This window comes from Martes martes (assembly GCF_963455335.1).
Source record: "Martes martes genome assembly, chromosome: 17".
Taxonomy (NCBI): domain Eukaryota; kingdom Metazoa; phylum Chordata; class Mammalia; order Carnivora; family Mustelidae; genus Martes; species Martes martes.
The window spans coordinates 54,673,796-54,745,884 of NC_137905.1; the positions used below are offsets into that span (position 1 = coordinate 54,673,796).

The following is a 72,089-nucleotide window of genomic DNA, read 5'->3' on the forward strand; positions in this document are numbered from 1 at the left end:
AGAATTCCTTAACTGGGATGCCTGGGTGGCTCCGTGGGTGAAGCGTCTGCCTTCGGCTCAGGTCATGATCTCAGGGTCCTGGGATCGAGCCCCGAGTCGGGCTCCCTGCTCAGCGGGGAGCCTGCTTCCCCCTCTGCCTGCTGCTCCCTTTGCTTGTGTTCCCTCTCTCTCTCTTTGACAAGTAAATAAATAAAATCTTAAACAAACAAACAAAAAAAGAATTCCTTACTAATTGAAGGCCCAAACATAAGTTTTCTTTATCCTGTCAATTCCTCACAAACTTACCGTCTTTTTTTTTTTTTTTTTTCTGTTTAAGTATGAAAACTGTCTGTTCTGACCAGTTCTTTGGGGCTCAGTTTCATTACTGGGCTTTCACGTGCATGTGATTGAACTTAGTTTCCTCCTGTAACCAGTCTCGGTCGTTTTAATTCTTAGGCCAGCTAGCATAATCATGAGTGGTCAAGGAACATCGCTCCTCCCCACAGTCCTTTTTACTATAAAACCGTAAATAATTACAGAGCTAATGGCTCTTCACGCCCACCTCCAAAGAATGAGCAATTTATTTGCACACCTGATGAAACTCTTGTGCATCTCGGTAAAGCACAGTCTAAATTAGAGGGTCTTTTTGTAACCATTTGTTACAGTGCAAAAGGTGATGGCCATTGTGTCAGGTGTGTGTAACAGTGTAGGTAACAACAGTCACTCCCGATGGGGTTCTCACATGTCCCTGTGGTAGGCAGATATATATATATATATATATATGTATATACACATATATAGATGGATAGATAGATATCTATCCATCTATATATGTGATTTTATTTATTTATTTTGGGGGAGAGAGAGACAGAGAAAGCATAGGCAGTGGGGAGGGGCTGAGAGAGAAGCAGGCTTCCTGCTGAGCAGAGAGCCTGATATGGGACTTGATCCCAGGAACCTGGGATCATGACCTGAGCTGAAGGCAGATGCTTAAGCAACAGAGCCACTCAGGCGCCCCTAGACACATTTTTTTTTAATCTTTTTTTTTTTTTTTTGGTCAGAGAGAGTGAGCACAGGCAGACAGAGTGGCAGGCAGAGGCAGAGGGAGAAGCAGGCTCCCTGCTTAGCAAGGAGCCCGATGTGGGACTCGATCCCAGGATGCTGGGATCATGACCTGAGCCGAAGGCAGCCGCTTAACCAACTGAGCCACCCAGGCGTCCCTAGACACATATTTTTGCTTCGTGTGCCCCTGTGCCAGCATTCTGGTCACGAACATAGAAAAAGTAGTGCTCAGATAGGGAAACTGGAGGACTCTGTAAAAATCTGCTTTTTGCTTCTTTTCCTGCTTCTATTTTTCCAGGACCTGCACCCCCACTTTACAAGTCCCATAGAATGAATAAGCTACGTCCTCCTCGTATGGGACAAGGAACTAATGATTTCTTCAATAGATAACACCTAAGGAGTGGCCCAGTGAGAATAACCACAGGAAGTCATCATGTACATATTCGAGACCATGGAAACTAGACATCTAGACACCAATCATGGCTTATGGGGGACACCTAGGCCCTTATCCTTGTCCTAGAGAGTTCCTGGATTTATGTCCAGACCACCACGATCCTCAATAAAATCCCTAGGCCCCAAGCAAAGATGAGACTCTCTCTCCTCTCCTTTCTGAGTCTCCCAGACCGTGAGCACCTGCACCCTCTCTCTCTCTCCCTTCAGTAAACTCTGCTCTCGCCTCCTGTTGGCTCACATCTGATTTCCATCCTGTGTGTGGCCAGGGAGAGGCCCTCTCGGCTGGTCCTGTGGGACCCCCTCTGGGTCCTTGGACCAGCCTACCTGCATCCTCTTGGTGACCAGGAAGAGACGTTCAGAGGAACAGCAATTAGACCCCCAAATGGAGTCTGTGCAGCATTTTGACTTTTGGGAGCTGCTGAGCTCCTCGTCTGGGAGCCAGGGTTGTTTTACCGGTGATGTAATTTCTGTCTGTGCTTTCCTGTGTAACTGATCTGTTCTCCACGGAAGAGGGAAAACTGGAAGAACAGGCCTGGGAACGTGCTCTTACTTCCCACTCTCTTTGGGGGCTGAATTGCTTCCGTTGGCTCGGGCTCCCTAAAGTGTCTGCTTCCCCTGGGAATTCCCCAAGCCTGCCCGTCAGCCCTGGAGGCAGGCCCCTCGGTTTACTCACCTGTCCCTGCCCAGAACTCGGACAGTCCGGGAGCTTGCCCCCCACTCCCTTCGTGCGCTGCTTCACTTTCACTGTAATGACTGCAAACTTTCTTTATCCCGACTTCTGGACAATTCCAAGGCTGTTAGTTGGGAGAATCCCTCAGCGCTGAAGAAAAGGGACACTTGTTCCTTCCTACCTAAAAGCATGTTCTTAGGTGTTTTTAGATGACTAAGAACCAAGGGAAAGTGTCTGAGGTTATTCCCTGATGCCAGCGGTCTCCTAGGGAAATCCCCCCATGATAGCGGATTTCTGGATCACCAGCGGTTGCACACATAAGGGTAGATCATTCAGGGCTCCAAGTCCCCATGGCAGTCCTAGACTGCTGCTGGAAGGGACCGAGATTTTATTTATTTACTTGACAGAGAGAGAGAGAGCACAAGCAGGGGGGTTGACAGGCAGAGGGAGAAACAGGCTTCCCACTGAGCAAGGAGACTGATGTGGGACTCGATCTCAGGACCTTGAGATCACGACCTGAGCCGCAGGCAGATGCTTAACTGAATGAGCCACCCAAGTGTCCCTAAATAAATACAATCTTTAAAAAAAAAGAAAAAGAAACAGTCTTATTTTGGGACAAAACTATTTTCTTTTCCCTCAATGAATACATATTTTTATTCCTCATAATTTTTCTTACCAAAAACTCAGCTCTTAACTTTCCTTGCCTACAGAGTTATTTCCTTTATTATTTCCAATAGTCTTAATGACATTTATTAGAGTTCTTAATACTTGGAAACCTTAATTTCTAGTGTAAACTAAGTAGGAAGTAATTGTGAAATGTCTGTGAAACCAGAATTCTTTAGATTGCCAACTTATGAATATAATTCAAAAATTTTAGAAACATATATATATATTCATAGTACAATCTTTTAATAAAGCAAAAATATGTTTATTAACAGACCTAAATTTACCTTTAGTTTCTTTATAATAAGATAAAAGTAGATAAACCGTGGTCAGTACTTTATGTTTTAATATTTTCTCTTATTCTGAAATGATCTGGACTATCCATGAACTGAAGTTTACTCATCATTTAACAGCAAAACTTGAAAATTTTAAGATTTAGAAGCTATTAAAAGTTTACCTACAGGAACGCCTGGGTGGCTCAGTGGGTTAAGGCCTCTGCCTTTGGCTCAGGTCATGGTCCCGGCATCCTGGGATCGAGCCCCGCATCAGGCTCCCTGCTTGGCTTGCCTGCTTCTCTGCCTACTTGTGATCTCCGTCTGTCAAATAAATAAATAAAATCTTAAAAAAAAAAAAAAAGCTTACCTACAACCCTTTTTATTTTACTTACATCTATTTAATTTTTTTTAAAGATTTTATTTATTTATTTGACAGACGGAGATCACAAGTAGGCAGAGAGGCAGACAGAGAGAGAGGAAGGGAAGCAGGCTCCCTGCTGAGCAGAGAGTCCGATGCGGGACTCGATCCCAGGACCCTGGGATCATGACCTGAGCCGAAGGCAGAAGCTTTAACCCACTGAGCCGCCCAGGCGCCCCTCTATTTAATTTTTTTAAAGTAAGCTTTACACCCAACATGGGCCTTGAACTCTCAACCCCAAGATCAAGAGTTGCATGCTCTTCTGACTGACTAAGCCATCTGGGTGCCCCTGCCTCTATTTAATTTACTTGGTGTTAGAAATTATGCTTAGACTACCCACTAAAACTTTGAGGCATTAGACATTAGTCTAACATTATTCTAATTTTTTTTGGATAAATTCTGCAACAGGAATACCACGAACTTATTTGACTTTCAGTAAACACAAATAGAATAAAAAACTTATATTTAGTACTGGTAACTCTAAAGACATGTTTAATTTATTTATGTATTTTTTAAAAGATTTATTTATTTGAGAGAGAGAGTTGTGCTCGCATGTACACACGCAGGCACACAGGGGCAAGGGCTGGGGGAGAAGCAGGGGGAGAGGGAGAGGGAGAGAAGCAGACTCCTCCCCATCCCTAACTGGCGTGGAACCCAAATTAGGGCTCCATCTCATGACCCTGAGATCATGACCCGAGCCTAAATTAGGAATCAGATTCTTAACAGACTGAGCCACCCAGGCACCCAAGACATATCTATTTTAGTTAAACCAACAGCCTTAAATTAGCTTTAATACAGAATATTTTCCCAGATCACATGAACTTGAAAAACATTTGGGTTAGTTCCTATCTTTCTGACTTTTAGAATGTCCAATTCTTAAAAGAACTTGCCTTCAAACCAACTAAATTGAGCTTCTTTACATGTTAATTTTATTTTTTATTTTTTATTTTTTTAAAGATTTTATTTATTTATTTGACAGACAGAGATCACAAGTAGACAGAGAGGTAGGCAGAGAGAGAGGAGGAAGCAGGCTCCCCGCTGAGCAGAGATCCCGATGCGGGGCTCGATCCCAGGACCCTGGGATCGTGACCTGAGCTGAAGGCAGAGGCTTTAACCCACCGAGCCACCCAGGCGCCCCACATGTTAATTTTAGTAATACCACTCAGAGGTAGAGAAAATATCTTACATTTACAGCATATATGGACACACACACAAACACAGACAAGATGTAAACAAAATCTGAATTTTGTTTTCCTATTTGTAGAGAGGACATTATAAGCCCAATTTTTAAATCCTTCCCTATATTCATTCATTCATTCATTCATTCATTTTTAATAAAAAACTTCTCCCTAAATTTCTCATGTCAAAGATTGTTTCTTAGGTCCTAGAGAAAATAGGGGTAGAAAACTTAAAACAAGAGCAGCGAGAGAGTATCTAATTTCTCCAAGGTGGATGTTTGGAGCATATCTGTCTGTTATCAGAGATGCTAAATTCTGGGCATAATAGTCTTACAACAGCTTGTATTTTAAAAGAACTTCCCCCCTCTTTTTATTTTTTTTTTCATTTTTTTCTTCAATCTCAGGAGATTGTGCGCTCTGTTCATTTCAAAGACATGAAAAGATTTATAATTTCGTGTATATGTGTGTATATATATATTAATACAGTCAATATAAAGGATAAATATATTTAAAGGATCCATAGTGTGGCCATGGATGAATAAGATCTATCAATAGCGAGTCAACCTATAAGTCTTTTAAAGGCTTAACTGAAGTGCAAGAGGCCATAATGTAGCCATTATGTAGCCCCTGTAATCCAAAAGTTTACTCCCAAAATTTATCTAAGAAAGCAAAGGCCTCCATTTCCACAATTGGTAAGGATGGTGTAGTGAAAATGGTGTTTCCAGTCTCCCCAAAAAATGTGAGATGCAGGGCAACGGGCTGGCTCCATCAGTAGAACATGTGACTCTTGATCTTTTGAGCTCCACGTTGGATGTACAAGTTACTTAAAAATAAAATCTTAAGGGGCACCTGGGTGGCTCAGATGGTTGAGCGTCTGCTTTTCGCTCAGGTCATGATCTCCAGGTCCTGGAATGGAGCCCATGTCCGACTCCTAGCTCAGCAGGGAATCTGCTTCTCCCTCTCCCTCTGCCTCACCCCTGCTTGTGCTCTCTCTGTCTCTATCTCTCTTAAATGAATAAATTTAAAAAATCTTTAAAAAGAATAAAATCATAAAAATAAAAAAAAATGTGAGATGCCTTCAGTCACAGATAGACCTGCTAATATGTGACACCAGGCAAATCCTTCTGGAATAGGACTTTCCAACACTAACAAGGAATGAAGCTTGAGATGACAAAATTTCCTATGGGCTGGAACCTCTCTTGACATCTGAGAGCTGGCACAGCAGGGGGTTGTAGGGGGCTCGGATCCTTAGTCTGTTCAACTGGTTACCACGATGTACCCCAGTAAATGTACCCTCTGGATGATGGAAAACAGGATATTTTTGTTGGTCACAAAGCCAAGCTCTTAGGAGATGGAATAAGACAAAAGGGAAAATGTCACAGCTTTATCTAAGCTTTGGGTCTCTTGCACTCAAACTAATACCTAGGAGGGGTGAGCCATGGGCTGGGGAATGCGTGTTGTTTTATCAGGTACCTTGTTGCATGGAAGTTTTCTTGAAGTTGGTAGGTGACCTAATGACAATCTGACCCTTCCATGACCAATTCATCTTATCACAGAAATCTTCTGGAAGGAGTGGATTCTCTAACACCTTTTAAGTACTAGATCTGTGCCTATCCATTTTGTGACTTTGACTTCAAAGATGTCCCTTAGGAACCGACAACAGTGCAACATAAAGACAGACAAAAGAAAACATAGAACATCCCTGGGAGGACAATGGATCAGTAACCAAAGAGTACTCTGCCAAATTTAACCAAAGAGTTGCCAGCCCCAAGGGCCTAGTTCTACATATATTTTCACTGGTTACTCTCAGTTTAGAAAAAGTGAAAAAGGACTCCCAACACTCTTGGTACACCGGAATCCACAGGTAGTGATTCTGGGAGGCGGACATGGTAAGAAATCTTACCTTCTGCTGGCTGTATGGCTGCTGTGCCAGGTCTGCCAGCTGCAGCGGTGTCCAAATTGTGCAGCGTCTAGCAAGTTAAAAATACGTTGCCAACTAGGCCCGTTGTTGGGGAACAAGATTTCCCGTCTCCTCAAAGTCCTTCTAGCTGGACTAAGACTGACATGGACACGGCATAGATTAATATCCCCAATATCGTGACTTTAGTTGAAACCAAGAGTCAAACGTTCAACTGACTGGGCCACCCAGGTGCCCCAAGTGGACAGGTTTTAATAGGTTCAGGAAAGGATGTAGCAGAGGGAGCTTCAGAGGAAAAGGTAGGTAGAGCCGCAGGATAGAATGGGAGAGAAGATGAGAAAGGGAGAGAACAGAGGAAGATGGCTGGGAACTGGGGCCTGCGCACATGGTGGCTGTGTAGTGTCTGTTGGTTGACATAGAACGTGTAGGAAGGGAAGAAGAGGCCCCAGAAGCCCTTCTTCGTGTTTGTAATCACTTGCCTTAGTGACCTGAAAAATTATATGTTGCAATAAGGCAATATGATGTTCTTGATAGAGTTTGGAACCTTCAAAATACCAATCAAAATAATAATTCCATTCAGTTTTTGTCAGTGTGAGAACCAAGTATGTCCAACTGTAACTTGGAAACGTCAAAGAATCCACTTATGGCCATTGAAGTTCTAAAGCTCTTATTAAGTCAGTCCATTTATATACAAAAGCCCATGAGGAGGGAAAGTATTTTTTATACATAGGGAAGGCATCTCTTCCTTCTGCTGGAATAGAGGAGTAGTATACTGGAACAAGATCAAATCCAAAAAACGATCAAGTCCAGGAGTGCCTGGGTGGCTCAGTCAGTTAAGTGTCTGCCTTCTGCTCGGTCATGATCTCAGGGTCTGGGATGGAGCCCTGCATCTGGCTCCTAGCTCAGCAGGGAGCCTGCTTCTCTCCCTCCCTCTGCCCTTCCCCTCAACCCTTTCCCACTTGTGCTCTCTGCTCTCTCTCATGCTCTCTCTGTCTCAAATAAGTAAACAAAATCTTTTTTTTCCTCTTTTTTTAGGAAGGGACTGAGGTGTAAAACTGTATGACTATCAAGGAATGGCAGATAGGTCTGAGTTTGGGGTGGGCAGGTTGCTGTCATGACTAGAGAACAGGCAGTATCTATTTTTTTTTTAATTTTATTTATTTATTTGGCAGAGAGAGAGATCACAAGTAGGCAGAAGCAGTAGGCAGAGGGAGAGGGAGAACCAAACTCACAGCTGAGCAGGGAGCCTGCATTGGGTCTTCATCCCAGGACTCTAGGATCCTGACCTGAGCCGAAGGTAGACACTTAACCGAGTCACCCAGACATCCCTAAATTAATAAAACCTGAAAAAAAAAAAAAAAGACCAAGTCTATCTCCTCCTATTGGGTCTGTAGTGACCACCAGTAATAGGAAAAGAGAGCTCCTCTGGCCAAAAACCTCCGACTTCATTTTAGCAAGGTATCCCATTATAATTTTCATAGTTGGAAAGGAAAATTTGCTTTGTTCCGGAGGCTGGCCAATGGGGAACATGGTAGATTCATGTCCAAAGACAATCTACAAAGTCACCAAGCAAGCAGGAAGTGTTTAAGGAGCAGACACACAGGTGTAGTGAGCATGACATGCAGGGGAAGCAGTGCTCCAGGGCGTCATCATTAGTGATGTGATGTCAAGGGTGATGTCAAGGACACTCACTGGCCTCAGGAAGGTCACTTTCTAACAGTTAGTCTTGGTCTTCTAGAAACACTGGGTTCTGTGTTTCCTCTATATCATAGGTCTGTTGAAATCTCAAAGCTGCTGCAATTAGTCAAGACTTAAAGTAGAGAGCATAGGTCAGTGAGTTAGACGTACATAGCCACTAGAGTTCTTGGAACAGTGATAGTGTGACAATGTCTGTATTTGGAAAATAATATCAATACATTATTAATGCAGTATTCATTGATTTTTACTCTGTAATACATATGGTGCTGTGCTGGGATCTCCGGAACATGTAGGTGGGTTAATCCTCATAATACTTAAGGGGTTGGTACTAGATGCCCCCTATTTTCCCTGAGAAGGTAGATGCTGGGCCCAGCCTTTTTGTTTCTTTTTCTTTTTTTAACATTAAGTGTATAAAATAGGAGCTAAATGTAAGCTGGAGGAATATATATAACGAAAGCCTGAACTGGAATGTATGAGGAAGTTCTCGTTGTTGACGAAGAATTAAATCGCCATGAGATAAACAGGACAAAATCAAATTTAATAGCATAGGTATGGAGACTCTACACAGATGGGAAACTTGCAAAGATCGGCAAAGTAAAATACATTTGTCTTTCAGGAGAAGAGAAGAAGGAGGAAAAGAAGAAGGTCGAAGTCTGGCAACTCCAGGGGAAGAAAATGAAAGTCACAGAAAGCAAAAAAGAGTAAATATTTGGTAAACAAGTACATCCTGGGTGACTCAAAAATATAGGATATAGAAGACTTTGTTCAAATAGAACTTACTAGGTTCCTCCCTATTTCTCAAATTTAGTTTATATCATAATGTAGTTATGTATGGTGAGAGAGCTCATTCCGGGGCTTTCTTCACCTTCAAAATGTTAGGTAGTGGGGGAAGTAAAGACTTGTCCAGAACCTGCTGATTTTGCTTTTTAACTCAAAGTAATCTTTCTGCCAAAGTAGTCCATCAGGGGGCAGCCTGGGCTTGGCCCAGACGATCTGTAGGCGATTTTGTTGAATTTAGTAAGACACACACAGAAAGAAAAAAAAAAATACTGTGTGAAATTACATGGAATCTAAACAACGTTAAAATCATCCAAGTGAAGATTAGACGGTTTGCTTCTAGCAACTTTGAGCGAAGGACGTGTTGAGACTGAAGTCAGTAAAGGGAACCCTCCCTAACATGGAGTCAGGAGGTTTCAGCAGGGGGAACCCTCGAGCCTTATCCTTCATAGTCAACAGCAGCTCCAGCAGGAAGGGAAGGTCTTGACCTTACACAAATTTGGAGATAAAATCCACACCCGATGCCAGTACTCAACTGTTCCAGCTACAGAAAGAGATGCTTTTCTTATTCCTCCCAGGCAACAGCTCAACCAAGGAAAACCTACCATCTTTCAAACTACCAATTACTCCACAATTTTTACTCAGGTGCAGACCTCAACTTACCCCTTGTCTTCTCAAAGGAGCTTGCCTCTTCTGGGTTCCCTGGCCTTGGCTATGGTTTTACCGCAGCCTGTTTGTCCCTCGTTGCAATTCTGTTATTCCTGAATAAACCCATCTTTTGGTAGCGTAACTAGTAGTTTTTATTCGTAAGGTTAAATATAACAAGGTTCACTTAGGCAGGATGAATAAATACTAGCGTTCTATACAGGACAGTGACTGTACTTAATGTAAACTTGAAACTTGCTCCATGAAAGCACCTAAAGCATGTCACCACGCACAAAAATCTTAATTATGTAGGGTGAGGAATGTGTTCATTACCTTGATGGTGGTCATCATTTTGTGGACAAATAACGATAGGGGTCCACAGGACAGGGAAGACAAGACAGATTTCTTTCTTTCTTTTTTTTTTTTAAAGATTTTATTTATTTATTTGACAGAGATCACAAGTAGGCAGAGAGGCAGGCAGAGAGAGAGGAGGAAGCAGGCTCCCCGCTGAGCAGAGAGCCCGATGCGGGGCTCGATCCCAGGACCCTGGGATCATGACCTGAGCTGAAGGCAGTGGCTTAACCCACTGAGCCACCCAGGCACCCCGACAAGACAGATTTCTTAACATAAGAGAACTTACTTTAGGCTCCCAGCCATTTTATGATCTATGCCAGCAGTACTTACCTAAGCACCTGTCCCAACAACTTCCTGGGATAGGTTAAAATTACAGAAAAGTAGTCATCGGTAGTTAACGATTTTAAGGCAGGAAAAGAATGTAAACACAAGCAGCAGCTCCTGGACCAGGAGATAGTCTAACCATATAAGAGACAATAAATTCGGGACACCTGGGTGGCTCAGTCGGTTAAGCTGCTGCCTTCTGCTCAGGTCATGACCCAGAGTTCTGGGATCGAGTCCCACATCAGGCTCCCTGCTTGGCTTGCCTGCTTCTCTGCCTACTTGTGATCTCCGTCTGTCAAATAAATAAATAAAATCTTAAAAAAAAAAAAAAAGTTTACCTACAACCCTTTTTATTTTACTTACATCTATTTAATTTTTTTTAAGATTTTATTTATTTATTTGACAGACGGAGATCACAAGTAGTCAGAGAGGCAGACAGAGAGAGAGGAAGGGAAGCAGGCTCCCCGCTGAGCAGAGAGTCCGATGCGGGACTCGATCCCAGGACCCTGAGATCATGACCTGAGCCGAAGGCAGAGGCTTTAACCCACTGAGCCGCCCAGGCGCCCCAAACCTGCCAAACTTTAAGCCCATCTACCCTTATGCCTGGACCTGAACATCATACTTATAGAGCATAACTGTTGGATGTCATTGATCTTGTTTATTCTAGTCAACTGGATTTCCTGTAGCTATAATTCACCTCAAGACAGGCCACCCCCTGTAATAAGCAGGCTTAGAGGAGACGTCGAACATATTGGAAACTTAGAAGTATCCCAACACCTCCAAGCCCTGGGAAAGGCCTGGGAAAGACTCTAAGGAGCATCTCCTGTGTTTTAAAAAGGACCCCCTCAAACCACAGTGGACAGGGCCCCACACTGTTCTAACCACCCCTACTGCCCTCAAGGTCTCAGGTGTCACCCAATGGGTCCACCACTCTAGAGTAAAGAAGGCTCGTCAGTCAGACACATCACACCAGTGGAAAGCCCAACCAGATCCTATGGACCCGCCCCAGCTCCACCTTCCGCGAGACCCCACCAACCAACGGACATCTGTTCACCGTGGTCCCGGGTTATCATCAGCGCAATATCCCTCACCTCAGGTGTCGGACTTTACGCTGCTGCCCCTTCTGATTGGACTTTCTCCCAGAAACTTGTTATTGTTATTGCTTATCGGGCAACCTTAGGAACCTTAAGACAGCTTGCTTAATTCATAGAAAACACTGTTACCAGGCAAGCCGCTGCCCAGATACCAGCCTTGCAGGGCTATCAGCCCATAGTAGATGATAATGATGCCCTATAAATCTGGTATTTAAAGTGCATCTAAAAGGGAAATGATAAGGGAAAAACTGTATTCTAGGATGGCCTACCAAACCAGCAAGGGCATTCCAGTCCCCGTCTCAAAGCCCTTCCAGGTTCTTCTTTCCTACCCCGTTTCCCACACACACCAAAAGGACCAAGTATGCGAAAGTAGAAGAGTATAAATTACCCTCTTTGTCTGTGCTCAGGGCTCAGACCTTTGGAAATCACTCTCCTATCAGCCTTCCAGTGTTAAATAAACCTCCAGCCTTCCAAGATCTCTGAGTGCTGCTGGATTCTTCCATCAGGATCCAGTCCAGGTTCCATAACATTTTATTTATTTATGTATTCATTCATTCATTAATTCATTCATTCATGGTTCATGTCAGTTTAATTCCAAATTTTATTTTTTAAGTTTAAAACTGAACAATTACTTTTTTAAAAAAATTAATTAATTTGAGAGAGAGACAGCACAAGCAGGAGCAGTGGAACTGGGGGTGGGAAGGGTAAAGGGAGAGGGAGAAGCAGGGCAGGGAGCCTGTTGCAGGCTGAAACCCATGACACTGGGACCATGACCTGAGAGAAAGCAGATGCTTAACCCACTGATCCGCCCAGTCGCTCCTAGAAAAATTGTTTAAAAAAAAAAAATTTAGGGGCACCTCGGAGGCCCAGTTGGTTAAAAGTCTGTCTTTGGCTCAGGTCATGATCGCGGGGTCCTGGGATCAAGCTCCCAGTTAGCCTCTCTGCTCAGCAGGGAGTCTGCTTCTCCTCCTCACTCCCTCTCTGCTCTCTCTCTCTCTCATATAAATAAATAAAGTCCTGGGGTGCCTGGGTGGCTCAGTGGTTTAAGCCTCTGCCTTCAGCTCAGGTCATGATCTCAGGGTCCTGGGATCGAGCCCCATGTCTGGCTCTCTGCTCAGCAGGGAGCCTGCTTCCCCCTCTCTCTGCCTGCTTCTCTGCCTACTTGTGATCTCTCTCTCTGTGAAATAAATAAATAAAATCTTTTAAAAATAAATAAATCAATAAATAAAGTCCTTAAAATTTTTTTTTAAGAGACAGAGGGAGGGCATGCATGAGTGGGGGAAGGAGGGGAGTGGCACAGGGAGAGGGAGAGAATCTTCTGCAGAATCCTACCTGGGCCTGGAGCCCAACAAAGGGCTCTATCTCATGACCCTGAGATTATGACCTTAGCCCAAATCAAGAGACAGATGCTTAACCACCTGAGCCACCCAGGCACCCCAACTTTTTATGAGACTGATACGCTACCTACTTTGCTAACGAGGCACCTGCCCCAACTTTTTAATATTTTATTTTCATTCCAGTTAGTTAGTGTAGAGGTTTTTCTTAGTTTCAGGTGTAGTGATTCTGATGTAGTTTTGGGTGTAGGTGAGGTTTTGGTAGGGTGAGGTCGGGAGCCGATGACCAAGAAAGAAATCTTGAGAAGCCTTCCATGCAGAATGGTGGTTTTATTAAAGCAGGGGAAAGACCCAAGGGCAGAACGAGTGGCTGATCCAGGGCTATGGGAGTTGAGGGTAAGGAAGAATGGAGGTTTTCGAAAGAACTTTCACATGCTAAAAAGGACCTACAAGATATTGGAGGCCTTTGCCATTGACAAGTTAAGGTTTTCCCTCTAGAAAAGCATTAACACTGAGACAGTTGGGAGCTTGCTGGAGGAATGTCACACATATCCCACCCAGGAGTGAGGTGGGGAGGGAGATGGGGGGCTTGAAGGTATCAGCTTGCACTTTGTACTTTCCTGGCCTACTGCTCCCTCATCAACCCACAGTCCATTCACCACCTGGAGCTTATCCATACAGGTGCACTCCTTAATTTCCAACCCCTGTTTAAACCTTCTCCCTAACTATCTTCCCACTGGTAACCATCAGTTCTCTCTTCTTAAGAGTCTGTTTGTTGGGGTGCCTGGGTGGCTCAGTTGGTTAGCCGGCTGCCTATGGCTCAGGTCATGATCTTGGGTCCTGGAATTGAGATCCATGACAGGCTTTCTGCTCAGCAAGGAGCCTGCTTTTTCCTCTCCCTCTTCCTCTCTCTCTGTGTCAAATAAATACATCAAGCATTAAAAAAAAAAAAAAGGTATAGCTCTTTGAACACAAGTCCTTTCCCCATGCTACTTCAATAAGCTTACTAAGTTGCACCATAAAACACGGCAAGAATTCTTTCTCACTGTTTGTGCAAAGGCTTCCACAATTTTATTACCAAAAAACCCAAGCCCACTTAATTTGCTCTGAAAAGCCAATGCACACAGAATGAGTTTTGATTGGAAAAGAATATCAGTGTTATTCAGGAGGCGAGCCACTTGGGAAGAAGATGGATGCATGGGCAAAAACTAACTCCGGGGGTGTCTGGGTGGCTCAGTGGGTTAAGCCCCTGCCTTCGGCTCAGGTCATGCATTATCTCAGGGTCCTGGGATCGGGTCCTGCATCAGGCTCTCTGCTCAGCGGGGAGCCTGCTTCCCCCTCTCTCTGCCCGCCTCTCTGCCTACTTGTGATCTCTCTCTCTCTCTCTGTCAAATAAATAAATAAAATCTTAAAAAAAAAAACCAAAAACCCTAACTCCAAGGGTTTTGCCAGGCCTTTGGGTTTTTAAAGGAACTTGAGTGCAGTGAATCAGTAGGAGGGGAGCAGGGCAGTCTGACACAGTTCTTGAAAGGCTGCAGACTCACTGGTGCAGCCGATGGACATTATGGAGGTGTCTGGAGGTTGTGTGTAGGTCCCCAGGGGTGGTTGTGCCAGAAGGTGCGATTACCAGTCCTTCTTGGAAACAATGTGTGATGTATAGATGTACAAAGAAGGGTTTAGTCCATCATTCACGGAAAGGTGCACCCCAAAATTTAAAGACTACAAAGTTGGCCAGAGGGGCGAAGCAGGGCTTCTGTGTAAGTTAGAAAAATGTCTTCTAGTTTGTTCCATGGCTGCAATGGAATTATCTCCGTCTGTTGTGAGGATGATATACATACCAAGAATCAATTAGATGGGGCGCTCTATCAGGAATAGAGCTGATACCAAAGAATAAATTTTTGTGACATCAAGAGTTGCCTGCCTGGAGGACAAAGCATTCTTTGACATAGATTTCCTCTTCTCATTCTCCTGTGAATGTGTGTCCCCCATTTTCAAATTCTAAATCCCTCCCCTACTTTTGATAAGTCACAGTGGCACGGAAGCTTCCGTCGCCCATCCTTGAGCCTCAAGTCTTTCTGGTTCCCACAATTAAGAAATCATTTTTTTTCTCTTGTGACTCTCTTTTACATAATTTTAATTATTAGATGACCCAAGGCGTTGAGAGTGGAATGAGGAGAACATGTTTTCCTCCCCTAATACTCATTCTGTTGTATAACTGAACTCCTGGCTTCAGACCCAAAATGTAACAGGAACACAGGGTGGGGGATAAAGAGGAACAGTAGTTTTTGTTTTTTTTAGATTTTATTTACTGATTTGAGAGAGAGAGAGAGCACGTGAGAGAGAGGAGGGGCAAAGGGAGGAGAAGCAGACTCCCTGCTGAGTAGGGAGTCCACTGGGGGGACTTGATCCCAGGACCCCAGGATCGCGGAACCTGAACCAAAGGAAGATTCTTAACCCACGGAGCCACCCAGGTGTCCAGGAACAGGAGCTTCATTGCTTTGCCAGCAAAAGAGGCTGTAGCAAGTCAGGGCCTTCAAGACCTGCAGCCCACCCAGAGGAAGGGAATGGGGGTTTGTCGGGAGATGCTGGATAATGGCCGATTTCGAGGAATTGTGTCTGTCCACCAGCCCTGTTCATCATGCTGTCAGGGTGACACCAGGTTCCTGAACCAAAGGGCTGAGAAGTGAGGAGAAGAGGTTTGTGGAGAAGAGAAAGTTTACTTATTATTATTTTTTAAGATTTTATTTATTTATTTGGCAGAGAGAAACAGAGCGAGCGAGCGAGCACACAAGCAGGGGGAGTGGGAGAGGGAGAAGCAGCCTTCCGGCCTGGGATCATGACCTGAGGCGAAGGCAGAGTCTTAAGGACCGAGACACCCAGGTGCCCCAGGTTACTTCTTTTGAAATGGAGTCTCCCTGATGGATTAATCTAGCTGCCTTTTCTTTACTTGGTATACTTGATGCTTTAAGTGGTTTTCATTTCAGTCACCAGGACAACTGTTGCGAGACCAACTTCATTTTTTAAAGGGAGAAAACACTCAATGTTTTCTAGAATGGGTAAAATAAAGAAAAAATATAATGTCTAATTTTGCTGAGAATGCTGAGAAATAGAATTCTCACATATCGCTAGTGGGAGGGTAAAAAGTAGATGCACTGTGGAAAACTGTGTGGCAGTAACTTGTGAACGTAAACCTTTACCTCCTGAAGGGGAATATTTTGTCACCCGAAAATATGTCTCTTTGGCCTGAGCATTATTTTAGGCTGCTTATTTTATTTTATTTTTCTAAAGATTCGTAAATATTTATTTGACAAACACAGACACAGCAAGCAAAGGAACGAACACAAGCAAAGGGAGTAGGAGAGGGAGAAGCAGGCCTCCCGCGGAGGACACTGGGATCACAACCGAAGCTGGAAAAGCAGAAAATCGACGACTGTGCCACCCGGGCCGGGCTGGTTGTGTAAAATCAAAGGAAGAGAAAGGAAGAGCTCTGAAATCCTGTTTACTTTGAAAGAGATGTTTGCATTTATACGTGTGTTCGGTGTGTAAGCTGTCTCCCTCTGTGTAGCAGAAGGAGAGAGAAGGAACCAGTCTCCAGAAAGTCTGATGGGGGAGAAGGCAGGACTCAACTCTGCTCCCAGCCCCAGCCTTGGTTCCCCTGCTCGGCTTGGTCACCTCCCCAGTTCCTTCCCAGCAGGGTCACCTGTGCAGTTTCAGGAAGGATCTCCTCTGCCGGCCTCCCCCTCAGATTCTGTCAGTTGGTTTGGGCAAAAACAACACTGTTGTGTTAATTAAGGGCTCAGGAGATTCTCAAGGAGGCCGGGGGGAGCCCGAGGGCTTTCGGTGGTTTTCTGAGAGTGGGTTTGCGGCTTTGGTCCTGGAGAGGTGACAGGGTCTCTGCTCCTTGAGTCTGGGAGGGTCGGGTCCCTGCAGCCTGTGGTTCCGATGCCGACGCTGAAGTTGTGAGTGGCGGTGGCGGGGGAGCCCTCCCTCCCCACAAAGCAGGTGAGGAAAATGCAGGGATGGGTGTCCTCACGGGAGCTCACAGTTTCTGAGCTGCTCCGGACACAAAGGACTGGGAAGTTGGGCCTTTTCTGCATCTCCGGGTCCTGCCCGCGGGCGAGCGGTGTGAGGACAAGGAGCTCCGTTGCTGGATTTCAGGGCATTTTCTCCTGATGCAGCTGTGATTTCCCACAGATCCCTCGTGAGGACGAAATCTAGAGGTGGAGGCGAAGGCAGAAATGGCCGGTTCTCAGGTGAGCCTGGTGTCCCCGCGGAGCCGTGTCCCCTGTTTCTCCGCAGACCCTCGCGTTTAGAAGCGGCAGATGCGGATGCCTCGAGTCCGGGTGCTTCTCGCTTCTGTGTTCACCTGTTTTTAAGATCTGGTCAGAAGTGATACTCACGGTTAGGTCTGTAAAATGCTTCTCTATGTCCCAGAGCCTCCTGTCCTGTGTCCCCTACCTGGCTTTGATAGGGCATCAGCCGTTGTCACTTTGAATTAAAGTCCCACGAGGAGTGACAATATTCCGTTGGTGGCAGATCCGGAGGGGAAGGTGTCAAGCCCGAGATTCCTGTGGCTGATGAGGTCTGATCCTGGGATATCAGGGAGGGAAATCATTTCTCATTCGGGCTCGTCTGCATTCTCCATCAGCTGTGTGCAGCCGGGGAGGAAGAAAATGCAGACAGAAGCTGGGTGGGTATTGTAAGAACCTATTTAGCAAGAGGCTTTCATTAAAGTTAAACAAAAACCTTGTTGTTTAACCCTTAAACTGTCCCTGCTCCCCTTCCCCCAGGGGATTTACTTAAAAACAAGTCCCGGAAAAAAAAAAAAAAAAAAAAAAAAACAAGTCCCGGAAACCAGCTCCAGGTAACAAAGCCCAGATACAAGGGTGGGTCAGGCCAGGTGGAGACATCCGATCAGTGGGTTGCATACTGTCTCCCTAGCTACCGAGGAGTATGGGCCCCCACCCCTTGGAAGCCTTTTGGTCGCCAATCCTAATCAAGGTGTAATAGGCTGGTTCAAATGACTACTAGGGTAAATTGTAATTCAGTTGGTCACCTAGTATCACTGTGGAGTTTCCTGTGTGTGTTACAATCTCGTTGGCCATCTGTGCGTGGCCAGGCCCCATGGCATTTGCCCTTAAAAGCTAGTCTGTGAAACAGAAGGGTCGTCCTCTCTGTAAGGGGTGGCCCCGACTGGTCTGTTTGACGGTAAGTCTGATTCTTGATGCTTGGCACGAAATAAAGCTTTGCTTGACCTTCGCTTTGTATTAGTCTCGCTCCTTTAATCACAGACCCATTATTAGGGCATAACAGGTATGAATCCAGAAAAACTTGGAAAGTTCCCATTCTAAAAACAGGTGTGTGTGGGCTCCTGGGTGGCTCAGTGGTTAAAGCCTCTGCCTTTGGCTCAGGTCATGATCCCAGGGTCCTGGGATCGAGCCCTCCATTGGGCTCTCTGCTCAGCAGGGAGCCTGCTTCTCTCTCTCTCTCTCTCTCTCTCTCTCTGCCTGCTTCCTTGCACTTTCTGTGACTCTCTCTCTTTGTGTCAAATAAATAAATAAAATCATTAAAAAAAACAAAACCCAAAACGGGTGTGTGTGTGTCTTCAACTTTAGCACATGAAAGAGATATTCTACTTAAAGTCCACTACAGGAGGGTGCCTGGGGGCTCAGTCAACTAAGGTTGGACTGTTGATTGAGCTCAGGTCATGATCTCAGGGTCCTGGACTGGTATCCCCGCTTCTGGCTCTGTGCCCAGAGGGGAGTCCGCTTGACATTCTCTTTCTCCCTCTTCTGCCCGTATCCATCTCCTCTGAAATATAAATCAATCTTGGGGACCGAGGGTGGTTCAGTTGGTTAAGAGTCTGCTTTCTGCCTCCAGCTCAGGTCATGATTCTGGTGTTGGGTCCCCCCAAAACAGGGTACCCCAATAATGGGTCTGTGATTAAAGGAGCGAGACTGATACAAAGCGAAGGTCAAGCAAAGCTTTACTTCACACCAAGCATCAAGAATCAGACCGACCATCAAACAGACCGGTCAGGGATGCCCCTACAGAGAGGACGACCCCTCCCTGCTTTCCAGACTAACTTTTATAGAGCAAAGGCCATGTGGTTGGGCCTGGCCACGCATAGGTGGCCAATGAGATTGTAACACACACAGGAAACCACAGTGATGCTAGGCGACCAATTGAATTACAAGTTACCCTAGTAGACATTTGAACCAACCTATCACCTAGTTCAGAATTGGCGCCCAAAAGGTGCCAAAGGGCGGGGCCCATACTCCTTGGTAGCTGGGAGACAGCATGCTCCCCCCCACTGATTGAATACCTCCACCTGGCCTGACCCACCCTTGCATTTGGACTTTGTTACTTGGGACTGGTTTCCCGGACTTGCTTTTAAATAAGTTCCCCTGGGGGGGGGGGCAAGGTCAATTTAAGTTTTACAAGAAAATGGCAGTTCAACTGGGGTGGGGCCACTCTGGCTGAATAGGCCCTTACACTGGGGACCTGGGATCCAGCCCCACATCGGGCCCCAAATGGGCCCCAAATGGGCCAGCGTCCTCTTCTCCCTCTCCATCTGCCTGGTATGGCCTCTTTGTCCTCTCTCTCTTGCTCTCTTTGAAATAAATAAATACAATCTTTTTAAAAAATTTTTATTTATTTGTTAGTAAAAGTGAGAGCACAAGCAGGCTGAGCAGCAGGCAGAGGGAGAAGGTTCCCCGCTGAGCAAGGACCCCCCCCCCAATGTGGGTGGCGTACCCAGGACCTTGGGTGGTGGCCTGAGTCAAAGGCTGAGGCCCAACTTACTGAGCCACCCAGGCATTCCAATAAATAAAATCTTTAAAAAGAAGATTACATAAATCTTTGGGAATTAATTTAAAAAGGACTAAACTAGCTGTTACTAGCACAGGGACGCTGGGCTGTCTCAGTGTAGTGTCTCTGTCAGTTGCATGGGGTCCCAGACAAGGGTCCATGATTGGCTGGAGGCCCGCCCAGCGGCACTGATGGAATTCCCCTGAGGCAGGGCATAGGCTGGAGAAGTTTGTTGAATACCTAAGAGATCAGCAGGCAGGAGGGCACAGGAGAGCTTCTCTGCAAGGAGCAGGGGGGTCGTTCTTAAAGGAGGAAGGGGAGGAGTTATGGGGAACCTGTGGAACTTGCTTCTTTCTGGTCACTGTACCTGGTTGTCAGAAGCCCATTGGTTCGTTAGGGCCTTGGGAATTTGGAGGTGGGTGCCCGGCTGGGCCTGTCTGGACTCAGCCAAGGGGTCACTGGGGGCCTCACTGCTTTGCTCAAGCCTGCTTGCCTAAAAGGAGTCCCTACAGAACGTATAGTGATTGAATTGTGTATGTATGTCCTCTGTATTTCCAAAATTAGATTTACATTCTGCATTCCTGCTTTCAGTCCCCAGGAAAGCAGCAGGGACGGTATGTCCTTTGATATGCATTAGGGGCTGATAGCAATTTGTTTCTATTCAGCTGATGGGAACTTTTATTGGCTTGGTGCTGCCTGCCTGGTCCTCCCTTGTCCTGTTCCTATTTTCCCTCCTGTCATTTGTAAGGAACATGGGATACTGAGGAATATGCAGGAACTGTCGCATTTCAGGTATAAACTTCTTTCTTCTGCGTTTCTCTTGCTTGTAGGTTCGTTCTTTCTCCTTCCTTCCTTCCTTCCTTCCTTCCTTCCTTCCTTCCTTCCTTCTTTCCTTCTTTTAAACGTTTTCTCAGCTGAGAGAGAAAGTGCATGAGAGTGAGGAAAGGGAAAGAGGGAGAAGCAGATTTCCCACTGAGTCCAGTGACCAACTCAGGGCTCCATCCCAGGAGTCTGGGATCATCACCTGAGCTCAAGGCAGACCCTTAACCAACTGAACTATCTGGGTTCCCCTTGCTTGTAGTTTCTGAGGAGGAGAACAAAGTCAAAGAGGTATGGATAAAATTAAATGTCCTTCAACTTCCAGTCTGTTGATAAATACCTGAGAAAGGCAGAGTAGGACATTCCTCAGGAAACTCACAGCTGCCTCAAGGTTAATGTCTTGTTGGATGCAAAAACCAGTCTTAGCTTGAAAATAGCCAGACTTCCAGGATCCTCTAATTCCTCTTTAACATTTGAAAGTTGCTTTGGAAACTTCCTTGAACTCTATTCTCCAAGAGTAGCTTGGCCACCCTCCTTCAAGCTTGGGGCCCCTGATAGGTATCTGGAGGGTTCCCTGACTAAAGTGTTACTAAACAGTGAGTGGCCTCATCAGAACACCAGCTGGGAGGCCCCGAGGGTCCTGGAAACTTGCTTCCAAATTCCTTAGAGCCTCCTGCTATCCCTTACCCCCTCCCCACCTGAAAGCATAGAACCAGTCACTGCTCACAACTTTCCTTTCCCCTTGCGTTAGGACCACAGTGTTTGTACCATGGGTATCTCAACAATTCCTTCATCATTCACTCCAGAACCCCAATATTTCACATCAAAAACATGTCAGGAATTTCTTGACCATTGACTGCTCTCCCACATCCCAACACTTTGCACTGGACAAGGAGGGCTGTCACCTCTGTAGTGGATAGAGTTGACTTCTGGGAGTGAAAGGAGTGCAAGTTCTCAACCACGCAGCCCCCTGCCCCATAGGTTTTCTTTAACTCCACACCCATCTCAGGGAGAAGGAGAGGTCCAGTCTGGTCCTAGGTGGTGACACTAACTTCCTCTTTCATCTTAGGGACCATTGTGAACTGTGTCAATGGCCATTTGGTGACTGTGGTATTTATTGCAAGGACAGCTGACATTCAGGGATGTGGCCATAGAATTCTCTCAGGAGGAGTGAGGATGCCTGACCCACACTCAGCGGCAACTGTACAGGGATGTGATGTTGGAGAACTACGGACACCTCTGCTTCCTGGGTGAGGATGACTCCTTCCAGATTTCCCAAACCTCACTCAGGGTTTCATTCCTTCCTGTGAAGACTATCTCTTGGGAGTTTTCTCTTCGAGTGACTGGAATTCAGATCCCGGCAGAGGGGGGAATAAGTAGGGGTTTGTAGATGGGGAGGAAAATCTTCATGATGCTTCCTTTTCAGCCTTGGCTTCTTCCTCAAGGTAACATCAACCCTGATGTAGTTGAGTGGGAATTCTAAACAAGTTGGTGGGATAGAATGGCGCTGCTCACATCTAAAACTAAAATTTCCCCTTCTTTATTTTATTTTAAGATTTTATTTATTTATTTGTCAGAGAGAGAGAGGGAGAGAGAGTGAGCGAGCATAGTCAGAGGCAGAGGGAGAAGCAGGCTCCCTGCCAAGCAAGGAACCCGATGTGGGACTCAATCCCACGATGCTGGGATCATGACCTGAGCCAAAGGCAGCTGCTTAACCAACTGAGCCACCCAGGCGTCCCTGAAATTTCCCCTTCTTAATTATCTTGTCTACTACTTGGACGTGGAGGTCAGGATGTGAGCCTTGGAAATGCTTCCTTTGTGTTCTAAAGGGAATGTTGGGCAAGAGCCTTTGTGAAACCATCTTCTAGGATTGTAAAATGTCCTCTCTTTGCTGAACACAAGACTCATGGGAAGTTAGAATTAGCAGCAATAGTCACTTTCCTTTTTCCTCATAAACAGGTCTCCTCTGTCAAAGCCAGACCTGATCATGTTTTTGGAGCAAGAGAAGCAGCTCTGGGATGTGAAGAGAAAGGAGACCGGAGGCTTCCATCCAGGTAGGTGGGAATGAATGAGGCAGGTGACAGAGGGGAGGTCCAAGTCTGAAGGAGGAAGGTAGACCTTAAGATGTGGTACGAGTAGCTCTCCTTGAATGAATGTCAGTTGGAGACATGCCCAGTTTTCTCTCTCTCTCACTGGCTCCCAGAGGGGCATCTTCTCTCCAATATTATCGAGCTCTTGCATTCTCTAGGGATTCTCCTTCAGCTCCAGTGATGGTCCGCCACATCCACAGGGAGGGCCAGGAGACTCTGATTGGAGGTGGAGGGCCCCCCTAGTCTAAGAGCTTCTCCATTTCTGTGAGGACCCTGGGGAAATCTCCCTATTTTCTGAGGACCTGTACGCTCCGGCCTTTGTCAATTCTGGTTTTCATCATGAGACAAGTAGGTCAGGGTAGTTGTATGCACACTGGGGTTTAGTGCAGAGATTCCCAGAACACTGGAGACAGATTTCTAATGTTTTCTGGCTTATGCTTTCTAATGTTACAGAGGCTTTAATTTTAATCTTACAAAGTTGAGATTCAGTAACTTCATCAGATAACAAAGCACCGTGCTAAAATGAGAAAATTTACAGCTTTATTTCCCTTCAAAATTTCTTTTTTCTTTTATTTTGTATTAAATATAGAAATTTAATTTCCACTCTGTGAGTTCCATTCCTCTGTGGTGAAATAATTTAATGTCTCCATTTGTTTCCTAGAATTCCTACATAACAAATGGTATTGGGGAACTACACACTTAGAACTTGAACTTGTAGCCTTTAATAAACTCTCATTTATTACCTTATTTTTTAGTAATCACATCATCATATAATTCTGTCTTCTGTGAACTTCTTGTGACTTTGTCATATGTCTTTTCACTTTCCGATTAGCTCTGAAAAATTTTTTTTAAAAGATTTTATTTATTTATTTGAGAGACAGAAATCAGAAGTCGGCAGAGAGGCAGGCAGAGAGAGAGAGAGAGAGGAGGAAGCAGGCTCCCTGCTGAGCAGAGAGCCCGACATGGGGCTCAATCTCTGGACCCTGGGATCATGACCTGAGTTGAAGGCAGAGGCTTTAACCCACTGAGCCACCCAGGCACCTCTAGCTCTGAATTTTTTACATCAAATGTCCTTATATGACATGAGCGTGTGCTTCATATGAAGTGAGTTAGACAATTAGTGAAATTCCCATATATTTTGTTTAAAATTTATATTTGTTCGAGACAGACAGAAAGAGAGGGAGAGAGAGAGAGAGAATGAGTAGGGGAAAGGCAAAAGGAGAGGGAGAAGCAGACTCCCTGCTGAGCAGGGAGCCCAGTTTGGGGCTGGATCCCAGAACCCTGAGCCCATGACCTGAGCTGAAGGAACCTGCTTGACTGACTGAGCCCCCAGGTACCCCAAACCCGCATGTTTGAAAAATCTTTTTGTTTAGTTTTGCAGCGTTACTTCATGGGAAATTAATCATGAGCTTTTTCTTCTACTTTCTTCAGAATGCATCACAATTTAACCCCAAATATTAATTTCATATACACTGTCTCTCAGCATATTTTCCAACTTTCATGGTGTTCATTTATTTAGAAATGAAGATGTTCATTTCCTCTGTCTTAAAGAATGGATTATAGGCTTCCATTCTGTGTAGGAGTAGGAATCTATTAATAATGTAATACATTTCTTTCAGGAGTTTTAAGTGTTCATAAAATTTTCATTTACAGCTTTTTATGATTGATTTTAATAAAAGCTCTTTATAATTTTATAGTCCATGAAGACATGCCAATCAAATGCTTGTTTTTGTTTTTTTTTTTAAGATTTTTATTTATTCATTTGACAGAGAGAGAGATCACAAGAAGGCAGAGAGGCAGGCAGAGAGAGGAGGAAGCAGGCTCCCCGCTGAGCACAGAGACTGATGCGGGGCTCGATCCCAGGACCCTGAGATCATGACCTGAGCTGAAGGCAGCGGCTTTAACCCACTGAGCCACCCAGGTGCCCCCTCAAATGCTTGTTTTTTATAGGTACATGGGCACAGTTTAAAATTGTGGTTATGTAGAACTTTTCCATTTATGTAATACATCAGTGTTTATTTAGATTTTCTTGGGCTAAGTTTTGTCTTATTCTGGTTTGGTAATTTCCTAACAATGTGCTTCTTATGTCTGGTACATTCCACAACATTAGCTATGTGTGGATTGGGTTTTATTTGTGTGATGTTAACTGGAAGAGAATTTTCAACTCAGTACATTTCAAGAGCATGTGAGTTTAACTAAAAAAAGAATGAACTTTATGCTTTTTGCCGGTAAATTATGTATGTCTTTGTCTTGTGTTTGTTTGTCACACATATATACTGTGTGACTCCTACTTTTTGTCTCCTTGTTTAGTGGTCAGTGAATGCTATACTATGTCTAGGTGAGTGGTCATCGACATAGAATTAATTTCATCATGTATTTGTGGGTCAATTTTTATTCTCTCTGCATGAGAGAAAAGACTATTTTGAATTCAAAGTAAATTTGAAACATTTTATACCTCTGCATCATGTTTTGGTATGAAATAAAAAAGATACATATATATTATTAAAAAATTAAAATTAAATTTAAAAATTTTTTTAAATTAAAAATATATATTTAATTTTATTTTAAATATATAATTTTATTTAAATATATATATTTAATTTTAAAATTTTAAATTAACATATAATGTATTATTTGCCCCAGGGGTATAGGTCGGTAAATCAGCAGACTACACACTTCACAGCACTTCACAGCACTCACCATAGCACACACCCTCCCCAATGTCCATAACCCAACCACCCTCTCCAACCCCTCCCCCCCAGCAATCCTCAGTTTGTTTTGTGAGATTAAGAATCTCTTATGGTTTGTCTCCCTCCCCATCCCATCTTGTTTCATTTTTTCCTTCCCTACTCCCCAACCCCTCACTTTGCCTCTCAAATTCCTCATATCAGGGAGATCATATTATAATTGTCTTTCACTGATTGATTTATTTCACTCAGCACAGTACCCTCTAGTTCTGTCCATGTTGTTGCAAATGGTAAGATTTCATTTCTTTTGATGGCTACATAGTATTCCATTGTATGTATGTGTGTGTATGTGTGTGTGTGTGTGTGTGTGTTGTATATATATCTCACATATTCTTTATCCATTCATCTGTTGATGGACATCTAGTTTCTTTCCATAGTTTGGCTATTGTGGACATTGCTGCTATAAATATTCGGGTGCATGTACCCATTTGGATCACTACATTTGTCTCTTTAGGGTAAATACCCAGTAGTGCGATTGCTGGGTCATAGGGTAGCTCTATTTTCAACTTTTTGAGGAAACTCCGTACTGTTTTCAAGAGTGGCTGCACCAGCTTGCATTCCCACCAACAGTGGAGGTGGGTTCCCCTTTCTCTGCATCCTCGTCAGCGTCTGTCGATTCCTGACTTGCTAATTTTAGCAAGGTGGTATCTGTGAGGTAGTATCTGATTGTGGTTTTGATTTGTATTCCCCTGATGCCAAGTGATGTGGAGCACTTTTTCATGTGTCTGTTGGCCATCTGGATGACTTCTTTGCAGAAATGTCTGTTCATGTCCTTTGTCCATTACTTGATTGGAGTATTTTGTTCTTTGGGTGTTGAGTTTGGTAAGTTCTTTATAGATTTTGGATACTAGCCCTTTATCTGATATGTCATTTGCGAATATCTTCTTCCATTCTGTCAGTTGTATTTTGTTTTGTTTGTTTGTTTTTTTTGACAGTTTCCTTTGCTGTGCAAAAGCTTTTGATCTTGATGAAGTCCCAATAGTTCATTTTTGCCCTTGCTCCCCTTGCCCTTGGCAATGTTTCTAGGAATAAGTTGCTGCAGCTGAGGTCAAAGAGGTTTCAGCCTGTGTTCTACTCAAGGATTTCAATGGATTCCTCTCTCACATTGAGGTCTTTCATCCTTTTTTAGTCTATTTTTGTGTGTGGTGTAAGGAAATGGTCCGATTTTCCTCTAAAAATGGAACAGATAAGTTGGTTGGAAGAAGAAAGAAAAAGAAAGTGGAGAGAATTTGCTCAAGCTGGACACTAGAACAAAGCCCTAAGCTAGATTTAGGGTATATTTTGATCTATTAGAAGAAATTGTATCCCAAAAATTTTTAGGAGGAAAAAACCCCTCTATGTGTACAGAGAACAATGTTAGATACAATGAAGGATACAATATGACTATTATAATGAAAGTTTAAAAAGATTTTTTTAGAAAGGTATTGTGAAAATAAACTAGTTAAAAAGCTTTAAAAGAGGAAGGAAGAAAAGTTTTAAAAATTACAAAAAGAAAAATAAAATTAAAAAAATTTAATTAACATTGCAAGACTAAAGAATCATGAGGAGAAAGCCATGAATTCCATGCTTTGCTTTCCCCTCCTCTGGGAATTGCGCTGTTCTCCTTGCTCAGTGAGCTTGGTCTTGGCTGGATTTCTTGCTGATCTTCTGGGGGAGGGGCCTGTTGCCGGGACTCTCAAATGTCTTCGCCGGAGGCAGAATTACACTGCCCTGGCCAGGGGCCAGGCTAAGTAATTTGCTCTGGTTCGCTCTCAGGAGCTTTTATTCCCTGAACGCTTTCCGTAGAGTTCCGGAGGAGCGGAATGAAGATGGCAGCGTCCCAGTCTCCGTCCGGAGGAGCAGAGAGCTGGGGCCCCGCTCCTCAGTGCGCCCTTGGAGAAAAGCTGTCAGTCCCTCCCGTCTTCCTGGTCTCCAGCCGTGCTCCGAGCTCCCCCCGCCTATGACTGAGCATCTCTGTCTCTGGCACACAGCCCCACCTGGAGTCTCCAAACCCAGCAGATTCCTGTCACTCTGCCCTTCCAGCAGAGGAAGGTGGGTTTTGCAGATCTGTCACTTGCGGGGTCCCTGCTTGAGGAGCAGAGGCCCCACTGTGCCACGGATCACAGTTTAAGGTAACCCCGAGCTGAGAGCTCACTGCTCGGCTCCGTCTCTGTAGCCGGCTTCCACTCTAATACCTGTGAGCTCTGCTGCTCAGACACCCCCAAGCTTTCTGTGACTCCTGGGGACCTGAGACCACACTGTCCCTGTGAGGGCTCAACCCCCGCTTAGCCGCTGGAGCGATGTCCCTCAGTGGGGCAGACTTCTAAAAATCCTAATTTTGTGCTTGCTGCTCTGCTGCTTGCTGGGAGCCAGCCCCTCCCCCTGCGGTCTATCTTCTTGTCCCTTCAGATTCACTTCTTCGCATGTCCTACCTTTCAGAAAGTGGTCGATTTTCTGTTTCTAGAATTACTGCTCTGCTCTTCGATCTCCTGTTGGGTTTATAGGGTTTGGAAGGGTTTGATAACTATCTAGCTGTACTCCTGCTACCTTATGTAATCTTGGTCTGCTACTCCTCTGCCATCTTGACTCTCCAAAGATGTATTTCATCTTTAATTGTGGTGTTACACCCATGATATGAGCTGGTATCTCTCTCATTGACTTTTGTGTGGTCTGTGAGTATTTTCATTGTGGTTACCTTACAGATGCCTTAAAACAACTTAGATGTAAAACAAACTATTTAAAACTCATAGTGTCAATTACATACAAAACTCTTCTTCCTGTGTCCACCTCTGCACCCACTTTGTTACCGATGTCACAGATTCTTTTATGTTGTGTACTATATGACCTACACTGATGATTTTTATACTTTTTTAAAAATTAATTTATTTATTTCACAGACAGAGATCACAAGTAGGCAGAGAGGCAGGCAGAGAGAGAGAGCGGGAGGCAGGCTCCCCGCTGAGCAGAGAGCCCGATGCGGGGCTTGATCCCAGGACCCCGGGATCATGACCTGAGCCGAAGGCAGAGGCTTTAACCTACTGAGCCACCCAGGTGCCCCGATTTTTATACTTTTTTTTAAACCAAAATTCTGTAGCGGAAATAAATGTGACTTGTATCTCAAGACAACACTACAGGTTTGTGCAATTATCTAAATATTTATGTTTAGCGGAGAGCTTTGGGTTCTCTTGTGGTTGCAGGCTCTGCTTAGAATCCTTTTATTTCATCTAGAGAGTGTTCCTTTAGCATTTTGTATGGGAGAGCTCTGGTGGAGTTGACGTCAGGTCTCCTTTCACAAACAGACTAGAGCTCACCTATTCAAACTGACCACATTCAGGCCAGGTATGAAACACTGCCTGTACCAGGCAAGGGGAGCCCCTGCAGACCACTGCTGGCTTGAAGGATACAGCAGGACACATCATTTGCTTTTCTGTCACACAGAGGAGGGTAAAGACTTAGACAAAATGCCAAGGTGAAAGAATATATCCCAAACAAAACCAGCGGATAAGACCAGGAAAGACACAGAGATAGAATGGAAAGAGATAGTAGTAAGGAGCTTGATGGAGAGTTTAAGGCAGCAATCATAAGGATACTCAAAGGGTTGAGAAAAGAATAGTGAGAACGTTACCACAGAGATAAGGGTTAAAAAATAATTGGGTGCATGGGTGGCTCATTTGGGTAAGCCACTGACTCTTGATTTCTGCTCAGATCTTGACCTCAGGGTCCTGGGATGCAGGCTTAAGTCAGCCTCTGCACTCAGTGTGATGCCTACATGTGATTCCCTCTCTGTAGCTCCCACCTGAACTCTTATGATCCCCCCCTCAAATATATGTCTTTCTAAAAATCAAACATAGGGGCACCTGGATGGTTCAGTGGGTTAAAGCCTCTGGCTTCGGCTCAGGTCATGATCACAGGGTCCTGGAATTGAGCCCCACATCAGGCTCTCTGCTCAGCACAGAGCCTGCTTCCTCCTCTCTCTCTGCCTGCCTCTCTGTCTACTTGTTATCTCTATATGTCAAATAAATAAATAAAATCTTTAAAAAAATAAAAATCAAACATAGGTGAACAATACAATAAGTGAGATTAAAAACCAGCTTGATGTAAGGAGGCTGGAAGAAGCAGAAGAATGACTTTGTCATACAGAAGGCAAAATAAAGGAAAATACTGAATCTGAACAAAGGGAGGGACAAGAATGATGGATTTATTAAGGGAACTCGTAGCCTTCATCAAAAGTAGTAAGATTCCCAGGTCTTGGGCTTTTCTGTGCCGGGAGAGTATTGCTTCCAAATTCAACCCTCAAGCTTCTTATTGGTCTAAGGAGGTTTCCCATTTCTTTGGCTCAAGGTTTGTAAATCTGTCCTAATAACTTGTCTATTTTTAGGAATTCTGTTCTTGGGCGCTTGGGTGGCTCAGTTGGTTAGGCAACTGACTTCAGTTTAGGTCATGATCCCAGAGTCCCGGGATCAATTCCTGCATCAGGCTCCCAACTCCATGGGGAGTCAGCTTCACCTTCTGACCGTCTTGCCTCTCATGCTCTCTCTCACTGTCTCTCTCTCAAATAAATAAATAAAAATCTTAAAAAAGAAGAAAAAAAAGGAATTCTGTTTTTTTTGTTTTTGTTTTTGTTTTGTTTTGTTTTGTTTTTCTAAATTTCCCCATTTGTTATTAGGTAATGGTTTATGGAGTGAAAGCATCACCAGTTTTATTTATTTTGTTCATTGCAATGGACATTACTCTCAGTGTTCCATTAGTGTTATTCTGCTCTCTGTTTTATTTATGTCACATTTTTCTTTATTTCATTCCTTTACTAAAGTTTCACCTAAGTCTCTTTTTTTAAAATTCTTTTTGTGGAAGCTAAGTTGTTTATTCCAACATTTTCTTAACTCTGTATTGTATAAGATGAAAATATTGGGAAATGGAAAGCCTAGTAGGGAAAAACTGGCTGAAATGAACAACACAAACAAGGACCAAAAACAGTAAAAAAATTTAAAATGGTGATTTTTAGGGATTTCTATAATCATGTCATGGGTGAACAGAGATAGTTTCAATGTTTCTTTTCCAGTTTAGATTCCTTTACTCTATTTTTGGTTGCATAATTGTTCTAACTAGAGTGTCCAGAAGTATATTCAAAGGCAGTGGTGGGGTCACTTCATTATCTGCTGATCATAGAGGAGAAGCTTGCAGACTTTCCCTATTGAATAGGTTAAATTTCACCTTTTCATACATCTGTGGTGTTCATTGGGTTGAGGGGGTTTCCCTTTCTCTCTACGTTGAATGTTTTTAACATGACAGGTTGTCCAGTACCCCCATATTTGTATCCTGTCTCCCTTCATGTGATCATGTCATTTTTGACCTTTGTTCTGTTAATGTGGAGTCTTGAATTTATGGTTTTCTGGATGTTGGAGTGCCCTTCATTCCTGGTCCGTTTCCCGCTTGATCATCTTGTAAAAAGGGAAAATGTGCTGTTGATTCAGATGGCTATTTATTGTGGGCTTTGAGTGACTGTTCCTCACAGGCAGTGGTTTGTAAACTTCATCATTTGTAGTGTCTTCGTCTGGCTTGCATGAGCTGGTAATGCTGGTGGCACAGAGAGAGTGTTCTGCTAGTTTCCCTGATCGTCACTCCTTGGAAATGTTTGAGGAGATTTGCAGTCCTTTCTCCTTCACTGTCTGTTTGAATATCCAGTGAACTCATCTGGCACACAGTTTTTGTTTGTTGGAGTTTTTTCTTTTATTCCTCTTTCATTCAGCTTCGTGGTTGCATATCAGTTGAGATTTTTTTTATTTTTTATTTTTGTGAATGATGCACTCTAAATTGATTATACCATTTTTGAAATTTATACTTGTCTTTTAATAAAAGTTTGTGGGAACTGATTATCCATTGTTGCCTCTTACATTTACTTTTATTCCTACAATCAGTTATACTGTGTCTGCTTTCACTTCTTCACTTGTCATTTTAGTCAGTCTTTTCTCTATAATTCTTAATTTAGTTCATGGGCTGTCAGTGTTGTTGATCTTTTCTGACCAACAACTCTTCCTGCGCTTGATATGTTCCTATTTTTACTGTACTCTGGTTGGTTCATTTCAGTTTTATGTTTCAACATCCACTGTTCTGCTAATTTTGAGCTCATGTGACCCTTTTCCTGATTGTCATAGATACAGGAAATTGATTTGTGCTACACCATGACCATACTTCAGAATTCTCTGTTAGACTCAGTGCTCAGTACACTGTGTGCTATGTTGTGTGTCCATGGAGAAATGAGGTCCTGATGACTCCTTCTCAGCCAACTTTCTGACATGGTCTGATTGACTTGATGCTTCTGTATTAGAAGTCATTTGTATGTTCTTCTGAATGAAGTACAATGGTTTTATTTTTATTTGGTATCTTTTAGCTGTATCTTCACATGACACCCAGAGTTTCTTGCTAAAGTGGAGCATAGAAGGTTCTTTCCAGAATGGATCAGTAGATAGATACAAACATAGTGCTGTTGAGACTTTACACTCATGTACGGACTGGGACAGTGATGGGGATAGTGACGGGCATCAAAGAAATCCTGGGCGATACACCCCAACCAAGGCAATTGCCCTTAATGAGAATCTCGCTGCCCCAAATGTTGTAGGATATAAACCTCTATGGAAGACCTCCCTCTTTAAGTCAACCGTTTGTGCAGAGCAGTGTGTCTCTGTCAGCACAAGCTCCAATCAAATATTCAATCGTAGTGATTTGTGGATAGACCATTTGGAACATCTGAAAAGCTATCTAATCCATGCTGAGAATAATGATTTGAGCCATTTGGAAGATAGGATTGGCCTGACCTTTCAGCCAGATGTTTCTGATCGTTAGAGATATAGAAATGAAGAACAAAGTGCTCAGTGGGATCCATACAAGAGGGGCACTGAGTTGACCCTACACAATTGCCAGAGGCTTTTCACTGGAAACGGAATAGCTCAGTGCACTGAATCTGAGAAAACATTGAACCAGGACTTCAGTGTTCACAGATGTGTCAGGGCTAGGTTTGCAGAGAACCATTATGAATGTGATAAATGTGGGGAAGTCCTTAATCCAAGCTCTAATCTTAGTATACATAAGTCTCCCTTTGAGAGACAATTCTTATAAATATAATGAATGTGGGAAAGCTCTTAACCAGTCCTCCAGTGTTGGTGATCATCAGAGAATCCATGAGGGAAAAAACCCATTCAGATCTAATAAACGAGGAACCATGTTCAGTCAGTCATCAAGCCTAAACATAGATAAGATAATTCCTAAGGGAATGGAAACTTATTGTTTGAAGGAATGTGGTAAATCCTTTGACTGCCCCTCAACACTATCTCAACATCAGCGAATGCATGCTGGGGAAAAAATACACAAATATGAAGAAGGTGGTAAAAACTTTAAGGACTGTCCATCAATAAATGGACATAGACAAATCTATACTGGAGAGAAACATTACCAATGTCAAGAATGTGGCTAGACCTTTAACCGGTCTTCACATCTTACTTGACATCACAGGATTCATATTGGAGTGAAACCTTTTCAATGTCAAGAATGTGGCAAGGCCTTTAACAACAATTCAGCCTTTACACGACATCACAGAGTTCATGAGAGAAACCTTACTGGTGTAAAAAATGTGGCAAGGCCTTTTACCAGAACTCAGTGCTTACTAAGCATTACGGAATTCATACTAGAAGGAAACCTTACCAATGTCAAGAATGAGGCAAGGCCTTTAAACATAGCTCAACCCTTACTCAGCATCACAGAATTCATACCGGAGAGAAACCTTACAAATGTCAAGAATGTGGCAAAGCTTTTTCGCGGTCCTCACCATCCTCGACATCACAGAATTCATGCTGGAGAGAAACTTTACCAGTGTTAACAATGGGTGAGGCCTTAAACTGGCCTTCACACCTTCCTCAACATGGCAGAATTCATACTGGAGAGAAACCTTACCAATGTCAGGAATGTTGCACGGCCTTTACAGGCACTCAATCCTAACTAAACATCATAAAATTCATACTAGAAAGAAAGCTTACCAGTGTAAAGAATGTGAGAAGAGGGGCACCTGGGTGGCTCAGAATTAAGTGTCTCCCTTAAGCTCAGGTCATGAGCCTTGCATCGAGCTCCCTGCTCAGCAGGAAGTCGGCTTTTCCCTCTCCCAATCTCCCTGTTTGTGTTCCTTTTCTTACTGTTTCTGTCTCCAACAAATAAGTAAAATGATTTAAAAAAACCCAATATTTTGGGGGGCTTGGGTGGCTCAGTGGGGTAAGCCTCTGCCTTCACCTCGGGTCATGATCCCAGGGTCCTGGGATCTAGCCCCACATCAGGCTCTCTGCTCAGCGGGGAGCCTGTTTTGTCCTCTCTGCCTACTTGTGATCTCTGTCTGTCAAATAAATAAATAAAATCTTTAAGGAAAGTTTTTAAAAATATAAAGAAATTGTTGGAAACATTTATAATCTATTGCTGTCTGTAAGAACCCACCCCCTTGCACGCTAAGCATACATCCACCTCCTTCAAACATGAAAAGTGTAGCTCTTAGGGGGCCTAGGGATCAGTCAGTTAAGGGTCTCACTTTGGCTCAGGTCATGTTGTCAGGTTCCCAACACAGTGCCCTGCTGGGCTACCTGCCCAGTGGTGAGTTGGTTTCTATCTCTTCCTCTGCCCATCACTACACCCCACCATGAGTGCCTCTCTCTCTCAAATCAAATATTTAAAAAAAGAAAAAAAGTGTAGCTCTTTATGCACAGATGTCCCAACCACATGCTACTTCAATAAACTTACTAAGTTGCATCATAAATCATCACAGTTCTTCCTGACCACTGTGCTAAAGGATCCGACAATTTTATTATCCGAAGCCCAAGCTGGCTACCATTCCTTTGAAAAGCCAGTGCACAGGGCATGAGTTTTGATTGGAACAGAAGATCAGCATTATTCAGGAGACGATCCAATTGGAAAGGAGGACTCATGTTCAAAAATGAACTCCAAGGATTTTGCCAGGCCTTCAGAGTTTAAAGGAGTGTAAGGACAGTGAATCAGGAGGAGGAAAGCAGGGCAGTCTGAAACAGTTCGTGATCCCCTGTGGACTCAACTGTGTCTCCTATGGATGTTACAGAAGTGATTGGAGGTTATGAATGGGTCCCCAGGGGTAGTTGTGCCAGAAGGTGGGATTACCAGTCCTTCTTGGAAACAATGTGTGATGTATAGATGTACAAAGAAGGGTTTAGTCCATCATTCATGGAAAGGTGCACACAGAAATTTAATTTCTATTAAGTTGGCCAAAGCAGGGATTCAATTTAAGTTAGAAAAGTGTCTTCTAGGTTTGTCCTATGATGCAAATGGCATTATTGCCTTCTGTGGTGATGCTGAGATACATATACATATACATATACATATACATATACATATACATATGCATATACACAAACACATATACATATGCATATGTATGTGTGTGTGTGTGTATATATATATGTGTGTGTGTATATATATATATATATATATATATACACACACACACACACACACACTCAATAATTAGATGGAGGACCTCTATTAGGAAGAGAGATGATCATGATGTAGGAAACAAAGGCAGAAGAAAAAATACTAATAGCCTTATACCTACAGGTTATTGACAAGCCCTTGAAACAGGCAGAGTGACATTCCTCCAAGGACTCAACTTCCTTGATGTTAATAGGTTGGTTACAGCAAAAGACAATCCTGACCTGAATTCCCCGACCCCCACCAGGGTCCTGTAAGTCTACTTTAACATACAACATTTCCTTGGGAAATTTCCTTTTTCTCCCCACCCCCCCAGCTACCTGTTGGCAGACATACCCCAAGCAGATGGCCCACTGAGAGACATCAGAAGGGTCACGTGACTATGGTTTTTTAGATGGTAATAAATGACCTTTTCCCAACAACCACTATTCCCCTCAAGGTCTTAGAAAACTTGCTTCCAAAATTTCTTAGAGACGTATGCTATCCCAAACTCCCTCCAACATAAAAGTATATAATGGGTCACACCTCATGACACAGTGCATCTCCTGCCCCCAGGTCCTGTCCCCATGCTTTCATAAAATCACCTTTTGCACCAGAGACATCTCAAGAATTCTTTCCTTGCCATCGGCATCAAACCCTAATGTTCTTTCCTACATGGGCACCAGAGATTAACAGTTTATATCATAAAGAGATGCCTACCTGTAAAAGACATACGAAAAAATATTCATCATCATTAGTCATCAGGGAGATTCAAATTAAAACCACATTGAGATTCCACCTTACACCAGTTAGAATGGCCAAAATTAACAAGACAGGAAACACCAAGTGTTGGAGAGGAAGTGCAGAAAAGGAAACCCTCTTACGCTGTTGGTGGGAATGCAAGTTGGTGCAGCCACTTTGGAAAAGAGTGTGGAGATTCCTTGAGAAATTAAAAATAGAGCTACCCTATGACCCTGCAATTGCATTCCTGGGGATTGACCCCAAAGATACAGAGGTAGTAAAAAGAAGGGCCATCTGTACGCCAATGTCCATAGCAGCCATGGCCACAGTCACCAAACTGTGGAAAGAGCCAAGATGCCCTTCAAGAGTTGAGTGGATAAAGAAGCTCTGGTCCTTATATATAATGGAATATTATGCCTCCATCAGAAAGGATGAGTACTCAACTTTTATATCAGCATGGATGGGACTGGATGAGATTATACTGAGTGAAATGAGTCAAGCAGAGAAAGTCAGTTATCATATGGTTTCACTTACTTGTGGAACATAAGGAATAACTCGGAGGACATTGGGAATTGGAGAGGAGAAGTGAGTTGGGGGAAATCGGAGGAAGAGATGAACCATGAGAGATTATGGACTCTGAGAAACAAACGGGGTTTTGGAGGGAACGGGGGTGGGGGGTTGGGTGAGCCTGGTGTTGGGTATTAAGGAGGGCATGGATTACATAGAGCACTGGGAGTGGTGCATAAACAATGAATCTTGGAACATTGAAAAATAATAAAATTGCAAAAAAAAATTGCTGACCTTGCGGGGCAAACCATTGTTTGATAAATATTTCATCTTTTCTTTCTCCTCTGAATATAATCCCTTCCTTGGAAATTCTAAATCCTACTTCCTCCTTATTACGTCACCATGACACAGAAGCTTCAATCACCTGTCTTTTTGCCTCATGTGTTTCACATTCCCATAATTAAGAACTTCATTGCTTTCTCTACTGAAAATGTCTCTCATTATTTTAAGTCTTAGACCAGCCGAAGAATTGAGAACAGCGCAGGAAAAACAAATTTTCTTCTCCTCACATTCATTCTGTTGTGTGAACTGAGCTCCACGCTTCACACCCAGAACAGCACGTGCAGACAGAGCTGGGGATCAAGGGCAGCCGGAGCTTCATTGCTTTGCCAGCCAAGGAGGCCTCAGCAGGTCGGGGCCTTCAAACCTGCAGCCCACCGGGAGGAAGGGACTGGGGGTTTGTTGGGAAATTTGGGATAATGGCCAATTTCCCGAGGAATTGTGTCTGTGCTGCCAACTGTGTTCATCAAGTTGTCAGGGTGAAACAAGGTTCCTGAAGCAAAGGGCTGAGAATCGAGGAGAAGAGGTTTGTGGAGAAGAGAAAGGTTACTTATTTGGAAATGGAGTCTCACTGATGTGGGAAGCAGAGGCAGAAGAAAAATTACTCAATTTCCTAACCCACTGACAAGCCCTAGATACAGGCAGAGTGACTCTCCTCTAGGGACTCAACAACCTCCACCTTCAGGCTTTGCTAAGGGCAAAGGGCAGTTCTAGCCTGACAGACCCCTACCCCCAACCAGGATCCTGGAAGTCTACTGTAACAAGTCCTTGTAACTTTATCTCCAAACGCTCTAAGATATGTGTTGACAATCATTCCCAAGCATAAGGCCCACTGACATTCATCTAAAGGGTCTCACGTCAAAGGTTTTATTACCAATAATGAATAACCTTTTCCCCAATAATACCTAGCTCCTCAAGGTCCTGGAAACCTGGCTCCCAAAACTCCTTAGAGACTTCCACCATCCCTGACCCCCTCCCAACTGACAAGTGTGTAATGAACCGCTCCTCACAGCCCCGGGGCAGCCGCTCTTTCTGCCCGAGGTCCTGTCCCTGTGCTTCAGTAAACCATCATTCTGCACCAAAAATGTCTGAAGAATCCTTTCTTGGTCATCAGCTCTGGGCCTCACCCCACTGAACCTCACTTATATACTGATACTTCATCATCACTTAAGCATTAATCGCTTTTTTCTTTGTTCAGTCTGATGCTTTTCAAGTGGTTTTCATTTCAGTCACCAAGACAGTTGTTTTTAGAATTCATACTTTACAGTGAGAAACCACTCAGTGTTTTCTGGAATGGCTAAAATAAAAAGGATAATATCCAATCCTGAGAATGCTGAGAATTAGAATTAGAATTAGAGAATTAGGTCCTTATGAACAGAAATACTTATTTACTGAAGGGAATATTTTGTCACCCGAAAATATGGCTCTTGGCCTGAGCATTATTTTTGGCTGGTTATTTTGAATCAAAGGCAGATAAAGGAAGAGCTCTGAACTCCTGTGTTTGCCTTGAAAGATACATTTGCTTTTATACGGGAAAGTTCCGTCTGTCAGGGGTCTCCCTCTGTGTGGCCAAAAGTGGGGGAAGGAACCAGTCTCCAGAAAGTCTGATGGTGGAGAAGGCAGGGCTCGAACTCTGCTCCCAGCCCCAGCCTTGGTTCCCCTGCTCGGCCTGGTCACCTCCCCAGTTCCTTCCCAGCAGGGTCACCTGTGCAGTTTCAGGAAGGATCTCCTCTGCCGGCCTCCCCCTCAGATTCTGTCGGTTGGTTTGGGCGAAAACAACACTGTTGTGTTAATTAAGGGCTCAGGTGATTCTCAGTGAGGCCAGCGGGGAGCCCGAGGGCTTTTGGTGGTTTTCTGGGAGTGGGTTTGTGGCTTTGGTCCTGGAGAGGTGACAGGGTCTCTGCTCCGTGAGTCTGGGAGGGTCGGGTCCCTGCAGCCCGCGGTTCCGATGCCGACGCTGAAGTTGTGAGTGGCGGTGGCAGGGGAGCCCTCCCTCCCCAAGAAGCAGGTAAGGAAAATGCAGGGATGGGTGTCCTCACGGGAGCTTTCTGAGCTGCTCCGGACGCAAAGGACTGGGAAGTTGGGCCTTTTCTGCATCTCCGGGTCCTGCCCGCGGGCGAGCGGTGTGAGGACAAGGAGCTCCGTTGCTGGATTTCAGGGCATTTTCTCCTGATGCAGCTGTGATTTCCCACAGATCCCTCGTGAGGACGAAATCTAGAGGTGGAGGCGAAGGCAGAAATGGCCGGTTCTCAGGTGAGCCTGGTGTCCCCGCGGAGCCGTGTCCCCTGTTTCTCCGCAGACCCTCGCGTTTAGAAGCTGCACATGCGGATGCCTCGAGTCCGGGTGCTTCTCGCTTCTGCGTTCACCTGTTTATAAGATCTGGTCAGAAGTGATACTCACGGTTAGGTCTGTAGAATGCTTCTCTGTGTCCCAGAGCCTCCTGTCCTGTGTCCCCAACCTGGCTTCGGTAGGGCATCAGCCGTTGTCACTTTGAATTAAAGTCCCGCGAGGAGTGACCATATTCCGTTGGTGGCAGATCCGTGGGGGAAGGTGTCGAGCCCGAGATTCCTGTGGCTGATGAGGTCTGGTCCTGGGATATCGGGGAGGGAAATCATTTCTCATTCGGGCTCGTCTGGATTCTCGATCAGCTGTGTGCAGCCGGGGAGGAAGGAAATGCAGATAAAAACTTGAAGGGTATGAGGTCCAGAAAAACTTGGAAAGTTCCCATTCTAAAAAAGGGTGCGTGTCTGTCTAGGTTTTTAGAACGTGAAACATATATTCTTTTTAAAACATACTGTAGGAGTTGTGCCTGGGGGTCTCAGTTGACTAAGCTTCGACTTTTGATTTCAGCTCAGGTCGGGATCTCAGCGTCCTGGACTGGTATCCCCGCTTCTGGCTCTGTGCCCAGAGGGGAGTCCGCCTGACATTCTCTTTCTCCCTCTTCTGCCATGTCCATCTCCTCTGAAATACAAATAAATTTTGGGGACCGAGGATGGTTCAGTTGGTTAAGAGTCTGCTTTCTGCCTTCAGCTCAAGTCGTGATCCCTGGGGACCTGGGATGGAGCCCCACATTGGGCCCCCAACGGGCCAGCATCCTCCTCTCCTTCTCCTTCTGCCTGGTGGGAGGCCTCTTTGTTTTCTCTGTCACTCTCTTTGAAATAAATAAATACAATCCTCTTTTTAAAAATTTTATTTATTTTTTAGAAAAAGAGTGAGAGGGTACAAGTCAGGTGAGCAGTGGGTAGAGGGAGAAAGCTCCCCGCTGGGCAAGGACCACCCCCCATCCCCTATGCAACCCTCCCCCCAACGCCCCTCCCCCACCCCTTCCCCAAGGTGGGAGGCGTTCCCAGGACCTTGGGTCGTGGCCTGAGCCTAAAGCTGCTGCTCAACTCACTGAATCACCCAGGCATTCCAATAAATAAAATCTTTAAAAAGAAGATTATATAAATCTTTAGTAATTAGAACTTTAAAAAGGACTAAACTAGCTATTTCAGGCACAGGGACGCTGTGGTGGCTCAGTGCGGAGTCTCTGTCAGTCGCCTGGGGTCCCTGATTGGCTGCAAGCCCGTCCAGCAGCGCTGCCGGAATCCCCTGGGGCACGACAAAGGCTGGAGACGTTAATTGAAGACCTAAGAGATCAGCAGGCAGGAGGGCACAGGAGAGCTTGTCTGCAAGGAGCAGTGGGTAGGGGGGTTTCTTAAAGGGGAGTTATTGGGAACATGTGGAACCTTCCCAGTTTGGGTCATTGTACTTGGTTTCAGAAGCCCATTGGTCTTTAGGGCCTTGGGAATTTTGAGGTGGGGCCCCCGCTGGATCTGTCTGGACTCAGCCAAGGGGTCACTGGGGCCCTCCCTCCACTCCTTTGCTCAAGCCTGTTTGCCTAAAAGCAGCCTCTACAGATCGTATAGTGATTGAATTGTGTATGTATATCCAGTGTATTTCCAAAATTAGGTTTATATTCTGAATTCCCGCTTTCAGTCCACAGGAATCACCAGGGACGGCGTGTCCTTTGATGTGCATTAGGGGCTGATAGCAATTTGTTTCCATTCATCTGATGGGAACTTCTTTATTGGCTTGGTGCTGTCTGCCAGATCCTTCCCTGAAATGTTCCTATTTTCCATCCTGTCATTTGTAAGGAACATAAGGTACTAGGCAATATGCAGAAACTATCACATTTCAGATGTAAACCTCTTTCATCTCGGGTAATCTTGCTTGTAGATTCTTTATTTCCTCATATCTTTCTTTCTTTCTGAACATATTCTCAGTTGAGAGAGAGAGCACATGAGTGAGGAAAGGGGAAGAGGGAGAAGCAGATTCACCACTGAGTGGGGAGCCCAACTCAGGGCTCCATCCTAGGAGTCTGGGATCACAGCCTGAGCTGAAGGCAGACAAGACAGATCCTTAACCAACTGAAGTATTCAGGGTCCCTTTCCTTGTAGTTTCTGAGGAGGAGAACAAAGTCAAAAGAGGTGTGGAGGGGCACCTGTTTGGCTCAGTTGGTGAAGCAACTGCCTTCTGATTGGGTCATGTTCCCAGAGTCTGGGGATCGGATCCCTCATTGGGTTCCCAGCTCCAAGGGGAGTCTGCGTCACCTTCTGAACTTCCCTCTCATTCTCTCCCTCAATGTTTCTCTCTCAAATAAATTATTTTTTAAGATTTTAGTTATTTATTTGACAGACAGAGATCACAAGTAGGCAGAGAAGCAGGCAGAGAGAGAGGAGGAAGCAGGTTCCCCACAGAACATAGAGTCTGATGTGGGGCTTGATCCCAGGACCCCGGGATCACGACCTGAGCCAAAGGCAGAGGCTTTCAACCACTGAGCCACCCGATGCCCCTCAAATAAATAAATTCTTAAAAAAAAAAAGAAGTGTGGATAAAATTAAATGTCCTTCAACTTCCAACCTTGATAAATACCTGAGAAAGGCAGAGTAGGACATTCCTCAGGGAATTCACAACTGCTTCAAGGTTAATGTTTTGTTGGATGCAAAAAGCAGCCTTAGCTTGACAATAGCCAGACTTCCAGGATCCTCTAATTCCTCTTTAACATTTGAAAGTTGCTTTGGAAACTTCTTGAACTCTATTCCCCAAAAGTAGCTTGGCCGCCCTCCTTCAAGCTTGGGGCCCCTGATAGGTATCTGGAGGGTCTCCTGACTAAAGTGTTACTAAACAGTGAGCGGCCTCATCAAAACACCAGGTGGGAGGCCCTGAGGGTCCTGGAAACTTGCTTCCAAATTCCTTAGAGCCTCCTGCTATCCTTCACCCCCTCCCCACCTGAAAGCATAGAACCAGTCACTGCTCACAACTTTCCTCTCCCCTTGCGTTAGGACCACAGTGTTTGTACCATGGGTATCTCAACAATTCCTTCATCATTCACTCCAGAACCCCAATATTTCACATGAAAAACATGTCAGGAATTTCTTGACCATTGACTCCTCTCCCACATCCCAACACTTTGCACTGGACAAGGAGGGCTGTCACCTCTGTAGTGGATAGAGTTGACTTCTGGGAGTGAAAGGAGTGAAAGTTCTCAACCAGGCAGCCCCCTGCCCCATAGGTTTTCTTTTACTCCACACTCAGATCATAGAGAAGGAAAGGTCCAGTCTGGGTCTAGGTGGTGACACTAACTTTCTCTTTCATCTTAGGGACCATCGTGAACTGTGTCAATGGCTACTTGGTGACTGTGGTATTTATTACAGGGACAGCTGACATTCAGGGATGTGGCCATAGAATTCTCCCTGGAGGAGTGGGGACGCCTGACCCACACTCAGCGGCAACTGTACAGAGATGTGATGTTGGAGAACTATGGACACCTCTGCTTCCTGGGTGAGGATGACTTCTTCCAGATTTCCCAAACCCCACTCAGGGTTGTTGTTGTTATTTTTAACTTTATTTATTTTTTATTTTCATTTTTCATTAACATATAATGTACTATTAGCCCCAGGGGTACAGGTCTGTGAATCACCAGGTTTACACACTTCACAGCACTCACCATAACACATATCTTCCCCAATGTCCATAACTCAACCATCCTCTCCCTCTCCCCCTCCCCCTAGCAACCCTCAGTTTGTTTTGTAATACTAAGAGTCTCTTATGGTTTGTCTCTCTCCCAATCCCATCTTATTTCATTTTTTCCTTCCCTAACCCCCAAACCCACCACTTTGACTCTTAAATTCCTCATATGAGGGAGATCATATGATAATTGCCTTTCTCTGATTGACTTACTTTGCTCAGCGTAATACCCTCTAGTTCCATCCACATCGTCACAAATGGCAAGAGTTCATTTCTTTTGATGGCTGCATAGTATTCCATTGTGTATATATATACCACATCTTCTTTATCCATTCATCTGTTGATGGACATCTAGGTTCTTTCCATAGTTTGGCTACTGTGGACATTGCTGCTGTAAACATTTGGGTGCATGTGCCCTTTCGGATCACTACATTTGTATTTTTAGGGTAAATACCCAGTAGTGAGATTGCTGGGTCGTAGGGTAGCTCTATTTTCAACTTTTTGAGGAACCTCCATAGTGTTTTCCAGAGTGGCTGCACCATCTTGCATTCCCACCAGCAGTGGAGGAGGGTTCCCCTCTCTCTGCATCCTCGCCAGCATCTGTCATTTCTTGACTTGTTAATTTTAGCCATACTGTCTGCCGTGCCCACTTAGGGTTTTATTCCTTCCCGTGAAGATTGTCTCTTGGAAGAATTCTCTTTGAATGATTGGAATTCAGATCCAGGCAGAGAGGGGAATAAGCAGGGGTTTGTAGATGGGGAGGAAAATCTTCATGATGCTTCCTTTTCAGCCTTGGCTTCTCCTTCCTCAAGGTAACATCAACCCTGATGTAGTTGAGTGGCAATTCTAAACACTTGGTGGCATAGAATGGCGCTGCTCACCTCTTAAACTGAAATTTCCCCTTCTCTCTCTTTTTTTTTTAATTTTTAAAAATTAAAAAAAAATTTTAAATATTTCATTTATTTGACAGACAGATCACAATTAGGCAGAGGGGCAGGTGGAGGGGGCGGGGAGCAGGCTCCCCGCTGAGCAGAAAGGCTGATGTGGGGCTCAATCCCAGGACCCTGGTATCATGACCTGAGCTGAAGGCAGAGGCTTTAACCCACTGAGCCACCCAGGCACCCCGAAATTTTCCCTTATTATCATGTCTACTACTTGGAAGTGGAGGTCAGGATGTGAGCATTGGAAATGCCTCCAGTGTTGGGCAACAGCTTTTGGGAAACCATTTTCTAGAATTGTCTAATATCGTCTCTACTCTACTGAACACAAGACTCATGGAAAGTTAGAATTGGCAGCAATAGTCACTTTCCCTTTTCCTCATAAACAGGTCTCCTTCTGTCAAAGCCAGACCTGATCATGTTTTTGGAGCAAGAGAAGCAGCTCTGGGATGTGAAGAGAAAGGAGACCGGAGGCTTCCATCCAGGTAGGTGGGAATGAATGAGGCAGATGACAGAGGGGAGGTCCAAGTCTGAAGGAGGAAGGTAGACCTTAAGCTGTGGTTCGAGTAGCTCTCCTTGAATGAATGTCAGTTGGAGACATGCCCAGTTTTCTCTCTCTCTCACTGGCTCCCAGAGGGGCATCTTTTCTCCAACATTATCGAGCTCTTGCATTCTCTAGGGATTCTCCTTCAGCTCCAGTGATGGTCCGTCACATCCACAGGGAGGGCCAGGAGACTCTGATTGGAGGTGGAGGGCCCCCCTAGTCTAAGAGCTTCTCCATTTCTGTGAGGACCCTGGGGAAATCTCCCTATTTTCTGAGGACCTGTACGCTCCGGCCTTTGTCAATTCTGGTTTTCATCATGAGACAAGTAGGTCAGGGTAGTTGTATGCACACTGGTTTAGTGCAGAGATTCCCAGAACACTGGAGACAGATTTCTAATGTTTTCTGGCTTATGCTTTCTAATGTTATGGAGGCTTTAATCTTAGTCTTAAAAAATTGACATTCAGTAACTTCATCAGATAACAAAGTACCACCCTAAAATGAGAAAATGCACTGCTTTATTTCCCTTCAAAATTTCTTTTTTCTTTTTTTTTTGTATTAAATATAGAAATTTCCACTCTATGAGTTCCATTCCTCAGTGGTGAAATAATGTAATGTCTCTGTTTCCTAGAATTCCTACATAACAATTTCTGTTGTGGAACTAGCACATTTAGAATGTGAACTTGTAGCCTTTATTACCTTATTTTTAAATAACTGCATATGAACTTCTTGTGACTTTGTCATGTGTGTTTTCACTTTATAATTAGTTTTATATGAGATTTAGCTCTGAATTTTTTACATCAAATGTCCCGCTATGACATGGGCATGTGCTTTATAAGAAGTGAGTTAGGCAATTAGTAAAATTCTCATGTATTTTATTTGTTCAAGACACAGAGAGAGAGAATGAGTAGGGAAAGGGCAAAAGGAGAGGGAGAAGCAGACTCCCTGCTGAGCAGGGAGCCCAATGTGGAGCTGGATCTCCAAAGCCTGAGCCCATGACCTGAGCTGAAGGAAGCTACTTCACGGACTGAGCCCCCCAGGGTCCCCAGTCCCCTATGTTTGAAATATCCTTGTGTTCAGTAATGCAGTGTTGCTTCATGGGAAATTAATCATGAGCTTTTTCTTCTACTTTCCTCAGAATGTATCAGAATTTAACCCCAAATATTAATTTCATATACACCGTCTCTCAGCATATTTTCCAACTTTCATGGTGTTTATTTATTTAGAAGTGAGATATTGTTCATTTCCTCTGTCTTAAAGAATGGATTATAGCATTACATTCTGTGTATGAGGAGGAATATATTAATAATGTAATACATTCTTTCAAGCTTTTTAAGTGTTCATAAAATTTTCATTTACACCTTTTTATGATTGATTTTAATGAGAATTCTTTATAATTTTATAGTCCATGAAGACATGCCAATCAAACGCTTCTTTTTCATGTGTACGTGGATACTGTTTAAAATTACAGTTATAGAGGGGAGCCTGGGTGGCTCAGGGGGTTAAAGCCTCTGCCTTCGGCTCAGGTCATGATCTCAGGGTCCTGGGATCGAGCCCCGCATCGGGCTCTCTGCTCAGCGGGGAGCCTGCTTCCTCCTCTCTCTCTGCCTGCCTCTCTGCCTGCTTGTGATCTTTGTCTGTCAAATAAATAAATAAAATTTAAATAAATAAAATAAAATTACAGTTATAGAGAAGTTTCTTTTTCTGTCATACATCAATGTTTTATTTAGAATTTCTTGGGTTGATTTTTCTCTTACTCTGTTTTCCTATTTTCCTAATAATGTGCTTCCTATGTCTGGTTTATTCCACAGTATTAGCTAGCTGTGGATTGGGTTTTATCTGTGTGTGTTATTAGAGGAAGAGAATTTTCAGCTCAGTGTATTTCAAGACCATGTGAGTGTAATTCATTCACTAATCTAACTCAAAAAAGAATGACCTTTATGCTTTTTGCCTGTAAATTATGTGTGTCTTTGTCCTGTATTTGTATGTCGCACATATATACTATATGACCCCTACTCTTTTTCTCCATGATGAGTGGTCAGTGAATGTTGTACTATGTCTAGGTGAGTTGTCATCAACACAGAATTCATTTCATCATATATTTGTGGGTGAATTTTTATTCTCTCTGCATGAGAGACATTTTTGAATTCAAAGTAATTTTCAAATGTTTTTATACTTCTGTATCATGTTTTGGTATGAAATATGAAAGATTTATTTTATCTTTAATTGTAGGATTAATACACATGATATGCCTTGGTACCTTTCTCATTGACTTTTGTGTCTTCCATGAGTATTTTCATTGTGGTTACCTTAAAGATTCTTTAAAACAACTTAGCTGCAAAACAAACTATTTAAAACTCAGTGTCAGTTACATAGAAAACTCTTCTTCCTGTCTCCATCCCTGTACCCCCTGCCCACTTTGTTACTGATATAACAAATTCTTACGTTGTGTACTTTATGACCTACATTGATGATTTTTTAAAAACAAAACTCTGGGGGCACCTGGGTGGCTCAGTGGGTTAAGCCTCTGCTTTTGGCTCACGTCATGATCTCAGGGTCCTGGGATCGAGCCCCTCATCGGGCTCTCTGCTCAGGAGAGAACCTGCTTCTATTTCTGCCTGCCTCTCTGCCAAATAAATAAATGCAAATCTTAACAAAAAAACCTGTGTAGCAGAAATAAACGTGACTGGTATCTCATTACAGTACTGAAGGTTTGTGTAATTGTCTACATATTTATGTTCAGCAGAAGGCTTTGTGTTCTTGTGTGGTTCAGTTTCTGCACAGAATCCTTCTGTTTCATCTAGAAAGACTTCCATTAATGGTTCTTGCAGGACGGATCTACTGGTAAAAGTAGAGGAGTTTTCACTTGGGAATGTCTTCATTTCTGCCTCTACGGAAAATAATTTTTCTAGGTTAAGTATTGTTGGTGGCTATTTTTCAGTCTTTGAGTACCTGAGTACGTTATGCCGGGCCCCATTGCTATTTGGACTGCTGAGAATCCTACTAGTGATTTTCTAGGAGCTCTCTTGCACAAGATGAACTGCGTTTGCCATTGTGTTTCTTTTGATTTATTTATTTGTTTATTCATTTATTTATTTATTTGACAGAGAGAGATCACAAGTAGGCAGAGAGGCAGGTAGAGAGGGGTGGGGAAGCAGGCTCCTGCTGAGCGGAGAGCCTGATGCGAGGCTCCATCCCAGGATCCTGGGATCATGACCTGAGCCGAAGGCAGAAGCTTTAACCCACTGAGCCACCCAGGTGCCCCTGTCATTCTGTTTCAAAAGTCTCTTTTCATCTGTGGGGTTTGGTGGGTTAATTACAACATGTCCTGAGTTATCCCATTCTTTGTATGTAGTCCACTGTATATACCATAGTTTTATAAGGAAGTAATTTGAAGAAATAAAATATTAAGGCAATCATAGTGCACAGACATTTACTGTAGTGCACTGGATTTACCAAGGTAAACTTGTCTGTGTAAGTGAACTGTTACTGATGAAAAGCACGTTATTCAGTGGTTAACTGCATTTGTTAGTAGACCTGAAAGGATTCAGGGGCAGGTGGATCCCTAGAGAGGGATCAGTATTTTCAGTGATTCTTTTTTTTCTTTTGACTCTATTTTGTACATGCAGATGGGTGTCCAAAGAAAGCCAGAGTAGCAGAAGTTTCATCAGATAAACTAGCCTTTTATCTTTTGTTTATACTGCTTTGATATCAAGGTACTGCTGACCTCACAGAATGGTTTTGAGTGTATTTCTCTATTTCAGGATTATAAGATTTTTTTATTGCTAAGATTTTGATAAAGATTGTTGTGAATGGTTTTTATAAATGTTAGTTTCTTTTTCTTGTCCTGAACCATGGCTCACCATCTAATGCCCAGGGTTCTACCCAATGATTGCTAATTGAACAAAGTCACTACAAATATAATGATAAGCCATAGCTACACAATTCTCCAGGACTATCGATCAAATTTTACCCTGTATGTTTCTCCTGTTGTTTTGTGGGCATAGAGAACACAAGCAGAGTTTTAGGGTTTTGATCTGCACAGAATGCAATGTGTCATATTAAGCTAAAAATTGATTTTTGTAGTCCCAGAACTAACTAGGAAGAAGCACGTGTACATCCATATGTGTGTGTACCTATAGCTTCAGAAGGAAAAGGAACCTTGGTTCAAACCAGATCATTTCCAAGTTTGAAAATTGATGATTTCCTAGCAAGCAAAGATATTCTAGATTCATAAGAGAAATAATTTTCTCTGTATTGTATTGAATTTATGCTTCCTACATCTTGTTTATCTTAGTTTGAGAATCTCCCCATGCGAATCGTCTCTTATGTAACTAGGTTTTACTCCTGTAGGATCTACTCTGTTTTCCTTATTCCTGTGTTGACCTGTTGCTTACCTACCTTGATAGAGATTTTAACGAGTTTCCATGGAATGACATGGTATTCAAAATTTAATTTATATGTGAGAGTAATTCTCCAGGGAGCATTATAAATTGCATGTAGTTAAATTGATAGACTTCACTCCTTCCTTTGCGATTGGAGAAGTAAGAGTTCTTTCAAGTTCTTCTTTTTCCTTCTGGGAAGTGACATCACCAAGTTGGTCCCTTTAACGTAAACATTTGATTAGGTAAAAATGTGGAGATTTCATGAGTCACAGGTGTTTTGTTTTGACGTTTATTTGAAGAGAAGAAAGATGGGACAGGGCTGGGAGCTGAGTAGATGTTCTAACTTATAAAGAACACAGTCTTCTGTTAGGAGTGATGGAGCAGCCCAGCGAAGAGATGAACCAGGTCCAGGGTGACACATTGGCCTTAATTCTTTGTGTGGGGAGAGGACCCCTGTCCAAGGCTACACTACTGACTCTGAACCTTGAAGGAAAAATTGTACTTCCTTTCTTCCCAAATCCTGTCCAGTTCTTCTGTCTCATCTCTATTTCGGTGATGGAGGCATCACAGCTGACTTTCCCTCCTGTGTTCTTAAAACCTCATTGTCGCTGCACTCCCCCTCCCACCTAAGCCAGGCAGGCCCTCGCAGGCCTTAGGAGTAGCTTGGAGTTTTCTAATGCCACTGTAAATCGTTGGTAACTGGATCACGTGAGGCCTATGTGCATTTTAAATACAGTGTTGTCACCACTGCACTGGAAGAAAAGCAAAAAGCTATCACTAGGCCACAGGATTAGTTTAGGCATTTGGCACTGGAAGTTGTGAGGCCAGATAAAACATGATTTTGCGACAGTTTGAGAGGAAAGTAAGTGCTATGGAAATGAAATATGGTGAACTCTTGAAATGGGAACAAGGATCTGGTAGAGCGGTCCCTTTGGTCATTGCAAGGCCTTAGGAAGCTACTCGTGATGAGCGAATGGAACCGAGATGTGTTCCTGGGAAATACAGTTGTCTGGGACATCTGATGCTTTTCTCATGATGTAATGTATTCCCTGCTGGTCCTGAGGACCAGTTGCATTTGGATGACAGAGATAATTGTACTCTCTGAGTCCCAGATGCATGGAGTGTCTGGAGGGGGGTATTGGTTGATTTAATCATGGTGGGTATAGCTTAAAGATGTCACATGACAGAGTAGATGTTGAAGACGAAGAAGGCTGCTGGATACTGCTAGTGAGAACCAGCCAGGTGTGTGTTGCGGTTCCACAAAGCATTGGTATCCCAGGAATATAACCCAACATAGGTCCGATCCAGGATAGATGGGTGACCTTGCAAGCATGATGACCCGTGGTTGGCAGGGCCCTCCCTCACTTCCACTCAGTCCCATGATGAATCTATTCCTGTGCTCTGATCTATGTGCCGGGCACCGATTCATTGAGAAGTAAATCACTAATTAACCAGGAGTGATCATTTCTGCTTCAAAACCCCTTCCCAATATTTGGGAAAGCTGTCCCTATGTTGTTTCAGAGCCCTTGCATGCTGTCCCTCCACTCCTCCTGACCTGAGTGAACAGAGGATTTTTCAAGCTTTATAACTGTGCTCATTTTAGGCAAAGTCAATTTTCAGGAGGAAGCCTAAGTTGAAACAAGTAATTCTATAACCTGAAGCCGTGGATTTTAGTAAAAATGCAGGGAAAACTTGAAATTTATGAACACCACGGATTCAGTGGTTTCTCGTACAAAATCCAGCCTTACAGCCAGAAGCAGATTGCACGTGCATTTCTTGTGAAAGAGGGAGCCATTTCCATGAATATGGTGGTGCGGTGAATTGAAGAAGGAAAAATAAAAAGAGGTCCAGAGAAGAGTGACTGGTCAATATCGTTATACAGGGATACAGTTGGCTTGAATGAAGAGTGATGGGAAGGGAAGGACTCCATGCTCACCTCTGTGTTCTTCCCCCTTTTTAGGATCCTTTGAAACGTCTTAAAAAAAAAAAAAAGAGTATTTATTTATTTATTTGACAGAGAGAGGGATCACAAGTACACAGAGAGGCAGGCAGAGAGAGGGGGAAGCAGGCTCCCTGCTGAGCAGAGAGCCGGATGCCGGACTCGATGCCAGGAGCCTGAGATCATGACCTGAGCTGAAGGCAGAAGCTTTAACCCACTGAGCCACCCAGGCGCCCCCCCTTTGAAATTCTTCATCATAATTCAGTCCTGGAATTGTGAGTGGAGCATACATTGTCGATGTAGGACATCAGTGGCACATTTGTGAAAGGTAGACGCTCAGACCCCATGTAAACTTCCAAATCAGAATATGACTTTTAAGATCTTCAGTTCATTGTCATATCCATTAACACTGGAGAAGTACACATCTAGCTCACCTACACTTCCATTATTCTGCTGTTCTACTCTATTTGATAACTGTGTCTTGTATGCCTTAAATCAGGATACGTGCTCTTCATTTCCCAGATTATTTTGGGTATGGGTTGTCCCATGACATCCACATGAAGTTAGGGTGGATTTTGATCTTTGTGCAAAAATAGCATTGGAGTTTTGGTAGAGATTGCATTTTCTGTAGATCCCTTCAAGATTTATTGTGTTTCAAGAATTCCAATGAAGGAACATAGATGTGCTTTCAGTTTATTCATTCCTTGATTCCTACACAGTACATTTCATTTTCCATAATTTCTGGTTTGACCTGTACCGTTATGTTAAATTGGAAGCATTTTTATTGGGGGATGTTTGTTCTAAAAGTTTGATGTCTCAGTTTGGGGAATTGTTCTTTGTTGTGTAGAAACAAAACTAATTGTTATGTGTTGGTTTGTGTACCATGTTTATAAAATCCATATGAGGTTTTTTTTTTTTAAGATTTTATTTAATTTGTCAGACAGAGATCACAGGTAGGCAGAGAGAGAGGAAGGGAAGCAGGTTCGCGGCTGAGCAGACAGCCCGATGTGGGACTCGATCCCAGGATCCTGGGATCATGACCTGAGCTGAAGGCAGAGGCTTTAACCCACTGAGCCACCCAGGCGCCCCTACATAAGTCTTTCTAAAAATCAAACATAGGTGAACAATGCAATAAGCAAGATTAGAAACAGGCTTGATTTTAAGAGGAGGCTGGAAGAAGCAGAAGAATGACTTTGTCACATAGAAGGAAAAATAAAGGAAAATACTGAATCTGAACAAAGGGAGGGAGAAGAATCATGCAACACGGGCTTTATTGAGGGAGCTCATTGCTTCCGTCAAAAGCAAGATTCCCAGGTCTTGGGCTTTTCTGTGCTGGGAGAGTGTTGATTCCAAATTCATCCCTCATGCTGCTTATTGGTGTAAGGAGATTTCCCATTTTTTTGGTTCAAGGTTGTAATTCATTCTTAATAACTTGTCTATTTTTAGAAATTCTGTTTTTTTCCCTAAAATTTCCCTTTTTGTTATTATGTAATGGTTTATGGAGTTAAAGCATCACCAGTTTTATTTTATTGATTGAAATGGACATTACGCTCAGTGTTCCATTAGTGTTAATCTGCTTTCTATTTTATTTTGGATTTTTCCGTATTTTGTTCCTCTACTAAGTTTCATTTAAGTCTCTTCCTTTTTTAATTCTTCTGATGGAAATGCAGTTGTTTATTCCAACATTTTCTTAACTCTGTATTGTATAAGATGAAAAAATTGGGAAATGGACAGCCTAGTAGGGAAAAATTGGCAGAAATGAACAATACAAACAAGGACCAAAAACAGTACAAAAATTAAAATGATGATATTTAGGGATTTCTATAATCGTGAAATGTGTGAGCAGAGATAATTTCAGTGTTTCTTTTTCAGTTTAGATTCCTTTACTCTATTTTTGGTTGTATAATTCTTCTGACTAGAGTATCCAGAAGTATATTCAAGGCAGTGGTGGGGTCACTTCATTACCTGCTGACCATAGAGGAGAGGCTTGCAGACCGTCCCTACTGAATAGGTTTCAGCTTTTCATACATCTGTGGCATTCATTAGCTGGAGTTTACTTCGTTCTCTACCTTGAGTGTTTTTAACATGACAGGTTGTCCAGTACCCCCATATTTGTATCCTGTCTCCCTTAATGTGATCATGTCATTTTTGACCTTTGTTCTGTTAATGTGGAGTCTTGAGTTTATGGTTTTCTGTATGTTGGAGCGCCCTTCATTCCTGGTCCGATTCCCACTTGATCATCCTATAAAAAGGGAAAATGTGCTTTTGATTCAGTTTCCTCTATTTTATTGTGGACTTTGAGTGACTATTCCTCACAGGCTGTAGTTTGTAAACTTTGTCATTTGTAGTGTCTTCATCTGGCTTGCATGAGCTGGGAATGCTGGTGCCACAGAGAGAGTGTTCTGCTAGTTTCTCTGATCGTCACTCCTTGGAAATGTTTGAGGAGATTTGCAGTCCTTTCTCCTTCAGTGTCTCTTTGAATATCCAGTGAATTCATCTGGCACATGATTTTTGTTTGTTGGGTTTTTTTCTTTTATTCCTCTTTCATTCAGCTTCATATTTGTAGATTGGTTGAGATTTTTTTCTACTTTTCTGAGTGATGGAGTCTAAATTGGTTATACTTTTTTTTTTTAAAGATTTTATTTATTTATTTGACAGACAGAGATTACAAGCAGGCAGAGAGACAGGCAGAGAGAGGAAGGGAAGCAGGCTCCCCGCTGAGCAGAGAGCCCCATGTGGGGCTCGATCCCAGAACCCTGGGATCACGACCTGAGCCGAAGGCAGAGGCCTCAACCCACTGAGCCACCCAGGCACCCCTGGTTATACTTTTTTGAAACTTACACTTGGCTTTTAGTATCAATTTGTGGTCCCTGATTATCCATTGTTGCCTCTTACAATTACTTTTATTTCTGTGGTCAGTTATACTGTATCTGCTTTCACTTCTTCACCTCTCACTTTAGTTGGTCTTTTCCCTATGATTCTTAATTTAGTTCATGGGCTGTCAGTGTTGTCGATCTTTTCTGACAAACATCTCTTCCTGTGGTTGATATGTTCCTGTCTTTACTGTACTCTAGTTGGTTCATTTCAGTTTTCTGTTTCAGTATCCATCATTCTGCTAATTTTGAGCTCATGTGACACTTTTACAATTATTAGAGATACAGGAAGGTGATTTGTGCTACACCATGACCATACCGCAGAATTATCTATTAGACTATGTGCTCAGTACATTGTGTGCCATGTTGTGTGTCCATGGAGAAATGAGGTCCTGATGACTCCTTCTCAGCCAACTTTCTGACATTGTCTGATTCACTTGATGCTTCTATATTAGAAGTCTTCAGTATAGGGGCGCCTGGGTGGCCCAGTGGGTTAAAGCCTCTGCCTTTGGCTCAGGTCATGATCTCGGGGTTCTAGGATCGAGTCCCACATCGGGCTCTCTGCTCAGCGGGGAGCCTGCTTCTCCCTCTCTCTCTGCCTGCCTCTCTGCCTACTTGTGATCTCTGTCTGTCAAATAAATAAATAAAATCTTTAAAAAAAAAGAATTCTTCAGTATATTCTTTTGAATGTAGTAAGTGCAGTGATTTTACTTTTATTTGGTATCTTTCAGCTGTATCTTCACATGACACCCAGAGTTTCCTGCTAAAGCAGAGCATAGAAGATTCTCTCCAGACATTATCAGTGCACAGATACAAACATAGTGCTGTTGAGATTTTACACTTACGTACAGACTGGGACAGTGATGGGGAGAGTGACAGGCATCAAAAAAATTCTGGACGATACACCCAAACCAAAGCCATGGTCCTTAATGAGAATCTCGCTGCCCCAAATGGTGAAGGATATAAACCGCCGTGGAAAACCTCCCTCTTTAAGTCAACTGTTTCTGCAGAGCAGTGGGTCTCTGTCAGCACAAGCTCCAATCAGATAGTCAACCATAGCGATGTGTGGACAGACCATTTGGAACGTCTGGAAAGTAACCTAGTCCATGCTGAGAATAATGATTTGAGCCATTTGGAAGATAGGACTGGCCTCACGTTTCAGTCAGATAATATTTCTGATCATCATAGAGTTAGAAATGAAGAACAAAGTGCTCAGTGGGATCCATACGAGAGGGGCTTCACTGAGGAGTCGACCCTCCGGAATGACCAGAGGCTTCTCACTGAAGACAGAATTGCTCAGTGCACTGAATCTGAGAAAACATTGAACCAGGGCTCCAGTGTTCACAGATGTGTCAGGGCTAGGTTTGCAGAGAACCATTATGAATGTGATAAATGTGGGGAAGGCTTTAATCCAGGCTCTAACCTCAGTATACATAACGATGTACTTTTGGGAGACAATCCTCATAAATATAATGAATGTGGGAAAGCTCGTAACCAGTCCTCCAGTGTTGGTGATCATCAGAGAATTCATGAGGGAAAAAACCTATTCAGATCTAATAAAGCAGGGACCATGTTTAGCCAGTCATCAAGTCTAAATATACATAACATAATTCCTAGGGGAAAGGAAGCTTACAGTTTGAAGGAATGTGCTAAATCCTTTGACTCCCACTCAACACTGTCTCAACATCAGCGAATGCATACTGGAGAAAAAATACACAAATGTGAAGAAGGTGGTAAAAGCTTTAAGGACTGTCCATCAATAAATGGACGTAGACAAACCTATACTGGAGAGGAACATTACCAATGTCAAGAATGTGGCAAGACCTTTAACCGCACTTCACAGCTTATTCAACATCACAAAATTCATACTGGAGAGAAACCTTACCAATGTGAAAAATGTGGCAAGAGCTTTATACAGAGCTCAGCCCTTATTCGACATCACAGAATTCATACTGGAGAGAAGCCTTACCAATGTCAAGAATGTGACAAGTCCTTTACCTGCCCTTCACAACTCACTCAACATCACAGAATTCATACTGGAGAGAAACCTTACCAATGTCAAGAATGTGGCAAGGCCTTTAACCGGAGGTCAAGCCTTACTGACCATCACAGAATTCATAGTGGAGAGAAAACTTATCGATGTAAAGTATGTGGCAAGGCCTTTAATGACAGCTCCACCCTTGTTGAACATCACAGAATTCATACTGGAAAGAAACCTTACCAATGTCAAGAGTGTGGCAAGGCCTTTATTTACAGCTCAAGGCTTACACAACATAAAAGAATTCATACTGGAGAGAAACCTTACCAATGTCAAGACTGTGGCAAGGCCTTTTACCAGAGCTCACATCTTAACGAACATCACAGGATTCATACTGGAGAGAGACCTTACCAATGTCAAGAATGTGGTAAGGGCTTTAACAACAGCTCAGCCCTTACTCAACATTACAGAATTCATACTGGAGAGAAACCTTACCAGTGTCATGAATGTGGCAAGGCCTTTAACCATAACTCAAGCCTTACTCAACATCGCAGAATTCATACTGGAGAGAAACCCTACCAATGTCAAGAATGTGGCAAGACCTTTTCCCGGAGCTCAAGTCTTAGTGAACATCACAGAATTCATACTGGAGAGAAACCTTACCAATGTCAAGAATGTGGCAAGGCCTTTAACGACAGCTCAACCCTTATTCAGCATTACAGTATTCATACTGGAGAGAAACCTTTCCAGTGTCAAGAATGTGGCAAGAGGTTTAACGTGAGCTCAGTGCTTACTCGACATCACAGAATTCATACTGGAGAGAAGCCTTACCAGTGTAAAGAATGTGGGAAGGCCTTTAATCAGAGGGCAAGTCTTATCGAACATCACAGAATTCATACTGGAGAGAAACCTTATCAATGTCAACAATGTGGCAAGGCCTTTAACCACAGCTCAACCCTTATTCAACATCGCAGAATTCATACTGGAGAGAAACCTTACCAATGTCATGAATGTGGCAAAGCCTTTAAGTGGTCTTCACTCTTTAATCAACATCGCAGAATTCATACTGGAGCGGAACCTTACCAAAGTCAAGAATGTGGCCAGGCCTTTTTGCAGCCTTCAGACCTTCCTTGATATCACAGAATTCATGCTGGAGAGAAACTATACAAATACTAAGAATGTGGCAAGGCCTTTACAGGCACTCAATCCTCACTAAACATCAGAAAATTCATACTAGATAGATAGCTTACCAGTGTACAGAATGTGAGAAAGGGGGCACCTGGGTGGCTCAGTTGGTTAGGCGGCTGCCTTAGACCCTGTTCCTGATCCCAGGTTCGAGCACTGCAGGAAGCCTGCTTCTCCCTTTCCCTCTGCCTGCCCCTCCTCCCTACTTGTGCTCTCTCTCCATCTCTCTGTCAAATAAATAAATACAATCTTTAAACAAGGAAAAAAAATGTGAGAAAAATCAGTTAAGGAGTGCTTACCCATTCATGCACATCAGAGAATTCATTTTGGACAATAACCTTGCAGATATAACAAATGTGACAAGGCCTTTGTCCAGCATGCACGTGTTTACTAAATAAAGAATTCATACTGGAATGACAGCCGATGAATACTATGGCAAAACCTCTAGCTGCAAACGACTGTTACTGGGCATCACAGAATTCATACTGGAGAGAAAATTATGGATGTATGTGAAGAAAATGCCTAAGGATTGTTCCCTCCTCACTCCATATCAGAGATTTTATATAGGAGAGTTAACGTACAGATACTAAGTTGTGTCTGTGGGGCACCTGGGTGGCTCAGATGGTTGAGCGGCTGCCTTTGGCTCAGGTCATGATCCTGGAGTTCTGGGATCGAGTCCTGCATCGGCCTCCCTGCTCCACGGGGAGTCTGCTTCTCCCTCTGACCTTCTCCCCTCTCATGCTCTTTCTCACTGTCTCTCTCTCCAATGAATAAATAAATTTTTTTTAAAGATTTTATGTATTTGACAGAAATCACAAGTAGGCAGAGAGGCAGGCAGAGAGAGAGGTGGGGAAGCAAGCTCCCTGCTGAGCAGAGATCCTGATGCAGGGCTCGATCCCAGGACCCTGGGATCATGACCAGAGCTGAATGCAGGGGCTTTAACGCACTGAGCCACCCAGGCACCCCTAAATAAAATATTTTAAAAAAATGTATCTGACCTCTCACTGGAACCCTGAACTTACTAAAATCATACTTATCATAAAGGAGTAAAAGTGTGAAATGTAAGGGCCGTGGCCAAGCATTTAACTGGAATTCAGTCCTTCCTCAGTATCTCAAAGTGCATACTAGATTCAAACCCTTGCAGCATAGTGAATGTGGGAAGACCTTCATTTCAGTATACATTGGAGCAAACACCAGAGAGTGCATTAAGGAAAGTTCATTGAAAGTTAGCATTGTTTAGAAAACTAATTATGTGAACATCAAATGCCAATATATGTAAGAGAAATCAAGCCAGTGGAATATATTATTCACTCTACTCAGACATTACTCTGTATGAACATAGTGATTTTAAGGAAAAATCAAACTTAAACACTTAGAAAATGTATGCGGTATTCTGTTGAACAGATTTAGAGGGTGGACTTTTACATACATATAAGGGATTTCGGTATTTTTTCATTCTTACATTGACCGCATTTGAGATTTGTGACTAACAGTATTAATCTGTTTTCCTCTGAAATCACTCCGGAAAATTCCTCTGTTCTTCATGGGTGTGTAAGACCATGTGGTTGGTTGTTGGTACATCAAAGATATTAGATGTCCTGGTCCATTAAGTAGGACTCATGCGTACCTAATTTTCCATGGGAGAGGACCGTATGATATACAACATATGAAGTACATCTCAGTGGAGATGGTGCTTACGGTTATAACATTGATGTAAGATTCCATGGGGTAGGTGTTCAGAGCACACACTTCTGCATGTATTGAAACTAAAAAACTTCCTCAATATTAGAAATACAAGGTTTTCCTGATTGTTGTTTAAGGAAAAAGAGGTTGCTGTCCACTAAACTATGAATGTATCTTCCTAAGTGCAATCGTTACAGTGTATGACTCTAGAACATAATATATTTTCAGTAATAAAACACTTTTAACATATGGATATGGATTTGTCATGAATTATGTGTTATCCTATGTCTAGTGTTCATCTGTCTCATTGAGGGTTGTAGGGTGCTGATCGAGTCAATCACCTGTTTGATACTGGAGTAAAACAATATACCTAGGAATCCATTTTCCCAGTGGTCTGAAGGTTTAAGGGATATGTGATTATGTTTTCGCCTAGTCTATGCTGTGGTTTTCTCCTCTTTGTGAATATGATGATATTACTGTGGGTGTATTACCGAGGTATGTAACATAGAGCTGTTGTTGATGTTTTAGCTCACGTACTCCATGATGCTGTTACTGGGCATTGATTTTGTGTAGCCAGTAGTTTTGCAGGGTCCTTGCACGGCCACGAGCCCTTCTCACGAGTGCATTCCCCAGTCAGCACGCTGCAGGGTCACAAGTTAGTAGGACGTGTGATAATGACATCTGCACTCCGACCTTGTGAGCCACCATCTCTCCTTTCTTCCAATGGTTTCCCTCCCATGTCTTACAGAGAAGACTCCCCCTCCCCCAGAGCTTCCCTAAGTCTGTTTTAGTCAGAGTGGCATATTCTGGATTTAGACTTGGGACTCTCTAGCACTGCACCATGGCCCCAAATGAAAGCATGTGCCCTGCACCCTACACTGAGTGTTGTTTTGATGTGTCTATGAAGTACACACGCACATATCACCATGCTATGTGTGTCATAGATACCCCGTAAGAAAGAAAAATCTATCCCAATAGGAGTCATGGGGTAGCCAGGAGAGACAAAATATTTAAGATGAAAAATTAGCATGTAGAGGAGGACAACTGTCCTGAGTTGCCCAAGTGACTCCCTAGCTGTGGAAAAAGAACTTCTGTTTTATGACCTACTTATCTGCAGATCTCCAGTTGTATTCGCCCTCATTTTTCTTCCTCTCTACATAGGAACCACAACCGTTCTCTTTTGCCTGTGGAGAGTGTGTCTTCAGAAAATGCTTCATTGAGATTAGACAGATGGAAAGCTGGTGGGTATTAAGACAATTAGCACGGGGATGTGGGATGTGAATCTGAGGAAAATTTGAGGAAGGCACCATCCTTAGAGAAAAAGGCAAGACCTATTAAAAGGAAATGTGAGGAACTCTTTCCCGTGTGGGGAGGGACCCGGAGGTGGCTCCCTTTAGTCACTGCAAAGGCACATGAACACATGTAATGGGGACAAGAAATGGCAAATGTGGGTTGCTCAGGAGTAGACGGTCCTGGTTTATCTCGACGATTTGATCGATCTCCTGTGTCTACCTGGGAATAATGCTGTTGGATGTCAGTGATGACTGTCCGTCCCCGGCCTAGATCCGTGACAAGGGATGGAGGATCTGGACAGTGGAATAGGTCGGATCAGCAAGGCATGTGCTGTGGTTGCTCCCTCATTTCCCAGGTAGGTAACCCCAGTCAAGGTCAGATCCAGGGTGGTTGGGTGATCCTTCAGGGAAGCTGCTGTGCGGGACCTGCCTCCCTTTCCTCAGCGCCATAATGGGTGTAGTTCTAGGGGCACCTGGGTGGCTCAGTCATTAAGTGTCTGCCTTCGGCTCAGGTCATTAGCACTGCATCGGGCTCTCTGCTCAGCCGGAAGCCTGCTTCTCCCTATCCCCCTCCCCCAGCTTGTGTCCCCTCTCTCACTGTGTCTGTCTCTGTCAGGGAAATAATTAAAAAATAATAATATTTAAACAGTATAAAGAAACTGGTGGAAACATTTATACTCTATTACTGTCTGCAAGAGCCCACCCCCGTCAGTGCTAAGCATACAACCACCTCCTTCAAACATGAAAAGTGTAGCTCTTAGGGGGTCTGGGGGATCAGTCAGTTAAGGGTCTCACTTTGGCTCAGGTCATGATGTCAGGTTCCCAGCACAGCCCTGCAGTGGGCTCCCTGCCCAGTGGTGACTTGGTTTCTCGCTCTCCCTCTACCCATCACTATGCCCCACCACGAGTGCCTCTCTCTCTCTCTCTCAAATCAAATAATCAAATATTTAAAAAAGGAAGAAGAAAAAAGTGTAGCTCTTTCTGAGCAGAAGTCCCAACCACGTGCTACATCAATAAACTTACTAAGTTGCAGCATAAATCATCACAGAAGTTCGTCCTGACCACTGTGCTGAAGGATCCGACAATTTTGTTATCCAGAAACCCAAGCTGGCTGCCATTCCTTTGAAAATCCAATGCATAGGGCTCGAGTTTTGATGGGAATGGAATATCTGCATTATTCAGGAGACGAGCCCCTTGGAAAGAAGAAAGACTCATGTTCAAAAATCAACTCCAAGGATTTTGCCAGGCCTTCAGAGTTTTAAGGGAGCTTGAGAACAGTGAATCAGGAGGAGGAAATCAGGACAGTCTGACACAGTTCATGGTCGCCTGCGGACTTACTGTGCCTACTACCGACGTTACAGAGGTGCTTGGAGGTTGCGTATGGGTCCCCAGGTGTGGTTGTGCCAGAAGGTGGGATTACCAGTCCTTTCTGGAAACAATGTGTGATGTATAGATATATAAAGAAGGGTTTAGTCCACCATTCATGCAAAGGTGCATGCAGAAATTTAAGGACTATTAAGTTGGCCCAAGAGGCCAAGGCAAGGTTTCAATTTAAGTTAGAAAACTGTCTTCTATGGGTGCCTGGGTGGCTCAGTGGGTTAAAGCTTCTTCCTTTGGCTCAGGTCATGATCTCAGGGTCCTGGGATCAAGCCCCAAATTGGGCTCTCTGCTCAGTGGGGAGCCTGCTTCCCCCTCCTCCCAGCTGCCTCTCTGCCTACTTGTGATCTGTCTGTCAAATGGATAAATAAAATCTTAAAAAAGAAAGAAAGAAAGAAAGAAAGAAAACTGCCTTCTAAGTTTGTCCTGTGATGCAAGTGGCATTATTTTCTTTATGCTGTGATAGTGATTTTATATATATATATGTGTGTGTGTGTATATATATATATGTATACATACATATATATATATATATATATAAATTCAGGAATGAATTAGATGGAGGACCTTTATTAGGAAGAGAGCTGATCATGATGTGGGAAACAAAGGCAGAAGAAAAAAACTGATGTCCTTACTAACTGCAGCCCATTGACAAATCCTTGAAACAGGCACTGACATTCCTCAAGGACTCAACTGCCTTGATGTTAATATCTTGCTAACAGCAAAAGACAATCCTTGGCTGAACTTCTCAACATCCTCTGGGATTCTGTAAGTCTACCTTAACATATAAAAATTCCTTTGGAGGGGCACTTGGGTGGCTCAGTGGGTTAAGTCTCTGCCTTCGGCTCAGGTCCTGATCTCAGGGTCCTGGAATCGAGCCCTGCATCAGGCTCCCTGCTTAGCAGGGAGCCTGCTTCCCTCTCTCTCTCTCTCTCTGCCTGCCTCTCTGCCTGCTTGTGATCTCTGTTTGTCAAATAAATAAATAAATAAAAATAAAAAATTTCTTTGGAAACTTCCTTTTTCTCTGAAGTTCCCTGCTACCAATTGTTAATCATCCCCTAACCAGATGTCCCACTGATAGACATCAGAAGGATCCCATGACTAAGGTTGTTGTTGTTTTTTTAAAGATTTTTATTTATTTATTTGACAGACAGAGATCACAAGTAGGCAGAGAGGCAGGCAGAGAGAGGAGGAAGCAGGCTCCCTGCTGAGCAGAGAGTTGGATGCGGGGCTCAATCCTAGGACCCGGAGATCATGACCTGAGCAAAAGGTAGAGGCTTTAATCCACTGAGCCACCCACGTGCCCCACTAAGATTTTTTAGATGGTAGTAAATGATCTTTTCCCAACAACCGCTAGCCCCCTCAAGGTCCTAGGAACCTTGATTCCAAAATTCTTTAGAGACTTGTGCTATCCCAAAGACCCTCCAACTTGAAAGTATATAATGGGCCACACCTCATGACACAGTGCAGCCCTCTCAGCCCATAGGTCCTGTCCCCATGCTTTCATAAAATCATGTTTTGCACCAGAGACATCTCAAGAATTCATTCTTCGGGGCGCCTGGGTGGCTCAGTGGTTAAAGCCGCTGCCTTCGGCTCAGGTCATGATCCCAGCGTCCTGGGATCGAGCCCCGCATCGGGCTCTCTGCTCAGCAGGGAGCCTGCTTCCTCCCTTCTCTCTCTGCCTGCCTCTCTGCCTACTTGTGATCTGTCTGTCAAATAAATAAATAAAATCTTTAAAAAAAAAAAAAAAAAAAGAATTCATTCTTCGGCATAGGCTTCAAACCCTCACGTTCTTTCCTACGTGGATACAGAGATTAACAGTTTATATCATAGAGGGTTGCCTACCTGAAGGGGCAAACCACTGTTTGATAGACATTTCATCTTTCCTTTCTCCCCTGAACATAATCCCCTCTTTGGAAATTCGAAGTCCTACCTCCTCCTTCTTAAGTCACCATGACACGGAAGCTTCAATCACCTGTCTTTGTGTCTCATGTCTTTCACGTTCCCATAATTAAGAACGTCATTGTTTTCTCTACAGAAAATGTCTTACATCATTTTTTTAAAAAAAGATTTATTTATTTGTTTATTTGACAGACAGATCACAAGGAAGCTGAGGGTCAGGCAGAGACAGGGGAGGGGGGAAGCAGGCTCCCTGCAGAGCAGAAAGCCCGATGCGGGGCTCGATCCCAGGACCCCAGGATTGGGGCGCCTGGGTGGCTCAGTGGGTTAAAGCCACTGCCTTCGGCTCGGGTCATGATCCCAGCGTCCTGGGATCGAGCCCCACATCGGGCTCTCTGCTCGGCAGGGAGCCTGCTTCCTCCCTTCTCTCTCCGCCTGCCTCTCTGCCTACTTGTGATCTGTCTGTCAAATAAATAAATAAAATCTTTAAAAAAAAAAAATTGGGGCGACTGGGTGGCTCAGTGGGTCAAGGCCTCTGCCTTCGGCTCGGGTCATGGTCTCAGGGTCCTGGGATCGAGCCCCGCATCGGGCTCTCTGCTCGGCAGGGAGCCTGCTTCCTCCTCTCTCTCTGCTTGCCTCTCTGCCTACTTGTGATCTCTCTCTGTCAAATAAATAAATAAAATCTTTAAAAAAAAAAAAAAAACAAAACTAGGACCCCAGGATCATGACCCAAGCCGAAGGCAGAGGCTTTAACCCACTGAGCCACCCAGGTGCCCATATCTTACATTGTTTTAAGTCTTAGACCAGCTGAAGAATTGAGAAAAGCACAGGAAAAACAAATTTTCTTCTCCTCACATTCATTCTGTTGTGTGAACTGACCTCCATGCTTCACACCCAGAACAGCACGTGCAGACAGAGCTGGGGATCAAGGGCAGCCGGAGCTTCATTGCTTTGCCAGCCAAGGAGGCCTCAGCAGGTCGGGGCCTTCAAACCTGCAGCCACCGGGAGGAAGGGACTGGGGGTTTGTTGGGAAATTTGGGATAATGGCCAGTTTCCAGAGAAATTGTGTCTGTGCTGCCAGCCATGTTCATCAAGTTGTCAGGGTGAAACCAGGTTCCTGAAAGAAAGGGCTGAGAAGTGAGAGGAGGTCTGTCGAGAAGATGAAGGTTACTTATCTTGAAATGGGAGTCTCACTGAAGCATTCATTGGTTTTTCCTTTGTTCAACTTGATGCTTTTGACATTTATCCTACTTAAAATTTAGCACGCTTGAGTTGTCTCTTGTTTCCACATAGGTCACTCTCATCTCCTTATGGGGGCCCCTTAATGTGCATATTGGACCACTTGTTGGTGTCCCACGAGTCTCTCTCTCGGACTCCATCCTTTTCCACCTTATTTCTTTGGTCCCCTCAGTAGAGAACTTAGAAACGGTGTCTTTAAGAGTTCTGATTCTTCTTCTTCATCAAGTCTGTTGCTGATCCCTTACTGTATTTTTATTTTATTTTTTAAAAATATTTTATATTTATTTGAGAGAGAGAGAGAGAGATCATAAGTAGGTAGAGAGGCAGGCAGAGGCGGAGGGGGAAGCAGGCTCCCACTGAGCAGAGAGCCTAATGCAGGGCCGGATCCCAGGACCCTGAGATGTTGACCTGAGCCAAAGGCAGAGGCTTAACCCACTGAGCCACCCAGGCGCCCCCTTTAGTGTATTTTTAAATTCAGTAATTGTACTCTGGGACTCTCTGTTTCTGGTTCCTGGATGTTACACTTTCTGTCTCTCTGAGTTTATATTTTGGTCGTGCTTCGTTTTCACGATAACGTTTAGTTACCTGTGTGTTTTCTCTTCTTTCTCCATGAGCATCTTTATGATTGTAATTTGATTTCTTCCCACTTAATTTTTTCTTTCTTTGCAATGTATGGGTCTTTATTATCTTAGGGATAGCTTTGGAGATTTATTTTGTTCCTCTGATTGGAACATATTTTTCTGTTTCTTTGTATGCCTTGTGATCTTTGAGTGATATTTGGGAATTTAAGAAAATAGCCTGTGGGCCCAGAATGACGGACTTGCTTTCCTCAGGAGGACACTAATAATGGCAATTCTGGGTTCTGTCACACATGTCCTGGGCATTTGTCATGTCTGTGTTAGTGTAATTTCCCCGTGTAGGAAACCCAGTGGAGTTACTCCATTAGAACGAATGATCCTCTCCTCTCCCTTTGCCTTCAGCTCTGTCGTCCCTTCCTTATTTGAGTAAGAACTCACCCTTTGTCTGAGTAGCCACCACACTGCCTCCAGAGGTGCTCTCCTTCTCTGTGTCTTCCAAGTCAGGCAGGTGAAAAGAAGCCAGATTATTGAACCAGCAAGTCACTCAGTTGTTTCTGCCCCGAGGAGAGGAAGGAGTTTTCTCACACTGTTGCCAAGGAGTGTTAGGGTGAACAGCCTTGTGGGCAACTGTCCCAATCTTTCCTTGTCTCTTCAGTGTCTCTTCTTCATTTGTACCTGTGTGGGGGTGCTGTGTTCTCCTAACTGGTTTCTGGAGCATTCTAAAAGGTAATTTGGTCCATTTTTGTCTCCATTGGGGTGCCGAATCCTGGTGGTTCTTATTTCTGTTTCTGTCCTAGGATGGGTATTATTTGGAAGAGAAGAGAGACTTGGAAGTGGAGAAAGCCAAGACAGACTCTGTTAGAGTCAGATTTAGTAATGAATAAAGGAAATGTGTGTTGTGTATGTTGTGTCTGTGTATGTGTGTCCCAACACTAACATGACCACAAGCACAGAGGGTTTCTGAGAGTGACTTCTTTGGGGATAACTCAGGATTGACCTGTGACTTAGTTCCTGCAGAGGTTGTGCAAATTGTCCCGGGTCAGAATCACCGGGAGCATTTGTAAATCTTGGATCGCTGTGTCAGTAGCTCTGGGGGCAGCCCCCGTCCTTTCCTCTCTTACCCCATCTCAGGTGGCTGTGTAGGGACTAGCCCTTGAGAACCTATATCTTGGGACACATTCACATTTGTGTTCTTCAGGAAAGGTAGTAGCCCGTGTGTAATGTAGTGAGACACACAGGTGTGTAGTCTTGGTTCTCCAGGCATGAAAGTGGACTGGTGTGTGTTGGGCCTTTCCTGTATTGTACCTTGGATGCCTGACCTTTGTGTCTAGTTCTGAGTAATCAACCAGGTAACCACGCAGGCTACCTATGTGTGGTATGGGCTGTAATGTTCACTTTTTCTTTTTTTTTTTTTAAGTTTTTATTTATTTATTTGACAGAGAGAGAGATCAAAAGCAGGCAGAGAAGCAATGGGGGGACGGGGGAGGAAGCAGGCTCCCCGCTGAGCAGGAAGCCTGACATGGGGCTGAATCCCAGGACCCTGGGATCATAACCTAAGCCCAAGGCATAGCCTTTAATCCACTGAGCCACTCAGGTGCCCCTAGAGTGTTCACTTTGAAGTGTCTGTTCATGGAAGCTGTTCTGTGTGAGGACGGGTGGGTGAACCATTGAGTGTTGAAAGAGAAAAGAGAATCCAAACCCGGGTCACCTTCTAGAAGGGCCTCCTTCTCCTTTGTCTTGTGTGCCTCATGTTCCTATGTCGGGCAGCCAGATTCAAACCCTGACTCTACCAATAGTGAGAGGCTCACTATACCTTCCTTTATCTACATCATTTCTTCCAAAATAAAAAAATGAAAAAAATAAATCATTTCTGAGGCACCTGGGTGGCTCAGTGGGTTAAGCCTCTGCCTTCAGCTCAGGTCATGATCCCAGGGTCCTGGGATCGAGCCCCGCATCAGCCTCTCTGCTCAGCGGGGAGCCTGCTTCCTCCTCTCTCTGTCTCTGCCTGCCTCTCTGCCTACTTGTGATCTCTTTCTGTCAAATAAATAAATAAAATCTTAAAAAAAAATCATTTCTTTCAGTAAAAGGATAATAGTATTAGCCCTAACCCATAGAATCCAGAACATTAAATACTTTAACAGCAGATTCAATAACTGTGGGACATACAGTGTATGCAGTGTGCAGAGGAACGTGTCAGATGCTAGTGAATATTTTGGGTTTTCTTTTTAATGATAAAAAGTAGCCCATAAGTCATGTTTCATGGTGAATCCTCTCTGAATGTGAATATTGAACCCTGTAAAAAAAAAAATACCCTGTGTGTATTTGAAACATGGAAGTATCTGTTTGATGCCAATTTTCATTGGAATCCTGTGGAATTGCTCACTCTTGTATCTGTGCCTTCTCCTTTTCTGAAATGGCAGGAAGGCAAGTATGAGTGGTTTTACTCACCATCATCTGAATGTAGCCAACTGTTCAGCATTCCTTCTAGAAGTATCCCATGGACCTCAGCAGCTCCTGGTGTAAAATATGTGCGATCAGTTTGGATATACACTCATTCTGTATGAGCACAGAGGGCTAGACATCTGTTCATGGACATGTGTGGACTCCTGAGTGCCTTCCAAACCTATGCTGGCAACTCCGTGATCAGCCAGGGGTAGAGGTGATGCTGAACATGTGGCAGGACTGAAGGCCATTCTCTGTTGCTGGGCAGGACCATAGGCTGGGCTGGACCACAGGCTGGGCTCTGAGGCTGCCCAGGTTCACTGAGGAGGCTCCCTGCTCATGCAGAGCAAGAGGTTATGCTCGGTGCTTGGTCCATGCTGCTGGCTCGGTTTTCTCCCCAGAAGCCTGTTAGAGAGGCTCTGAGGTTGTCTAGGGTCTCTGTTCAGGCTTCCAGTGGGGCAGGATTGGAGGCTAGGATCAGCCATGGGAAGTGACTTAGAATTTGCATAGCTACCCAGAGAACAGAGAATGTTCTAGTTCAAAGCGTTGGCTGGACACCTAAGTCAGTCACAGCTGCTGACAAATCTCCTTAGCCAGGTAGGTTCATCTCCTCTCGGCAAGTGGGCAGATTCCCGTGGATCTCAGATTCGTTGCCACTACAATTTGGAACACTGTCTGGTCTGGCAGCTCTACGATCTGAGCACTGGTTGCTGTAAGCCGTGCCCACCTACTCCGTGTCTATAGGGTCCCCAGTGGTCCCGCACCACAGACGCCCCCAGGGATCCCCGTGAGGTGAGTTCTCACTGGGCCACCCAGGGAGTGGTTTGCCCTTTGAGGAATGCTGGATGTCCACTCTGGGCTGTCATTTTCTTTGTGGAGCCATTGTAGTTCCTTCTGGTCCCTGCTAGTGGCGCACTGTGCTGGCCCGGGGAAAGCACACTGGGATCCACGTTAAATTGCTCCTGTTAGGGGTGTCCTTCCTGGTCTCTGGGGTCCCAGGGTGCTTCAGCCTCACCCTTTTGTATTGAGAATCAGGCACTGGTGTCTCATGTGAACAGTTGCTCGTTGAGCGAAGGTGGAACTACTTTTGTCACTATCTGGATGAGGTCCTCCCTCTGTGAGGAGCAGTTTTCTCTCTCCTGGGCTAAAAAGAGATGTTTCCCTGTATGCATGTGTTTGTGGGCATGTATTTGTATATATGTGTGTATGAATTTGCACATACGCGTGTTTGATATCCAAGAGGAAGGATATTTAAATTGTGTATTTTTTGATATTGAAACCTAACCCTAACAGTGACAAGTGCCTTCCGTGTTAAAGATTATTCTATAGGATGTTTATGTTGCCATGCTGCTTATTTGGTTGGTTATCACTACATGGGTTATTTCTTTGTTTCATTTCTTTTAATTCGGCCCTCCTTTATTTTAGTTATAAGAAAACTTCCAATGAAATATATTGAAGCAACGTTTAGTGTTACCTGGAATGTTTGCTTTATTCATTTTTTTTTTAAGATTTTATTTATTCATTTGACAGAGAGAGACACGTGAAAGTGGGAACACAAGCGGGGGAGTGAGAGAGGGAGAAGCAGGCTCCCCACCGAGCAGGGAGCCTGATGCGGGGCCTGATCCCAGGACCCTGAGATCATGAACTGAGCCGAAGGCAGACGCTTACACCTGAGCCCCCCAGGCGCCCCTATTCATGTTTAATATTACAATGGAGATGTTGGAATTTGGATTTACCCTGTATTTTAATGTTTCTCTTTATACCTATATATATATCTTTCCTTATACCTATATATCTATATATCTATATACCTATATATAAAAAATATCTATTTTTTTGTTTTACTATTTCTGTTTTGTGTTTTTCTGTGTTCATATTCAGAAGATAATTCTACATTTCAGTCCTGCTCTGTGACCATTATGCATTCAGTAACATTGCTTTAGCTAGAAATGAAGGCATGCTTTTTTTTTTTTTTTTAAGATTTTATTTATTTATTTGACAGACAGAGATCACAAGTAGGCAGAGAGGCAGGCCGAGAGAGAGAGAGGAGGAAGCAGGCTCCCTGCTGAGCAGAGAGCCTGATGCGGGACTCGATCCCAGGACCCTGGGATCATGACCTGAGCCGAAAGCAGAGGCTTTAACCCACTGAGCCACCCAGGTTCCCATGCTTTTTTTTCTTAAGCATGCTTTTCAAGTCACGGTAGGACATTACGTCATACCTGTGATTTCAGTCTGTCAGTACATGTGCGTTGTGATGCTTACGTATTTACGTACATCTGTTTTTCATGAGTAAGTTTTTCTTTTTAAAGTAAAGTCACACGTGCATAAGAGAAGTGAACAACTCAGTGGAATTTCACAAACTGTTCACGTGTCTCCAAGCCAGTGAGATCAGAACACAGAGTACTGTCCTCTAACATTCCCTCTGAGCTCCTCAGTAACCCTCCCCCAAACTCGGCACTCTTTTCACCTGTAAGGCAAGAGGTTGCTGTGCTCATTTTGTACTTTACATAAATGGAGTCAGGCAGTGGGGACTCTTATATTTAACTTTATTTCTGTCTGTTTGCAAATTGATGTGTATTCCCGCATGTTACTGTGCATCATTCATTAGAGTGGACGGGTCCCCGGAAGCCTGGGTGTCGCAATCAGCGAAGCATCTGCCTTCAGCTCAGGTCAGGATCCCAGGGTGCTGAGATCCAGTCCTGAATGGGTCTCCTTGCTCAGCGGGGAGTCTGCTTCTCCCTCTGCCTGCTCAGCCTGCACACCCCTCACTGTGTGCTCTCTCTCTCTCTCAAAAAAATAAAAAATAAAATCTTTAAAAAGAAGAATAAGAATGGATCGTCCCATTCCTTTTTGTGAATACCAAGTGATTGCATCATTCTACTGTTAATAGCAGAGGTTTGTTCTCAGTGCAGGACTGTCACGACTAGTACCGGCATGTAAAATCTAACTTGTCTTTTAGTGGAACGTGCACACATGTCTGCTGGCTCTTTATGTGGGATTGAATTGTTGATAAATAGGGTTAGATATCTTCAGCTTTAACTACCAAATTCTCAGGGCGCCTGAGTGGCTCAGTGGGTTAAGGCCTCTGCCTTCGGCTCGGGTCATGATCTCGGGGTCCTGGGATCGAGCCCCGCGTCGGGCTCTCTGCTCGGTGTGGAGCCTGCTTCCTCCTCTCTCTCTGCCTGCCTCTCTGCCTACTTGTGATCTCTGTCTGTCAAATAAATAAATAAAATCTTAAAAAAACAAACAAACAACAAAAACCTTTAACTACCAAATTCTCCCTCAAACAACTTGTGCCCATTTTCCCATCCACCAGCAGTGCATGAGATTTCGTGCTCAACCACATACTTTTCACATTTTAGTGGCTTATGTGATTTTGATGTTGGGCTCCTGGGTCATACATGATGTTACTAAACCCCGGTTTTATTTGCTTTTTTGCTGGTGTTATTTCTCTCTGTTAGTATGGAGTTGAACTCTAACTGTTGGATAATCTCTTTTTCAAAGTGTCTAGTGAGTTCTTGTGCCCATTTTTTTCTGTTATGATACCTTTTTCTTGAATCATTGTAGTTCTGTACATATCGTGAGAATGAGTCCTTTGACTCCTCTCTCACTCTATCTCTATTTCTATCTTGAGCTTGTGATGCAGAGAATTTCTTTTTTTTTTTTTAAACCTTTTTTTTTAAAGATTTTTTTATTTATTTGACAGACAGAGATCACAAGTAGGCAGAGAGGCAGGCAGAGAGAGAGGTTGAAGCAGGCTCCCCGCTGAGCAGAGAGCCCGATGCGGGGCTCGATCCCAGGACCCTGAGATCATGACCTGAGCCGAAGGCAGAGGCTTTAACCCACTGAGCCACCCAGGCGCCCCTGCAGAGAATTTCTTAATGATATTGTAATCTCATTCTTCATTTCACCCTTCATGGGTAGTTTGTTGTTTTTTTCCCTTGGTCTTAGAAATTTTTTCTTATACCAACACCACAGAGACAGAATCCTATGTGTTTCTCTACATATATCATTATGTTAAAAATTTAGTCAGGGGGTGCCTGGGTGGCTTACCTGTTAAGTGTCTGCTTCGGCTCAGGTCATGATCCCAGGGTCCTGGAATGGAGCCCTGTATCAGGCTCCGTGCTCAACAGGAAACCTGCTTCTCCCTCTCACATTCCCCGTGCTTGTGTTCACTCTCTCACTGTATCTCTCTCTGTCAAGTAAATAAATAAAATATTTTAAAAAATATTTTTAGGGGCACCTGGGTGGCTCAGTGGGTTAAAGCCTCTGCCTTCGGCTCAGGTCATGGTCCCAGGGCTCCAGGGTCCTGAGATCGAGCCCTGCATCGGGCTCTCTGCTTGGCGGGGAGCCTGCTTCCTCCTCTCTCTGCCTGCCTCTCTGCCTACTTGTGATCTCTCTCTGTAAATAAATAAATAGAATCTTTAAAAATAAATAAATAAATATTTTTAGTCAGAAATATTTTATAAATTAAGATGCTCTGTGGTTTCTTTAGTGACTGAGGTTTTATATTTTTTTTTCCCGAACATGGCTAACAAATCAAAATGTATTCTGAAAAAGTTTTATTATGCTTTCTTTTCATTTACCTACACAAATCTTTTTTTTTTTTTTTTAAGATTTCATTTGTTTATTTGACAGACAGAGATCACAAGCAGGCGGGGGGCGGGGTGCAGGGAAGCAGGCTCCCCACTGAGCAGAGTGCCCAATGCGGGGCTCAATCCCAGGACCCTGAGACCATGATCTAAGCTGAAGGTAGAGGCTTAACCCACTGAGTCACTAGGTGCCCCTAGATCATTTTTTTTTAAAGATTTTTTTTTTTAAATTTATTAGAGAGGGAGAGAATGAATACAAGTTCAAGGGAGGGCCAGAGGCAGAGAGACAAGCAGACTCCCCACTAAGCAGGGAGCCCCAGGCAGGGATCTATCCCAGGACCCTGGATCAGGACCCAGTTTATAGTCTGAAGCTTAATTGAGCCTTCCAGGCATCCCTACAGAAGTCATTTCTTGATATGGATTCCCGTGGCCATGATCTTGTACCAGACTTCTCTGTTGATTTATCTCTGTGTCTTCCTCCTCTAGTGGTGTTAGCAGTCTCCCAGGACCACACACCCAACGTCAGTTGTGATGTCAAAGATCTTCCATGGACCTCTGTGCTTAGATGAATGATTATTCCTCTATTTCCACATTGTCTGTAATGGAGTCCCACCCACACTGACAGAATTTGGGTGAAAGATATCTGCCATGATTTTGGATACACACATATTTGTTAGGTTGACAGAGTGGCCAGGGATGTGTCTATGGTGGCACAGTGTGCATCTTGGGTATCTTCCAGACCTTCCCAAGTGGCCCTATGGCCGATGGTTAGAAGGATCTTAAAGTCAAACCTTCCA

General features: G+C 43.8%; 1 protein-coding gene across 1 annotated transcript; it reads left to right on the top strand.

Moving 5' to 3' along the window:
- Positions 1–27,099: 27,099 nt before the first annotated feature.
- Positions 27,100–56,451, top strand: LOC308358559 (uncharacterized protein). The gene is made up of 5 exons (XM_080828790.1): positions 27,100–27,339; positions 38,537–38,595; positions 42,039–42,165; positions 43,679–43,774; positions 53,759–56,451. Exons 2-5 carry the CDS (start codon positions 38,581–38,583, stop codon positions 56,137–56,139), a joined length of 2,619 nt encoding a protein of 872 aa, XP_080684916.1. The 5' UTR covers positions 27,100–27,339; positions 38,537–38,580; the 3' UTR covers positions 56,140–56,451.
- Positions 56,452–72,089: the final 15,638 nt, after the last annotated feature.

Bases quoted from the DNA above. Each gene is read 5' to 3' on its own strand.
- LOC308358559 (XM_080828790.1), top strand. The intron at 42,166-43,678 runs GTGAGGATGACT...CCTCATAAACAG, and splicing joins TGGACACCTCTGCTTCCTGG to GTCTCCTTCTGTCAAAGCCA. The intron at 43,775-53,758 runs GTAGGTGGGAAT...GGTATCTTTCAG, and splicing joins GACCGGAGGCTTCCATCCAG to CTGTATCTTCACATGACACC.